Consider the following 71,397-nt stretch of genomic DNA (forward strand, 5'->3'; position numbering starts at 1 on the left):
GGGGGGTTTTGTGTGGGGGGTTGTGTGTGTGTGGGGTGTTGTGTGTGGGGGTGTTGTGTGTGGGGGGTTGTGTGTGTGGGGGGTTGTGTGTGTTGGGGGTTGTGTGTGTGTGGGGTTGTGTGTGTGGAGTGTGTGTGGTGGGTTGTGTGTGTGGGGTTGTCTGTGGGGGGTGTGGGTGGGGTTGTGTGTGGTGAGTTGTGTGTGTGTGTGTGTGTGGGGTTGTGTGTGGGGGGTTGTGTGTGGGGTTGTGTGGGTGGGTGTGTGGGGTTGTGTGGGGTTGAGTGTGTGTTTGTGTGTGGTAGGTTGTGTGTGTGGGGTTTTGTGTGGGGGGTTGTGTGTGTGTGGGGGGGGGTGTGTTGGGTTGTGTGTGTGGGGTTGCATGTGTGGGGGGGTTGTGTGTGTGGGGTTGTGTGTTGGGTTGTGTGTGTGGGGTTGCATGTGTGTGGGGTTGTGTGTGTAGGGGAGTTGTGTGTATGGGGGGTTGTCTGTGTGTGTGGGGGGGTGGGGGTTGTGTGTGGGGGGGTTGTGTGTGGTGGGGTTGTGTGTGGTGGGTGTGGAGGGGTTGTGTGTGTGTGTGTATGTATGTGGGGTGTGTGTGTGTGGGAGGTTGTGTGGTGGAGTAGTGTGTGTGGGGGGTGTGTGGGGGTCTGGTTGTGTGTGTGGGCTTGTGTGTGGGGGGGTTGTGTGTGGGGGGTTGCATGTGTGTGGTGTTGGGTGTGTGGGTGTTGTTTGTGTGTTGGGTTGTGTGTGTGGTTGTGTGTGTGGGGGTTGTGTGGTGGTGGGGTTGTCTGTGAGGGTTTGTGTGTGTGTGGGGTTGTGTGTGTGGGGGGCTGTGTGTGTGTGGGTTGTGAGTGTGGGGGTGTGGGGGGTTGTGTGTGTGGGGGTGTATGTGGGGTGTGTGTGGAGGGGGAGGGTTGTGAGTGTGGGTGGGTTGTGTGTGGGTAGGGGGGTGTGGGGGGTTGTGTGTGGGGTTGTCTGTGGGGGTGTGTGTGGGGGGTGTGGAGGGGTTGTGTGTGTGTGGTTGTGTGTGTGGTAGGTTGTGTAGGTGCGTGTGGGGTTGTGTGTGTGGGTTTGTGTGTGGGGTTGTGTGTGTGGGGGGTTGCATGTGTGTGGGGTTGCATGTGTGTGTTTGTGGGGTTGTGTTTGGGGGGTTGTGTGTGTGGTAGGTTGTGTGTGTATGGCGTTGTGTTTGTGTAGGGTTGTGTGTGGGTTTGTGTGTGTGGGGTTGTGTGTGGGGTTGTGTGTGCGTGTGGCGTTGTGTGTGGGAGGGTTGTGTGTGGGGGGTGTTGTGTGTGTGGGGTGTTGTGTGTGGGGGTGTTGTGTGTGGGTTGTGTGTGGGGGGGTTGTGTGTGGGGGGGGTTGTGTGTGTGGGGGGATTGTGTGTGTGGGTTTGTGTGTGGAGGGTTGTGTGTGGGGTTGTGTATGTGTGGGGTTGTGTGTGTGTAGGGTTGTGTGTGGGTTTGTGTGTGTGGGGTTGTGTGTGTGGGAGGGTTGTGTGTGTGGGGTTGTGTGAGGGGTTGTATGTGTGTGGGATTGTGTGGGGTTCTATGGTGGTGAGTTGTGTGTGGGGGGGTTGTGTGTGGGGGTATGTGTGTGTGGGTTGTGTGGGGGGTTGTGAGTATGGAGGGTTGTGTGTGTGGGTGTGTGTGTGGGTGAGTGTGTGGGTGAGTGTGTGGGGTTGTGTGTGTGGGTGTATGTGGGGTGTGTGGGGTTGTGTGTTTGGGGGGTTGTGTGGGGGTGTGTGGGGTTTTTTGTGTGTGTGGTAGGTTGTGTGTGTGTGGGGTTGTGTGGGTGAGTGGGGTTGTGTGTGGGGGCTTGTGTGGTGGGTGTGGGGGTTTGTGTTGGGGTTGTGTGTGTGTGGGGTTGTGTATGTGGGTGTGTGTGTGGGGTTGTATGTGGGGGTTGTGTGTGAGTGGGGGTGTATGTGGGGGGTCTGGGTGTGTGTGTGTGGGGTTGCATGTTGGGTTCTGTGTGTGGGGGGTTGTGTGTGGAGGGGTTGTGTGTGTGGGGGGGTGGCGGGTTGTGTGTGTGGGGGTTGTGTGTGGGTGTTGTGTGTGTGTGGGTATTGCGTGTGTGTGGGGTTGCATGTGTGTGGGGTTATATGTGTGTGGGGGGTTGTGGGTGTGTGTGGGGGGTTGTATGTGGGAGGGTTGCATGTGGGGGGTTGTATGTGGGTTTGTGTGTGGGTGGTTGTGTGTGTGGGGTGTGTGTGTGTGGTGTGTGTGGCGGGTTGTGTGTGTGTGTGGGGTTGTGTGTAGGGGGTTGTGTGGGGGGTATTGTGTGGGGGGGTTGTGTGTGGGGGGTTGTGTGTGGGGTTGCATGTGTGTGGGGTTGTGTGTGGGGGGTTGCTTGTGTGGGGTTGTGTGTGGGATGTAAGTGTGGGGGGTTGTGTGTATGGGGGGTCTGTGTGTGTGGGGGGGGTTGTGTGTGGGGGTTTGGTTGTGTGTGGGGTTGTTTGTGTGTTGGGTTGTGTGTGGGAGGTTGTGTGGTGGGGTAGTGTGTGTTGGGGGTGTGTGGGGGTCTGGTTGTGTGTGTGGGCTTGTGTGTGTGTGGGGGTGTGTGTGGGAGGGTTGTGTATGGGGGGTTGCATGTGTGTGGCATTGGGTGTGCGGGGGGGTTGTGTGTGTGGTTGTGTGTGTGGGGGTTGTGTGGTGGTGGGTTGTGTGTGTTTGTGGGGTTGTCTGTGGGGGTTTGTGTGTGGGGTTGTGTGTGGGGGGGCTGTGTGTGTGTGGGTTGTGAGGGTGTGGGGGGTTGTGTGTGTGGGGGTGTATGTGGGGTGTGGGTGGGTTGTGTGTGGGTAGGGGGTATGGGGGGGTTGTGTGTGGAGTTGTGTGTGTGGTGGGTTGTGTGTGGGGGTGTGTGTGGGGGGTGTGGAGGAGTTGTGTATGTGCGGTTGTGTGTGTGGTAGGTTGCGTGTGTGCATGTGGGGTTGTGTGTGTGGGTTTGTGTGTGGGGTTGCATTTGTGTGGGGTTGTGTGTGTGGAGGGGTTGTTTGTGTGGGGGAGTTGTGTGTATGGGGGTTGTCTGTGTGTGGGGGGTTGTGTGTGGTTGTGTGTGTGGTAGGTTGTGTGTGTGGGGGGTTGCATGTGTGTTTGTGGGGTTGTGTGTGGGGGGTTGTGTGTGTGGTTGTGTGTGGTAGGTTGTGTGTGGGGGGTTGTGTGTGTGTAGGGGTGTGTGTGTAGGGTTGTGTGTGGGTTTGTGTGTGTGGGGTTGTGTGTGGGAGGGTTGTGTGTGTGGGGTGTTGTGTGTGTGGGTGTGTGTGTGTGGGGTGTGTGTGTGTTTGTGTGTGTGGTAGGTTTTGTGTGTGGGGTTTTGTGTGGGGGGGTTGTGTGTGTGGGGGGTTGTGTGTTGGGTTGTGTGTGGGGTTGCATGTGTGTGGGGGGTTGTGTGTGGGGTTGTGTGTTGGGTTGTGTGTGTGGGGTTGCATGTGTGTGGGGTTGTGTGTGTGTGGGGGGTTGTCTGTGTGTGGGGGGTTGTCTGTGTGTGGGGGGGTGGGGAGTTGTGTGTGGGGGGGTTCTGTGTGGTGGGGTTGTGTGTGGGGGGTGTGGAGGGGTTGTGTGTGTGTATGTGGGGTGTGTTTGGGTGTGTGTGTGGGTGTGTGGGGGTTGTATGTGGGTTTGTGTGTGGGCGGTTGTGTGTGTGGGGTGTGTGTGTGGTGTGTGTGTGTGGCTGTGTGTGTGGGGGGTTGCATGTGTGTGGGGTTGCATGTGTGTGTTTGTGGGGTTGTGTGTAGGAGGGTTGTGTGTGTGGTTGTGTGTGGTAGGTTGTGTGTGTGGGGGGTTGTGTGTGTGTAGGGTTGTGTGTGGGTTTGTGTGTGTGAGGTTGTGTGTGGGGTTGTGTGTTTGTGTGTGGTTGTGTGTGTGGGGTGTTGTGTGTGTGGGGTGTTGTGTGTGGGGGTGTTGTGTGTGGGGGGTTTTGTGTGGGGGGTTGTGTGTGTGGGGGGGTTGTGTGTTGGGTTGTGTGTGTGGGGTTGCATGTGTGGGGGGGTTGTGTGTGTGGGGTTGTGTGTTGGGTTGTGTGTGTGGGGTTGCATGTGTGTGGGGTTGTGTGTTTGGGGGAGTTGTGTGTATGGGGGGTTGTCTGTGTGTGTGGGGGGTTGTGTGTGTGGGGGGCTGTGTGTGGGGGGGGTTGTGTGTGTGGGTTTGTGTGTGGAGGGTTGTGTGGGGGGTTGTGTGTGTGTGGGGTTGTGTGTGTGGAGTGTGTGTGGTGGGTTGTGTGTGTGGGGTTTTCTGTGGGGGGTTTGTGTGGGGTTGTGTGTGGTGGGTTGTGTGTGTGTGGGGGGGTTGTGTGTAGGGTTGTGTGGGTGGGTGTGTGGGGTTGTGTGAGGTTGAGTGTGTGTTTGTGTGTGGTAGGTTGTGTGTGTGGGGTTTTGTGTGGGGGGTTGTGTGTGGGGGGTTGTGTGTGTGGGGGGTTGTGTGTTGGGTTGTGTGTGTGGGGTTGCATGTGTGTGGGGTTGTGTGTGTGGGGGAGTTGTGTGTATGGGGGTTGTCTGTGTGTGGGGGTGTGTGTGGGGGGGTTCTGTGTGGTGGGGTTGTGTGTGGTGGGTGTGGAGGGGTTGTGTGTGTGTGTGTATGTGGGGTGTGTGGGAGGTTGTGTGGTGGGGTAGTGTGTGTGGGGGGTGTGTGGGGGTCTGGTTGTGTGTGTGGGCTTGTGTGTGTGGGGGGTTGTGTGTGGGGGGTTGCATGTGTGTGGTGTTGGGTGTGTGGGGGGTTGTTTGTGTGTTGGGTTGTGTGTGTGGATGTGTGTGTGGGGATTGTGTGGTGGTGGGTTGTGTGTTTGTGGGGTTGTCTGTGGGGGTTTGTGTGTGTGGGGCATTGTGTGTGTGGGGGGCTGTGTGTGTGTGGGTTGTGACTGTGGGGGTGTGGGGGGTTATGTGTGTGGGGGTGTATGTGGGGTGTGTGTGGAGGGGGAGGGTTGTGCGTGTGGGTGGGTTGTGTGTGGGTAGGGGGGTGTGGGGGGTTGTGTGTGGAGTTGTGTGTGTGGTGGGTTGTGTGTGGGGTTGTCTGTGGGGGTGTGTGTGGGGGGTGTGGAGGGGTTGTGTGTGGGGTTGTGTGTGTGTGGTTGTGTGTGTGCGTGTGGGGTTGTGTGTGTGGGTTTGTGTGTGGGGCTGTGTGTGTGGGGGTTGCATGTGTGTGGGGTTGCATGTGTGTGATTGTGGGGTTGTGTGTGGGGGGTTGTGTGTGTGGTTGTGTGTGGTAGGTGTTGTGTGTGTGGGGTTGTGTGTGTGTAGGGTTGTGTGTGGGTTTGTGTGTGTGGGGTTGTGTGTGGGGTTGTGTGTGCATGTGGGGTTGTGTGTGTAGGAGGGTGTGTGTGTGGGGTGTTGTGTGTGGGGGTGTTGTGTGTGTGGGGTGTTGTATGTGGGGGTGTTGTGTGTGGGTTGTGTGTGTGGGTTTGTGTGTGTGGGGTTGTGTGTGTGGGAGGGTTGTGTGTGTGGGGTGTTGTGTGTGTGGGGGTGTTGTGTGTGGGGTTGTGCGTGTGTGGGGTTGTGTATGTGGGTGGTTGTGTGTGGGGGGGTTGTGTGTGTGTGGGGGGGGGCTGTGTATGTGGGGGGTTGTGTGTGTGGGTTTGTGTGTGGACGTTGTGTATGTGTGGGGTTGTGTGTGTGGAGTGTGTTTGGTGGGTTGTGTGTGTGGGGTTGTCTGTGGGGTGTGTGGGTGGGGTTGTGTGTGTGGTGGGTTGTGTTTGGGGTTGTGTGTGTGGTGGGTTGTGTGTGTGTGGGGGGGGGGGTTTGTGTGTGGGATTGTGTGTGTGGAGTTGTGTGTGTGGGGAGTTGTGTGTGGGGTTGTGTGCGTGGGTGTGTGGGGTTGTGTGGGTGGGGTGTGTGTGGGGGGTTGTGTGTGTGGGGGGTTGTGTGTTGGGTTGTGTGTGTGGGGTTGCATGTGTGTGGGGTTGTGTGTGTGGGGGGGTTGTGTGTGGGGGAGTTGTGTGTATAGGGGGGTTGTCTGTGTGTGTGGGGGGTTGTGTGGTGGGGTTGTGTGTGGGGGGTGTGGAGGGGTGTGTGTGTGTGTGTATGTGGGGTGTGTGTGGGTGTGTGTGTGGGTGTGTGGGGGTTGTATGTGGGTTTGTGTGTGGGCGGTTGTGTGTGTGGGGTGTGTGTGGTTGTGTGTGTGTGGTTGTGTGTGTGTGTGTGGTTGTGTGTGGGGGGGGTTGTGTGTGGGGGTATTGTGTGGGGGGTTGTGTGTGTGGGGGTATATGAGTGTGGGGTTGTGTGTGTGGGGGGGTTGTGTGTGTGGGGGTTGTGTGTGTGTGGGGTTGTGTGTGTGGGGTTATCTGTGGGGGTGTGTGGGGGTGTGTGTGTGGGTGGGGGTTGTGTGTATGGGGGGTCTGTGTGTGGGGTTTTGTGTGGGGGGTTGTGTGTGTGGGGTTGCAAGTGTATGGGGTTGTGTGTGGGGGGTTGCTTGTGTGGGGTTGTGTGTGGGGTGTGTGGGTGGGGGTGGGGGTTGTGTGTATGGGGGGTCTGGGTGTTTGTGGGGGGTTGTGTGTGTGGGGGGTTGGTTGTGTGTGGGGTTGTGTGTGTGTTGGGTTGTGTGTGGCAGGTTGTGTGGTGGGGTTGTGTGTGTGGGGGTTGTGTGGGGGTCTGGTTGTGTGTGTGGGCTTGTGTGTGGGGGTGTGTGTGGGGGGGTTGTGTGTGGGGGGTTGCATGTGTGTGGGTTTGCATGTGTGTGGCATTGGTTGTGTCGGGGGTTGTGTGTGTGTTGGGTTGTGTGTGGAGTTGTGTGTGTGGGGTTGTGTGAGGGGTTGTATGTGTGTGGGATTGTGTGTGGGGGTTCTATAGTGGTGAGTTGTGTGTGGGGGGTTGTGTGTGGGGTTGTGTGTGTGGGTTGTGTGGGGGGTTGTGAGTATGGGGGGGTTGTGTGTGTGGGTGTGTGTGTGGGTGAGTGTGGGGGGTTGTGTGTGGGTGTATGTGGGGTGTGTGGGGTTGTGTGTTTGGGGGGTTGTGTGTGTGGGGGGTTGTGTGTGTGTGGTAGGTTGTGTGTGTGTGTGGGGGTGTTTGGGTGAGTGGGGTTGTGTGGGGGTGTGTGGGGTGTGTGTGTGGCGGGTGTGGGTGTTTGTGTTGGGGGATGTGTGTGTGTGGGGTTGTGTATGTGGGGGTGTGTGGGGGGTTGTGTGTGGGGGTTGTGTGTGAGTGGGGGTGTGTGTGGGAGGGTCTGGGTGTGTGGTTGCATGTGGGGTTCTGTGTGGGGGGTTGTGTGTGGGGGGTTGTGTGTGGAGGGGTTGTGTGTGCCCAGGGTTGTGTGTGTGGGGGGGTTGTGTGTGTTGTGGGGTGTGGCGGGTTGTGTGTGGGGGGTGGGGGGATGTGGGTGGGGGGGTTGTGTGGGGGGTTGTGTGTGTGGGGTTGCATGTGTGTGGGGTTGCATGTGTGTGGGGTTGCATGTGTGTGGGGTTGCATGTGTGTGGGGGGTTGTGTGTGGGTGTGTGTGGGGGGTTGTATGTGGGAGGGTTGCATGTGGGGGGTTGTATGTGGGTTTGTGTGTGGGCAGTTGTGTGTGTGGGGTGTGTGTGTGTGGTTGTGTGTGGCAGGGTGTGTGTGGGGGGGGTATTGTGTGGGGGGGTTGTGTGTGTGGGGGGTGTATGTGTGTGGGGGTGTGTGTGTGGGGGGGTTGTGTGTGGGGGGTTGTGTGTGTGGGGGGTTGTGTGTGTGGAGTTGTGTGTGTGGTGGGTTGTGTGTGGTGTTATCTGTGGGGGGGTGTGGGTGTGGGTGGGGGTTGTGTGTGTGTGTGGGGTTGTGTGTGGGGAATTGTGTGGGGGGTTGTGTGTATGGGGGGTCTGTGTGTGTGTGTGGGGTTGTGTGTGGGGGGTTGCATGTGTGTGGGGTTGCATGTGTGTGGGGTTGTGTGTGGGGGGTTGCTTGTGTGGGGTTGTGTGTGGGGTGTGTGTGTGGGTGGGGGTTGTAAGTGTGGTAGGTTGTGTGTATGGGGGGGTCTGGGTGTGTGTGTGGGGGGGGTTTGGTTGTGTGTGGGGTTGTGTGTGTGTTGGGTTCTGTGTGGGAGGTTGTGTGGTGGGGTAGTGTGTGTGGGGGGTGTGTGGGGGTGTTAGACGGGGACCCTGAGGGTCGGCCGGATACCGAGGGAGAGATCCCCGAGGGGGACCGTCTCCGGCGATCGTACAGACAAGTACCCTCCCTTCCCACAAACAGGCACCACACCAAGTCGAGTTCAAGGCTTTATATAAGGTTCTTAAGGCAAGGATATCAGCGATACAGGATAACGTGGACCCGGGGGTCCTCTCACTTCTAGTCTCTGTAGGGAAAGGGGGTAGCGGGACAGTCTTAGTACCGGATCGGTACAGGTGGTGGTAAAAGGCGAGCTCACAATCCTCGAGCTGGAGGGTCTGTGGATCGGGCCGCGGCAGCGCCAGCAGGCCAAGGTGATAGTCTCATAAAGCAGAGGGCCGCGGCAGCGCCAGCAGGCCAAGATGGTTTCACGAGGCAGAGGGCCGCGGCAGCGCCAGCAGGCCACGATGGTTTCACGAGGCAGAGGGCCGCGGCAGCGCCAGCAGGCCAAGACGATGGTTTCACGAGGCAGAGGGCCGCGGCAGCGCCAGCAGGCCAAGACGATGGTTTCACGAGGCAGAGGGCCGCGGCAGCGCCAGCAGGCCAAGACGATGGTTTCACGAGGCAGAGGGCCGCGGCAGCGCCAGCAGGCCAAGACGATGGTTTCACGAGGCAGAGGGCCGCGGCAGCGCCAGCAGGCCAAGTCACGGATGAGTTCTTCTCGGGTCTCTCGACTCCAGGATACAACTGCCTTCCTGGTCTGGTCCTGCCCCAGTTATAGGTCTGGTCCCCTTTGATGTCCGGACCCTCGCGCCTGGGGGCCGGGAGGTCCGGGATGAGGGAGTCCAGACACCCAGCAGGGGGGTGGAGCCAGCGCCCAGGCGGCCTGGGGTGATCGACACCTGGCGGAGGAGAGCCGTTGACGATTCCTTCTCCCATTGACTCGCCAAGTGGTCACTCTGCCTCCTGGGGGGAGGTTGGTGCCTCGATGTCGGGCCCGGCCGGGCCCAGGGTGAGGGTCGAGTTGAGGCCACGCGGCCTCGTGCTGCAGCGCCCCAAGATGGCGGCCGGGTCGATGTCGTGGGGTAGATGGTGACCCGGGCCAGCGGGGTCCGGAGCTGGTGTCTTGTAGTGGAGGGATTGCAGGGTACTTCGGGTGGTCGTTGGTGGACTCTGGCTGGGGATGCAGGGAGAGCCAGGGTCCTGGTCTCATTGCGGGGAGGGGGTACAGCTCGAACATGCGGCCTGTCCAACATGCGTCCCCCCCAGCTGAAGGCGGGGAGAGTCAGCCATCTTCCTGGGGACTCTCCTCGCTGAGGCGGAAAAAGCGTGACAGGCCGTCGGCGTTGGCGTGGTCCTGGCCTGGACGATGTTCCACCGTGAAGTCCATCGCCTGCAGGGAGATGGACCAGCGCAACAGCTTCGGGTTCTCCCCCCGCATTTGCATCAGCCATTGCAGGGGTCGGTGGTCTGTTTGCACCCGGAAGTGGGTGCCGAAGAGGTATGGCCGGAGCTTCTTGAGTGCCCAGACTACGGCGAAGGCCTCCCTCTCAATGGTGCTCCAGCGCTGTTCTCGGGGCAAGAGGCGTCGGCTGATGAAGACCACCGGATGGTCGACCCCTTCGGCGTTGAGTTGGGAGAGGACGGCCCCCACACCATGATCGGAGGCGTCCGTCTGCACAATGAATTCCCGGCTGTAGTCGGGAGCCTGGAGCACGGGGGCCGTGCACATGGCGGTCTTTAGCTTCTCGAAGGCTGATTGGCAGCCCGGGGTCCAGTTGACGGTTTTGGGGCTCTTTTTGGAGGTGAGCTCTGTGAGGGGCCCCACGATGCTGCCATAGTCCTTCACGAACCGCCGGTAGTATCCGGTGAGCCCCAGGAAGGCCCGGACCTCCGTTTGGCTCGTAGGGGGTTGCCAGGCCTGGATGGCAGCAATCTTGAGTTGGAGAGGGGCCACCAGCCCGCTTCCCACTTGGTGTCCCAGGTAGGTCACGGACCCTTGGCCAACTTGGCACTTGCTGGCCTTGATGGTGAGCCCGGCTTGCTGGAGGGCGAGTAGAACCTCCCGCAGGTGGCGGAGGTGGTCGGTCCACTGGTGGCTGTACACAGCAATGTCGTCCAGGTAGGCGGCGCTGAAGTCTTCCAGGCCCGCCAGTACCTGGTTTACCAGCCGTTGGAACGTTGCCGGGGCGTTTTTCATGCCGAAGGGCATGACTTTAAAGTGGTAGTGCCCGTCTGGGGTAGAGAAGGCGGATCGTTCTTGGGCCCTAGGGGTGAGGCCGATCTGCCAGTAGCCCGCTGTTAAGTCGAAGATGCTCAGGTAGCGGGCGGCCCCCATCCGGTCAATTAGCTCGTCTGCCCGGGGGATGGGATGAGCGTCGGTCCGGGTAACTGCATTCAGCCCTCGATAGTCCACGCAGAACCGGAGCTCAGGGGCAACGCCCGGGGCAGCTGCCTTGGGAACCAGGACGACTGGGCTCGCCCAGGGACTGTCTGAGGGTTCGATTACTCCTAGGGTCAGCATCTTGGACACCTCGGTCTGGATGCAGGCTCGTACCCGGTCTGGTACGCGGTATGCTCGGTGTCGAATAGGAGGGCTGTCCCCGGTGTCCACATCGTGGAGGCACCAGGGGGTGACTCCGGGGGTGAGGGAGAACAGGGAGGCGAACTGCCTCAGGAGCGTTTGGCAGTCTTGGCGTTGCTCCGGGGACAGGGCCTCGGAGAGCTGGACCCCTTCCACTGAGCCATCCTGCTCGAAGGCCCTCAGTAAGTCCGGAAGGGGTTCGGAGTCTTCTTCTGTCCCAGTATCGGTAGCCATTAGGAGGCTGAGTTCGGATCGCACAAAATGGGGTTTGAGCCTGTTGGCATGGAGGACCCGTAGGGGGTTCCGGGCAGTCTCCATGTCGATTAAATAGGTGACGGGCCCCTTGCGTTCGATTACCTTGAAGGGCCCGGACCATCTGTCTTGGAGGGCACAGGGCTCAACCGGGGACATCACCCAGACCTGTTGTCCAGGTTCGAACTCAATGGAGGACGTGTGCTGATCGTACCACCTCTTCATGTCCTCCTGACTGGCCTCGAGGTTGGCTTTGGCGGTGTCTCGGAACCGCCGGGTCTGGTTGCGGAGAGCCAGGAGATACCGGTAGATGTCCGGGGGCGTTTTCTGGGGAGGCTGTTCCCAACCTTCCTTGACTAGGCTGAGGGGGCCCCGGACGGGGTGTCCGTACAGTAGTTCAAAGGGGCTGAAGCCGAGGGACTTCTGCGGGACCTCCCGATAGGCAAACAGGAGGCATGGCAGCAGTACGTCCCACTGGCGTCGAAGGGGTTCTTCTAGACCCATAATCATCCCCTTGAGGGTGCGGTTGAATCTCTCGACCAGTCCGTTTCCTTGCGGGTGATAGGGGGTCGTGAATTTGTAGGTGACCCCGCATTGCTGCCAGAGGGACTTCATATATCTGGAGATAAAGTTCGTGCCCCTGTCACTGACGACCTCCCGGGGGAACCCCACCCGGGAGAAGATCCCCATCAGGGCCCGGCCCACCACGGGGGCCGTCACAGTCCGAAGAGGGATGGCCTCGGGATAGCGGGTGGCGTGGTCTACCAGGACCAGGATGAACCCGTGTCCTTGGGCTGTTCGAGGGTCGAGGGGCCCCACAATGTCTATTCCCACTCGTTCAAACGGGGTGGTGACGACAGGAAAGGGTTGTAATGGTGCTTTGATTTTTCGGCCACTTTTTCCGCTGGCCTGGCAGGTGGGGCAGGCCTTGCAGTGGTTGGTGACATCCTTCCGCATGTGGGGCCAGAAAAAATGGGTCACCAGGCGGTCGTAGGTTTTATCCTGCCCCAGGTGTCCGGCAAGGGGGACATCGTGGGCTAAGTTCAGGAGGAAGTCTCGGAAGCGAAGGGGCACCACCAGCACCCGACTGGCCCCTAGTTCTGCAATTTTCTGCTCGCTGTAGAGCAGGTCTTGGTCCCAGTAGATCCAGTGGGCCCCCGAGGTATCCCCGGTGCTCTGGGCCAGGGCTTGCTGCCGGAGTCCCTCGAGAGAAGGACAGGTTTGTTGCTCGGCCCGGAATTGTTCCTGCGTGGGGCCTCCCTCCTGCCGCCATTGTGCCAGGTCAGGGACGTCCCGAAGCTGGTCGGGTCCTTCTTCGGTTTGGGTCAAGGGAATGGCTTCTGGGGCGGCCTCCTCTGGGATGAGCGCGGGAGGAGGTTCTGGCCACTCGGGCTCTTCTGGGCTGGGGACCGCGCGGGCGGTCATGGACCGGGTCGTGACGCAGACCCATTCGGGGAGGCCAAGCATCCCCAGGTGCTCCCTCCGTTCGACAGCTGCCCAGGGAGAGCTTTCAAGGTCGTTTCCTAGGAGGCAGTCCACGGGGGCATCATCGCGGACAGTTACTTTTAGCATCCCTGTTACTCCTCCCCACTCGAAGGGGACGCAGGCCATGTGGCATAGGCTTTCGGAGTTGTCGGCTGATCGAACAGGGCAAAGAATGTTCGGCAAGATTTGGTCTGGAGTGACGAGGTGGCGTCGGACCGCCGTTACACTGGCCCCGGTGTCGCGGAGGGCTTCCGCCCGGCGGCCATTGATGTTGACCCATTGACCGTACTTCTGTGTGTTGGCGGGAAGGGGGGCCCGCGGAATCATGTCTCTCTCCCCTAAGCAGACCAGTGCCATGGCGGCGGGTGCCCATTCAGAGGGATCGGTCTCGTACTCCTCTTGGTCTTCCGGGATTATTTCTTCCCCTAGGGCCGCCGCTGCAACTTGGCGGGGAGTAGTGTTCGGATTCTTTGGGCAGTTGGGATCACTGGCGTAGTGGCCGGGTCGCTGACACCTGTGGCACGTAATGTTGGCCCGGAAACCGGCCCGGACGGCAGGGCTTCCCCGGCCAACCGGGGTCGAGGGGTTTCTGGGGGGTGACGAGGGGCCGGGGTCTCTCCCCCGACCCTGACTTCCTCCTCCCCCTCGGGGGCGATACGATCTGGATACTTCGCTGGGTGCGCTCCGGCCAACTCGGGTGCTTTCCCACCGGTCGGCTTCGGCGGCGAGTTGTCGAGGGTCGGTTAGCTTGCTGTCCAGGAGGTGTTGCCGGAGCTCCACGAAGCAGTTGTTCGACAGGTGTTCCCATACGATAAGGTCAAAGAGTTGGTCGTAGGTGGTTACTTTGTTGCCCTTGATCCACCCCTCGAAGGCTCGGCTAAAAAAGTTCACGTACTCCACCCAAGTAAGCATGGGCGTAAAATCCGCTCCGCTCGCGGATTTTTCGGATTTTCGGCAAATCCGCAATCCGCGAACGCTCGCGAATTTGTCGAAAATCCGTGAATCCGCTCGCGGCGGATTTTTTGCTTGGTTGCGGCGCGCGGCGTGGTGCACGGCGTTCACTTTCCGTCATTTTAGCGTTTGCCGAGTTGTTTTTCTTTGCGAGTGACGCGCCATTTTAGATCTTGCTGCGTGTTCCCGCGGGAGTTTGTCGCCCGCGAATACGTACTCGCGGCTTGCCACCTTGCACAGCACACCTCGCGAGAGTTCGCAATTGCGAACATGTAGTTGCGGCGGAAAGGAACAATCTCGCACTTGCGAAATAGAGATTTTGCAATTTCGCACAAGAAAATCACCAGCAAACAGGATAAACCTTCAGAAAATTATGATTTTTATCAGAATCACTCCTCAGGTTGACATTTGCATGGCCTTTTTTTTTGCAAGGAGTCCATTTTGGGGGGGGGGGGGAGGAAGGAAGTGCCCCACAGTCTCCAACTTCCTGTTCCTGTCCAGCAGGCTCCTCCCAGTGCTTTGTCCATCTCCTGGTCACTTTCATTTGGATCTGGAGCTGGAAGGATTACTTTTTGTGGGTGCTGCTGGATATTTGGATTTGAGGCCTTTTTGACTGTCTTTGGATCACTTTTGGATTAGAAATCAACTTTCACAAGTAAGTTTGTTTGGGGCATTACAGTTGCTGCAAGTACAATTTTGGAACTTTTTCAGAAAATTAAATAAATTATATTGTGGGTAGCCACAGTATCCAGTAGGACCAGGGTTGGTTATGGGTGCATGATACAACTGTTTTGTTGAATTTAAACACCATTGAGGCCATGGATGGGCTGGGATTGTGCAGATTTTATTGTTTTTTGTTGTTTTTTTGGGCCTGCTGGTGTGGCCCTTTGCCCAGGGGTGGTGAGTGTTGCATGGGCCTAGTCTTTCTGTGGGGTGTCTTCTTGAATTTAAACATAATTGAGGCCATGGATGGGCTGGGATTGTGCTTATTTTATTGTTTTTTGTCGTTTTTGGGGGGCTGCTGGTGTGGCCTTTTGCTTGCCCAGGGGTGGTGGTGGTGCATGGACTGAGTGTGCCTGTGGTGTTGTCTCACTCTCTTTGATGTAAACATCATGGATGGCATTGGATTGTGGTGATTTCTGGCTGTTTTTCTGTTTTTTGGGGGTGTACTGTTGATGTGGTCTGGCCATGTGGGTGGTGGTGGTGGCCATCTTGAGTGCTGGCTGGTACAGGCAACATGTGCTTGGGGTGTAAGGGGGCCATTTTGAGGAGAGGCAGTGTCTGAGGCCTGCACTTATTTTGCCTACTTTTCATCCCTTATGCCCAGGGGTAGTGAGTGTTGCATGGGCCTAGTGTTTCTGTGGGGTGTCTTCTTGAATTTAAACATAATTGAGGCCATGGATGGGCTGGGATTGTGCTTATTTTATTGTTTTTTGTCGTTTTTGGGGGGCTGCTGGTGTGGCCTTTTGCTTGCCCAGGGGTGGTGGTGGTGCATGGACTGAGTGTGCCTGTGGTGTTGTCTCACTCTCTTTGATGTAAACATCATGGATGGCATTGGATTGTGGTGATTTCTGGCTGTTTTTCTGTTTTTTGGGGGTGTACTGTTGATGTGGTCTGGCCATGTGGGTGGTGGTGGTGGCCATCTTGAGTGCTGGCTGGTACAGGCAACATGTGCTTGGGGTGTAAGGGGGCCATTTTGAGGAGAGGCAGTGTCTGAGGCCTGCACTTATTTTGCCTACTTTTCATCCCTTATGCCCAGGGGTAGTGAGTGTTGCATGGGCCTAGTGTTTCTGAGGGGTGTCTTCTTGAATTTAAACACCATTGAGGCCATGGATGGGCTGGGATTGTGCAGATTTTATTGTTTTTTGTCGTTTTTTTGGGCCTGCTGGTGTGGCCCTTTGCCCAGGGGTGGTGAGTGTTGCATGGGCCTAGTCTTTCTGTGGGGTGTCTTCTTGAATTTAAACACCATTGAGGCCATGGATGGGCTGGGATTGTGCAGATTTTATTGTTTTTTGTCGTTTTTTTGGGCCTGCTGGTGTGGCCCTTTGCCCAGGGGTGGTGAGTGTTGCATGGGCCTAGTCTTTCTGTGGGGTGTCTTCTTGAATTTAAACACCATTGAGGCCATGGATGGGCTGGGATTGTGCAGATTTTATTGTTTTTTGTCGTTTTTTTGGGCCTGCTGGTGTGGCCCTTTGCCCAGGGGTGGTGAGTGTTGCATGGACTGAGTGTGCCTGTGGTGTTGTCTCACTCTTTTTGATGTAAACATCATGGATGGCATTGGATTGTGGTGATTTCTGGCTGTTTTTCTGTTTTTTGGGGGTGTACTGTTGATGTGGACTGGCCATGTGGGTGGTGGTGGTGGCCATCTTGAGTGCTGGCTGGTACAGGCAACATGTGCTTGGGGTGTAAGGGGGCCATTTTGAGGAGAGGCAGTGTCTGAGGCCTGCACTTATTTTGCCTACTTTTCATCCCTTATGCCCAGGGGTAGTGAGTGTTGCATGGGCCTAGTGTTTCTGAGGGGTGTCTTCTTGAATTTAAACACCATTGAGGTCATGGATGGACTGGGAATGTGCAGATTTTATTGGTTTTTGTCGTTTTTTTGGGCCTGCTGGTGTGGCCCTTTGCCCAGGGGTGGTGAGTGTTGCATGGGCCTAGTCTTTCTGTGGGGTGTCTTCTTGAATTTAAACACCATTGAGGCCATGGATGGGCTGGGATTGTGCAGATTTTATTGTTTTTTGTCGTTTTTTTGGGCCTGCTGGTGTGGCCCTTTGCCCAGGGGTGGTGAGTGTTGCATGGGCCTAGTCTTTCTGTGGGGTGTCTTCTTGAATTTAAACATAATTGAGGCCATGGATGGGCTGGGATTGTGCTTATTTTATTGTTTTTTGTCGTTTTTGGGGGGCTGCTGGTGTGGCCTTTTGCTTGCCCAGGGGTGGTGGTGGTGCATGGACTGAGTGTGCCTGTGGTGTTGTCTCACTCTCTTTGATGTAAACATCATGGATGGCATTGGATTGTGGTGATTTCTGGCTGTTTTTCTGTTTTTTGGGGGTGTACTGTTGATGTGGACGGGCCATGTGGGTGGTGGTGGTGGCCATCTTGAGTGCTGGCTGGTACAGGCAGCAACATGTGCTTGGGGTGTAAGGGGGCCATTTTGAGGAGAGGCAGTGTCTGAGGCCTGCACTTATTTTGCCTACTTTTCATCCCTTATGCCCAGGGGTAGTGAGTGTTGCATGGGCCTAGTGTTTCTGAGGGGTGTCTTCTTGAATTTAAACACCATTGAGGTCATGGATGGACTGGGAATGTGCAGATTTTATTGGTTTTTGTCGTTTTTTTGGGCCTGCTGGTGTGGCCCTTTGCCCAGGGGTGGTGAGTGTTGCATGGGCCTAGTCTTTCTGTGGGGTGTCTTCTTGAATTTAAACACCATTGAGGCCATGGATGGGCTGGGATTGTGCAGATTTTATTGTTTTTTTGTCGTTTTTTTGGGCCTGCTGGTGTGGCCCTTTGCCCAGGGGTGGTGAGTGTTGCATGGGCCTAGTCTTTCTGTGGGGTGTCTTCTTGAATTTAAACATAATTGAGGCCATGGATGGGCTGGGATTGTGCTTATTTTATTTTTTTTTTGTCGTTTTTGGGGGGCTGCTGGTGTGGCCTTTTGCTTGCCCAGGGGTGGTGGTGGTGCATGGACTGAGTGTGCCTGTGGTGTTGTCTCACTCTCTTTGATGTAAACATCATGGATGGCATTGGATTGTGGTGATTTCTGGCTGTTTTTCTGTTTTTTGGGGGTGTACTGTTGATGTGGACTGGCCATGTGGGTGGTGGTGGTGGCCATCTTGAGTGCTGGCTGGTACAGGCAGCAACATGTGCTTGGGGTGTAAGGGGGCCATTTTGAGGAGAGGCAGTGTCTGAGGCCTGCACTTATTTTGCCTACTTTTCATCCCTTATGCCCAGGGGTAGTGAGTGTTGCATACTTGCATGTCCCTAGTCTTTCTGTGGGGTGTCTTCAATGTAAACATCATGGATGGCATGGGATTGTGCTCATTTTTCTGTGTTTTGTCGATTTTTTGGGGTGTATAACTGAACTGATGTTCCTCTGTCTTCCATTGCTTTTAGGTGCACAAGAAGACTCAATAGAACCACCAGTGCCAGGAAGAAGTCCTGCAGCGGTGTGTGCAGCATAACGTCACGCGACGTCACGTCTGGACACAGAACCCTCTGCAACTCGTGCAACTGCTGCCTGCTGACCTGCTCTGAAGAAGATGGCCCCAAAAAAAGTAACCCGTAGCTCCTCTAGCAAGAAAGGTGCCAGTAAGGAGCAGAAGAAGCAAGTTACCAAGGACACTGGTGTGCCGCCCGCCCCTTTTTTTGTGAGTAAAAAAAAAAGTATGCCTGCAGCAGCTGCAGCGGGATCTGCTGGGGACCAAGCTGGCAGCAGCACCCCCGCTCCATTGGGCTCAGTGCCACCACCACCACCACGCCAACTTAAGTCCAAGCCCTTGAGTGCTGCAGAGGCAGCCAGTATACTTCTTCAATCACCATCGACCAGTGATGTTGGCTCATCGCAAGAAAGCAGCAGCAATGTCCCTCAATCAACACAGGTTGTTGTAGCTCATCTGACGAGTGTTGAACAACCACAGCGGCAACAACAATCACATGTGCAAGTACAAGCCCAAGTACATGTGGAAGGAGAGGCAGCGCAAGGAGATGCGCATGCAGAGGTGCATGGAGGGTCACAACAAGTGCCCACAATAGTTGTTCCTCCCGAAGTAGGGGCACATCAGGAAATCGACAATCAAGGCGAGGTATCATTTGAGGAAGCCACTCCTCCTGATGATCCTTCATTGTCTTCCACAACCCTAGCAAGGAAGAGATCAAGGGTGGTGTCTACATCCTCTTCAAGCACACCTCCTTCTGATGATACGGATCAAACTTGGGAACCAGCACCACAGCCGTCTGAGAGTGAGGCACACCATGATCCAACAAAGGTACTTAAGCGTAAAAGGAAGCTCGTCCAAAGTCTCAGACTTATGGAGTGTGATGAGGCTCAACAAGAAGTGGCGGATACTGCTGCTGATGAAGACTCTGCCAACGACGACCCAGTCATCATAAAGGTCACTGCAGCCCCAGCGGGCATGCAGCAAACAGACATTTTGACCCTAGCCCGAAGAGCTGCTGCGCGTGATGATGATGATGATGATGTTGTCGATGAGGAGGCAGTGGAAACACCACAATCATTGGAGTTAAGTAGTACACCAACTCGTCCCGCTTCCATATTTCTTTCTGGCAAGAAGAGACCTGCGTCAACCTCGACCTTAATTAGTGGCGGTGAAAGTGGAAAACGTACAAAAGTTGGCCAATCCAGATCCTCCACTTCATCTGGCATTAGCTTCATGACCACCACCACCACCAGTATCGCCGCCTCCTCCAGGTCCCACAGACACTTCAAGTCCCCAGTTTGGGACTTCTTTACTGTTTGTCCCAAAAATCCAAGGTTTGCCATTTGTACCCTTTGTAAGCTTGCAGTTAGTCGTGGTAAGCCAGGTAGCAACTATGGTACCGGCGGCCAGAGTGGTCATCTTGACAGAAAGCACGGTGTCCTATGGTTTGCGCACCTAGCTGCGATCAAGAAAGGCCAAAATCAAGGAAACGTTGATGTTTCATCTGATGTTGACGAGCAGGAAGAAGACGTGTCAAACACTTCCCTTACACCCAGTACCCCTCTCAGCAGCACACCCAATGTGAGGCACACTAAGAGTGTTGGAGCGAGTGAGACACCAACGCACAAAAGTTCACCAGCGAGCAAAATTGGGTCAACGAAGTCATTATCAGCCCGTAAATGCTTGGTCCAGGCCAACATTAGAACAATGCTTACTTCAGACGTGCCATATGAACGCAACCACCCACTGACGCGTCTGTATAACACTAAGCTGGCTAAAATGCTAGCTGTGGACCTTCTACCTTTTTCTTTTGTAGAAGCGGTAGGTTTTCTTGAATTAGTTGCAACGCTCTGCCCTAAATGGAAGGTTCCGAGCCGGTTCTATTTTGCCAGAGTTGCGGTTCCAGCACTACATGAAGATGTGCTGCAGGCGATTGGGGCAGCTTTGCAGAAGAGTGCTGTTCACACAATACATCTGACAACAGACATGTGGACCAGTGGCCCAGGCGATGATTACATGTGCATCACTGCACACTGGGTCTCTTTTTCAGGTGTTATAGCAAAGCTAAACGCAGGTGTTGACCCGGACCAAGTTTTCAAAGCTGCTCGGAAACATGCAACACTAGCCATGTTTGCCTTGGAGAAAAGTCACACAGCAGAAAACCTTTTGGAAGAGTTTGACAAAAAGGTGTTGTCAATGCTATCCCCCCTAAAACGCAAGATTGGTTATGTTTCCACGGATAATGGCGCCAATGTAGTTAAGGCCATGTCACAGGGTCACCATGTTAGAGTGCCGTGTTTGGCGCACTGTATCAACCTGGTAGTTCAAAAATTCTTGAGTGATAAAGAGAGTCCAGCGTTCGAGGTAATGGCCACCTGCCGCAAAATGTGCAACCATTTCAGCCATTCTTTTAAGGCCCGGAAGCATCTGCGGAGACTGCTACTTCAACGTGGAATGCCAGTGAAAGCACTCATCCAGGAGGTGGCAACACGTTGGAACTCAACCTTCTACATGCTTGAGCGTCTGCATGAGCAGTATACGGTACTCGATCACTATTTCTTGACAGAGGCTACATCTCAGAAGGAGGACCTGCGGATGAGTAAGGCGCAATGGGCCATAGTTAAAAGCCTGACAGACATGCTTCGTCCTTTTGAGTTCTTCACGCGTGCAGTCAGCCAGGAGGACTGTAATTTGGGAAAAGCTATCCCATTGTTGTGCATACTGGAGCACCAACTGATGGCGGTTTCTTCTGAGTTTGAAAAAGATGAAAAAAAAAAAAACCATTTCATTTTGTCTGAGAAATTATTACATCGCCTACGTGGTGATGAACGTCTTAAAAACATCAACTCAGATCAGCATTACATTTGTGCTACTATTCTGGATCCACGCTACAAAAAGGCGCTGGCAGACAACGCATTCTTTCCTTTCGCTGATGCAGATGTTCAAAAGTACAAACATTGGTTAGCCTGGTCAGCCAAGAGGTTTGAAAAAGAACGGCATGTTATTGAAGGAGAAGCCAGTACATCAGCATCAGCATCAGCAGGCCATCCGCAGTCACAAGAATCCACTTCTGCACCTGTGGCTGGGGCACAAGTGACCTCTCAGCCGTTAAAGACACCGGCAACTGGATCATCTGCACCACACACAATGACAACACTAACAGTGGCTGGGGAGGAGGATTGGCTAAGTTTGATGGGGTATGGTTCTCTAAAAAATGTCACAGGCACAGCAAAAAGTAAGCAAAGTGGAGGAACAGTTGATGACCTTGAGTCGATGGTGCAGGACTATCTGAATGACTCAACAGTGGTCTTTCTTAATGAGGAGCCATTGCAGTATTGGCATGGCAAAAAACAATTGTGGCCACAGCTCTACAACCTGGCTATAAACTATTTGTCTTGCCCACTCGCAAGTGTGTCTTCTGAACGTGTTTTCAGTGCTGCTGGTGGCATTGTAACTGCCAAACGGAGCCGCCTATCGCCCAAAAATGTGGAGCGGCTGACAATGATCAAGATGAATCAGCACCTCATACCACCAGATTACAAAGTGCGAGAAAGCACGCCACATGAAGACGATGAGGACAGCAACGTAGATGAGGGGATTTTTTCTCTGTTCGGTGCCACTGACCTCATCCAGCCTGAATTCGCAGAGTATGATGACGAAATCTTGTTCTTATTCCCTGACACCGAGCCCTGAAAATGAGACAATCAATCAAGAACTTTCTTTTTCGTCCTTATTCACTTTTATTCCTGTGTGCTTTGTGTCTCTCTTTCTTTGTTTTGCACAGTTAATTTAATTCAAACTTTAATCACCTAATCCCAAAAAGAAGACCATCATCAGAACTGTCTTCACTTGTTTGCTTATTGATTTGAAGGTGCCGCAGTCTACATTCCTCAGGTTCACAAGTTCTGAAGAACATGCTCCTCTATCCTCCTCCTCCAGACTGCGATTTCCCTCCAAGCAGAGTGCTGGATTACGCACAATGAAGAAAGACTCAGCACTTGTGGGGGTGTTGTACTTCTTTGCGGGTGAGTTGACGGTTTTGGGCCCATTGCTGTGAAGCTCTAATAATGGACAAAAGTGTTTTGGACCAAATATGAGGTGAAAATTTCTTGCCGTTTTTGCTGACTTGCTTGCCTTTGAGGTGCTCTTTGGCGGGGTTCCGGGGGTTTGTGTGTAATTTTTGGTGTCTGTCGAAGCACTGCTGCGACAGTCTAATCTTGATTGCATTTGCTTTTCAGGAAATCCGTGGTGGAAAACAGGAGTTATGATGATTGATGATGACCTAGCTGCACAGCGCGTTACTTTGGACCGAAGGCCGAGAGATATTGTAAGTATGAGATTTAGCTTTTTCGCTGTTTGGGGGTGTTGTCGGGTGTTTTTTTGCGGGTGGGTTGGCGCCGGCGGGTCTTGCCTGGGGCATTCCTGGGAAGGTCTAATACCGGATACAAGTATTTTGGACAAAATCCATAAGGAACAGCCTTTTTTTTGCCATTTCTTCAGACATCTTGCTCAATGTAGCTTTTGGGGGGCTTCCTGCTGTTCGTGGGTGGGTTGCGGCCGGGGTCTCTGTCGAAGCACTGCTGCGACAGTCTAATCTTGATTGCATTTGCTTTTCAGGAAATCCGTGGTGGAAAACAGGAGTTATGATGATTGATGATGATGACGACCTAGCTGCACAGCGCCGCGTTTGGACCGAAGGCCGAGAGACATTGTAAGTATGAGATTTAGCTTTTTCGCTGTTTGGTGGTGTTGTGTCGCGTGTTTTTTTGCGGGTGGGTTGGCGCCGGCGGGTCTTGCCTGGGGCTTTCCTGGGAAGGTCTAATACCGGATACAAGTGTTTTGGACAAAATCCATAAGGAACAGCCTTTTTTTTGCCATTTCTTCAGACATCTTGCTCAATGTAGCGTTTTGGGGGGCTTCCTGCTGTTCGTGGGTGGGTTGCGGCCGGGGTCTCTGTCGAAGCACTGCTGCGACAGTCTAATCTTGATTGCATTTGCTTTTCAGGAAATCCGTGGTGGAAAACAGGAGTTATGATGATTGATGATGATGATGACGACCTAGCTGCACAGCGCCGCGTTTGGACCGAAGGCCGAGAGACATTGTAAGTATGAGATTTAGCTTTTTCGCTGTTTGGTGGTGTTGTGTCGGGTGTTTTTTTGCGGGTGGGTTGGCGGGTCTTGCCTGGGGCATTCCTGGGAAGGTCTAATACCGGCTAGAAGTTAGTTGGACAAAATCCATAAGGAAACACCAGTTTTGGCACTTTGTAAGTTAGGGTTCGTTAGGGTTAGCCCTAGCAGCAGGATTGCATGTGTTTAGGGGGGTTCTATTGCAACGCGGTTCTGTTGTTGTAGAGCACTGTTGGAGCGATGCTGGCTATGGATACTTTTGCTTGCAGGCAAGTGGTTTGAATACAATCCACGGTCTGTATTTGGGTCTACTGTTACTTTCAAAGTACGTTTTGTAACCATTTTTCTGCTAGGCATCATCAAAGTGTGACTTTTTGAACCACACAGCGTACATACCTTTTATTTATTTATCAGTGGTATTGTAATAGCACTTCCTGTTTTCCGTTCAATAATTACAGGCCGGGTTTCAGTCAACATCCGCCAGGCAGGCAGTGGACAGGGTGTCTCTTCTGTCAGTGGTCACCACCACATTGATGGACGAAGCGTCAGCTGGAATGGAGGAGTGCCGCCAATAAGAGGAATTGTTTGCTGCATGCAACTTACTTACCAATTTCAACAGGACAACTCCAACAACATACGCAATACAGATACAGTATCCATTGTTGTCTTTTATTCTATGAGTGTGACTGCATGTGCTTACCTTTACTTTGTAACCAAAGATTGTCTGTAAACTCTGTATCTTCAATTATTGTTTGTCCATGCTCTGCTTTTTTTTTCTTCTCTCAACAAAACCTACCCAAAAAGAAACCCCCATTCCCATCCATTTTACAAACCCTAACCCTCTTCCCCCGGGCTGTGTTGTTTTGCTTGATGTCTGACTAAAATGACATCAATAATTCCACACACTTGCTGGGGAGGATAAGGTGATAGCAGCAACAGGCTGGTGAAGGAATACGAGGATATCTTCTAGACTTACTCAGCTTCAGTACTATATCTTCTAGTAGTAGTAGCCAATGTCAAATAAATTCAACGCAAGTACTAGTTATACTTGCAATACTTTACCATTTGTTAGGCTACATTATGGCACTGTTCTAGTGTACTGTCACCTGCTATTTTCTCGATCGTACCGTAACCGTTGTAATGCTACAGTAAGGAGTACAAACAAGGTTTCGTTTTCTTTTTTTCCATAGGCATGCAACTGCCACTGTGTCACACCACTAGTAACACCGCAATGAGGAAATGTCACCCGCCCAGGAATGACAACGTTAATCCCCATTTCACCTGGAGCCAGCCCTGGGCCTAGCCCTAATTTCTAACACAAATTACAGGTAAGATAAGCGTTTGGTGGGAGGTAGTATAATGGAGTATTATTTCGGAGTAGACAAGAGTTTGACGGTTGTACTACTAAAGTCCTACGACTGTTCAGGAAAACAAAGTTACTGTTACACCCCCGCCCCCCACCCACCAGACTGAAAAGCAGTAAAAAACAGGTATGGTCAGATAAAGTAGTTGAAAAATATATTTATTTATCCCTAACAAAATAATCTCCCTCACCCACCCTAACCCCAACGATTGTCTCTGAAACGTCCCAAAACGATCCCAACTCCCAAATCCCACCCCCCAAAAGTCTATAAAAAAAGGGCAAGGGACACTCCACTACTGGAGGGTGCTGGTGCTGGTGCATGATGCGGCATGGGCATCATACTCCTTGCGGAGGGTGGCAAGCTCGGAGCGGAGGCCCTTAACCAAGGTCTTATACCTCAGGACCTCCTGCTCCAGGTTGGACATGCGGACTCGTAGGCGGTGTTGGCGTTCCTTGCAGCTCCTGTGGGGGGCAGCTGGTGTTTCCGGTGCTTGGCGGTGGCGGTCGGCTTTCTTAGCCCGGCTCGGTCCCGCTGGTTTAGTCACGGAGGAGGATGCAGTCGAAGATGTTGCCCCGCTCGACTGCGTGTCCTCCTCCTCCTCCAGGGCCACCAGCCGCCGATACTCGGCGACTGTGGCCTCCAGCCTCCGTTGCCGGGCCAATCTAGCCTGCTCCCTCCTTGTTGTTGATTTGGAAGAAGGAGCAACTATATGAAGAAAGAAAGACATAGTCTGTAACCAATGCTCCTTATTAATAACACAAAGTGATTGAGCCGAAAGTTGGGTCACAGAGTACAAGTAGCAAATTGAAAGCACAGTACATAACTATTGAGGACAGTATCTATGTAACCCTCCCACTTCTGCATCCTTGCTCTAACAGTAGTGGTAGTTTAATGAACTAATTCTACGACCACTATGGACTTCCATTACAGTCGACTATGACAGTACACCAGTCTTATTCTTCTTCTTCTCTCTTGTTTAGGGAAATGGGTACGTTATCTTATGCAAGCCGGCAGAATGACATGGACACAGCACAGTGAAGTTGCACCCGAGAAAAAAAGTTGCACACCATGATGATGGAGACAGACTTGCGTTACTGTACCGGTCCAGTACATGCAGGTGGTGAAGCTATTACTTTTCTATTACGGGTGGCACTGAGAATACTCTGTTACAAGGGCTACTGCTTAATTAATTTACCTTTCACCCTACAGTGCAAATGAGTACTAGAAAAGGAAACTGAAGAAGCTAACTAATTTGATTATCTATCACTTCACATGGGACGTATTTAATGACAGATGAGATGACTTTAGGTGCTTTGCTTAATATTGAGTGAACACAGTGATACACCCACACATGAATGACGTACTACAAGTAAACTAAAGTTATTAAGAGAGGTACGGAGTGTCCACCGTAATAACCAGATATATGCTGTGAATGCAAACGCAATACAAAGTACTGCTACTATTCATGGAAGTATTGGACACATTTACAATTTCTTTTCCTTGCCTTCCCTGCACTGGGACGGACGTGCGGGTGCGGTGGTACATGCTCTTCAAGGTAACACTTACTTCACCTGGCGACCATCTACTCTCTCTAGATACACATTTGCTATGTAAGAGTCAGAGAATACCATGCTCCAGGCATCCATTCATTCAAAGTATACGCACACATACAGTTTCTGTTTCACCCACCCAGGCTGCTGTCCTTCCACCCATCCTTGCTTCATCATTGACCCAGCCATGCACCATACCATATTCTTTCCTTCCCAGCCACCTCTGGGTCCAAGCAAACACATATCGTTCTTCTTTGCCAGCCATCATACAAGTTCGCGTCCCACTTACTTACACCCTTCTTTCGCTTTTCGTTCATCCCATCCATCACGTTCGTCTAAGAACTTATTGGGATTCTTCTCACCAAAAACTTCACAGCTAAGTCGAAGTACATTTCGAGGAGGCTACTACCTGGTTGATTTGTAATTGTAATACACCCGTGCAGAAAGCACACTATGCAGTCTTCAATCTCAATAAGTAAGGAATATATAGCTTACCTGTTTCCGCCACCACCGTTTGATCCCCCACAGGAACGGCCACCAGCTCTTCTACCGCCGCATCCTCCCCAGAGGCCTCCGAGTCCAAGTCCAACACATCAGCCACCTCCGCGCTGGCCCCGTCACCAGATGTTACACCTACAAAGTACATTTAAGAAAGTTAGAATACACCACTCACTACTATATAATATTTGGTCTAGGAGAAATGTTAAAAAAACAGAATACAATGTAATAATTTGTGACTGTCTACTCCATAGTAAAAATGTCCCATTTTCCAGGGAAGGCTGTTGTCTTGCTGCACTTTTATGCACAACTGATGAATGCTTGCTTTTGATTTTTAACACGCACCACTTTTTCTCCTAACAGACAGAAGCTTGACTCCTGAGTCCTAAGAACACGACCAGGATCAAGTTCAAAGTAGGTGAGAGTTCGGCTCGACCACAAGAAATGTGTCCAATTAATCGTCAGCACTAACCACTTTTCCGTTTACAGTTAAATAGTTTTATGACAAAGTAGATTTCAATAAATGTGTTTACTTTTAATAAAGCTTTTACACTTAAATAGACTCTGTGGTTTTTGTTCCTCTAGACTAGAGTGGATGAGCTAAAGGTTTTGGAATTTTTGCAAGCATGAGTGCCTCTGACACTTCTTGACTGTGCTGTGACTCCGTACTACTCTCTTGTCCTGCGTACGATAATCTAGAGATCATTGGGGATCTATAATCGGTGACTTCGGGAGCTGAATGACTCTGCCACACTATCTAGTCAGTAAGGAGACAGTGCATAGAGGTATTGCTGAATATAATGGGAGTCCAATGGAATTGCCAAATGTCCAATCTTAGTTAGCTACACAGACAGACTAATAAGAATAGTCTAGTAATACCACAGGGAGTCATCATATTCGAGGCAGGATAAGAATTTATATCCAGTCTACAAGAAGATCAAAGACGATTTAGAAAAAATCGAATGAGGAACGCTAGGAAAAAATAGGTACTGTTTAGTAAAATGTAAACTTACTGGGGCCAGCAAAGGAGCCCTCGCCTGCCCGATCCTGGCCTGCATCCTCAGCACCCTCCTCCTGTGTCCTCTTGCCCTTGGGGGGAGCTGATGTACAACATGAAAGAAAGAAAAACCATAAAACATGGATGAGATTTTTCAACCAAATCAAACATTTCAAAAGAACAATAACAACATATTTTGGAAAAATAGCAAATAGATAGACAACTATTCCACGGGATCTATCTCATGTGGTATACTACGTTATTCGTATTGCCTGATTTGCGGAACGTTGACTTAGAAAGTTCCTATGTAACTCAATAAACAGACTACTAAAGAGGTTTGCCTAGGCCTGGCACTGCAGGCAGTAGTGCACAACACGTGACAGACAAAGTCCATCCTGCTTGCAGATCAGTGAATACTCAAACTATCAATCCACCCGCCACCACCGCCACTATTTCTTCTGATAGCCATGTGACTGTCTAAAGGAAGGACACTGGACTTCAGTCTGTTGGGGCTGATTTATAAGTCCCTTGCGGAAGTTGCGGCTGATTTTCCTCCATTGTTGCGTGCCTTTTCTGACGCAGCGGCAGAACAAAAGACTCGCCATGGTGTTGGTGCGGCGTATATATTAAAAAAAAAAACACATATGGGCATATGGGCGATGCATCACGTTGTAAAGCCCTGCGCCATCAGGGGGCGTTCCGGCGCAAGGGAGGGCGTACCTGCGCAGGAACGAATCCTAAAAGTGGCTGAGGGAAATCTACAAGATGTCAATCAGTCATTTTTATGACAATGATGCATGACTCAAACCCTGCGCGCTTGAAGCCGACGTACGGCTTGATGCAGCATTGGGGAGATAGGGTACCCCAGAGCATTGCTGGAGCTGCGCCATCGTTGGCACGCAACTCCAGCAATGCGCTGCCTTTACGGCACAGATGCGTAAGGCTTCTGTGACGTTTTGGGCCAATGGGTGGTGGTGGCATGGCACACAATTACTGCCGCATCCCTGCTACTTTGCAGGGATGCGCCGGTAATTGAAAATATGACCCTTACTGTCTAGCATTACGCAGTTCTTTTCTTTACAGTACACTGATACATAATTTCTCAGGCCAATGAAATGCTTCTGAACACAACATACAAAACAAAGAAGCATAGTAGCAAGCAAGGCTACTGAGAAGGAGAGCAGTGCACCTGAAAATGAAATGCATAGAAGATTTTGAAATATAATTTACCTCAATGTAATCGGCAGCATTATTGCTCTTGGTAAAGAACAAAGATTTGCAAATAACAGAGCAGGATAAAACAGAGTAGTAAATGTACTACTACTACTACTCACCAAGCCCGGGGACCTCTACGCCGAGCGCGTCCAGCAAGTCCCGCTCCCGGTCCATGACATCGGTCCAGCGGTGGGTGGCCTGGTTATATGTGCGCCGGACCCCAGAGATCTTGTACATGGCCCGGCACACCTTCTCCCACCGCTGGCGGCGCTCCCGGATGCCATAGCCGGTCGCGATCTTGCCGCCTCCCAGGATCGTCTTGGGGAGGCGGCGCTGGACATGGAAGATCAGTGCCGCCACTTCCTCCGCGCTAAAGATCTCCCTCGGGACCACTTGCTCCCCCCTTAAACGCCCGCACGGGAGCCGGGCACGGGGTGCGGGACCCTTCCCCTTCTCAGGGTGCTTCCCGGCTCCCTTTACCATGGTCTGGGCAGAAATAAACTTAAATGATAAAGAAGAAATAGAATAGTGAAGAAGAAAAGAAAAGAGTTTAAAAAAGTAGTTTAAAAGTAACTAAAAGCTGCAGAAAACACAAAAATATAGAGCTAGAAAAATAGAGGGTTAGATAATAAGTAAAATTAGATCAAAAAAACTTCAAACAAGCAAAGGATGGCAGAGATTGAGAGAGGATAGAGAAAGCATGCCCAGAACCATAGCAATGAATGAGAAACAAGATGGCCGCGCCCGTTCACGACCGCGTGGGTAAGTTCGCGCGAGATTTTCCTTGCGAGTACGCGCGAACTTGTACTCGCGAGCAGCACACTTTGCGAGATTACACATAGCGGGCGGAAACGGAATTACGTCACGCCAACAAGATGGCCGCGCCCGTGTACGACCGATAGGGTAACTTGGCAAACGAATAGCTAGAAGCGCCTCGCGAACACGCGCAAGATCACGCGAACATACACGTCGCAACAAAAACAATTTTGTATTCGCACGTATTCGCGGCTTCCGAAATCGATCTCGCACGGATTCGCGCCCCAAATAACGCGCGAAATTGCAAAAAAAACGATTTTAGCTCAAATGAAAGCAATGAGCAGGTGCAAAAGTTCAAACTTAACATTAGTAACATTCAAGGTAGTGCTTCCTGATGGGCCCCTCCAGAGTTTGCAACAATTCTATGACCCTGCTATGACCCAAACAGCAGGCTCATAGAATAGCACCATAAAGGTCCTGTAAAAAAAAAAATTCACTGCAACAAAAAGCAAATTACAGATAAGGAAGGAAGCAGGTGCCAGCCAGACTGGAACTTTCAAAATTACTGACACATTAATGAAACACAAATTAATTGATGGCAGTTGAAGAAGGGCAGGTGTGCTAGCTTTTTTCAACCACCATAATCTACAGTAATAAATAAACCTAATAGGTGCCTGTGAGGATGTACTAGAGGGTGGCATGGGTGTCCCAGAGGGTGGCAGTGGTGAAACAGAGGGTGCTGTGAACCTGTGATGATAAACCAGACGTAGAAACAACATAGTCGCGGCCGTTGCAAGCCGAAAAGTAAGTTCGCAATTGCGAACTTGTCCCAAAATCGGCGCGAACACGCGCCAACACAAAAAACGGAAAAATCCGCAAGTCCGCTAGAGTTCGCGGATCTTCGCGGATTGCGAATCCGTAAATACGCAAGTTCGCGGATTGCCAATCCGCAAAATCCGCCCATGCTTACACCCAAGTTGTACCCGGAATCCGTTTGCAGTCGCGGAACCGTTGGCGGTACATCTCAGGTGTGAGCCCGTATCGAGTGAGGAGGGCGGCCTTCATGTGGTCGTAGGAGGTCATCAGCTGGTCCGGGAGTTGCAGCAGGGCGTCCCGCCCTTCGTTGACAAACCTCCCCCATAATCCGGCTCCCCAATCGCTTCGGGGAATCCGGTGGGAGGTCATTGCCACCTCATAGGCTTTAAACCACTGCTGGATATCATCGTTCTTGTGGTATTCCCGGATGACATCTTTGGGGATGTGAACCTTGGGTTCGGTCGAGGCAGACGGGGTCGGTCGTTCGGGGAGCCCGAGTTCTTTATTCTGTTTCTGAATCTCCAGTGCTTTGAGATTGCGCTCATGTTCGTATTCTAGTCTCTTTTCCTCTAGCTCCCTCTGTCTTTGCTTGTCTTCCCGCTCTTCCCTGAGTCGTAAGTGTTCCAGGGTTATTTTTTTGTTCTGCCAGCTTGAGTTCCCCATCCAAGCGAAGTCGGGCAAGTTCTAATTCGTGGAGTCTGGTTTTTTCTCTTTCTCGGATCTCTTCCAGGGAGAGATCCGTTCTTTCTTTAGTTGGTGCGGGGCTCGTTTCGGTTGTTTGTGTTCGGGGTACGGCCGTACCCGTTTCTGCCCAAGCTTCTAGGGCTCGTTTGAAGTCTTCCTTTGTGCTAAGACCTGTGGTTGGAAGTCCAAGTTCTATGCAATATTGCTTCAGTTCCCGGTGGTTGTAGTCTTCCAATTTTTCCATCTGAAATTTTTCCGTTGTTCCGCTCTCTATTGACATGGTTGTTGTGTGTGGTGGGGCGAGTGACTTTCTGTACGATTATGCGTAGGTTCGGATCCCGTCGCTGGCCACCAATGTTAGACGGGGACCCTGAGGGTCGGCCGGATACCGAGGGAGAGATCCCCGAGGGGGACCGTCTCCGGCGATCGTACAGACAAGTACCCTCCCTTCCCACAAACAGGCACCACACCAAGTCGAGTTCAAGGCTTTATATATGGTTCTTAAGGCAAGGATATCAGCGATACAGGATAACGTGGACCCGGGGGTCCTCTCACTTCTAGTCTCTGTAGGGAAAGGGGGTAGGGGGACAGTCTTAGTACCGGATCGGTACAGGTGGTGGTAAAAGGCGAGCTCACAATCCTCGAGCTGGAGGGTCTGTGGATCGGGCCGCGGCAGCGCCAGCAGGCCAAGGTGATAGTCTCATAAAGCAGAGGGCCGCGGCAGCGCCAGCAGGCCAAGATGGTTTCACGAGGCAGAGGGCCGCGGCAGCGCCAGCAGGCCACGATGGTTTCACGAGGCAGAGGGCCGCGGCAGCGCCAGCAGGCCAAGACGATGGTTTCACGAGGCAGAGGGCCGCGGCAGCGCCAGCAGGCCAAGACGATGGTTTCACGAGGCAGAGGGCCGCGGCAGCGCCAGCAGGCCAAGACGATGGTTTCACGAGGCAGAGGGCCGCGGCAGCGCCAGCAGGCCAAGACGATGGTTTCACGAGGCAGAGGGCCGCGGCAGCGCCAGCAGGCCAAGACGATGGTTTCACGAGGCAGAGGGCCGCGGCAGCGCCAGCAGGCCAAGTCACGGATGAGTTCTTCTCGGGTCTCTCGACTCCAGGATACAACTGCCTTCCTGGTCTGGTCCTGCCCCAGTTATAGGTCTGGTCCCCTTTGATGTCCGGACCCTCGCGCCTGGGGGCCGGGAGGTCCGGGATGAGGGAGTCCAGACACCCAGCAGGGGGGTGGAGCCAGCGCCCAGGCGGCCTGGGGTGATCGACACCTGGCGGAGGAGAGCCGTTGACGATTCCTTCTCCCATTGACTCGCCAAGTGGTCACTCTGCCTCCTGGGGGGAGGTTGGTGCCTCGATGTCGGGCCCGGCCGGGCCCAGGGTGAGGGTCGAGTTGAGGCCACGCGGCCTCGTGCTGCAGCGCCCCAAGATGGCGGCCGGGTCGATGTCGTGGGGTAGATGGTGACCCGGGCCAGCGGGGTCCGGAGCTGGTGTCTTGTAGTGGAGGGATTGCAGGGTACTTCGGGTGGTCGTTGGTGGACTCTGGCTGGGGATGCAGGGAGAGCCAGGGTCCTGGTCTCATTGCGGGGAGGGGGTACAGCTCGAACATGCGGCCTGTCCAACAGGGGGTCTGGTTGTGTGTGTGGGCTTGTGTGTGTGGGGGGTTGTGTGTGGGGGGGTGCATGTGTGTGGCATTGGGTGTGTGGGGGGTTGTGTGTGTGTTGGGTTGTGTGTGTGGTTGTGTGTGTGGGGGTTGTGTGGTGGTGGGTTGTGTGTGCTTGTGGGGTTGTCTGTGGGGGTTTGTGTGTGTGTGGGGTTGTGTGTGTGGGGGGGCTATGTGTGTGTGGGTTGTGAGTGTGGGGGTGTGGGGGGTTGTGGGGGTGGGGGTGTATGTGGGGTGTGTGGGTGGGTGTGTGTGGGTGGGTTGTGTGTGGGTAGGGGGGTTGTTTGTGGAGTTGTGTGTGTGTGGTGGGTTGTGTGTGAGGTTGTCTGTGGGGGCGTGTGTGGGGGGTGTGGAGGGGTTGTGTGTGTGTGGTTGTGTGTGTGGTAGGTTGTGTGTGTGCATGTGGGGTTGTGTGTTTGGGTTTGTGTGTGGGGTTGTGTGTGTGGGGGGTTGCATGTGTGTGGGGTTGTGTTTGTGGGGTTGTGTGTGGGGGTGTGTGTGTGTGGTTGTGTGTGGTAGGTTGTGTGTGTGTGGGGTTGTGTGTGTGTAGGGTTGTGTGTGGGTTTGTGTTTGGGGGTTGTGTGTGTGGGGGGCTGTGTGTGTGGGGGGGTTGTGTGTGGGTTTGTGTGTGGAGGGTTGTGTGTGGGGGTTGTGTATGTGTGGGGTTGTGTGTGTGGAGTGTGTGTGCTGGGTTGTGTGTGTGGGGTTGTCTGTGGGGTGTGTGTGTGGGGGTTGTGGAGGGGTGCATGTGGGGTGTGTGTGTGGGGGGGTTATGTGTGGGGTTGTGTGAGTGGGGGGTTGTGTGTGGGTGGTTGTGTGTGGGTGGGGTTACATGTGTGTGGGGTTGTGTGTGGGGGGGTTGTACGTGTGGGGGGTTGTGTGTGTGGGGTTGTGTGTGTGTGGTTGTGTGTGGGATTGTGTGTGTGCGCGGTTGTGTGTTTGTGGGGTTGTGTGTGGTGGGTTGTGTGTGTGTGTGGGGTTGTGTGTGTGTCTGGGGTTGTGTGTGTGGGGGTTGTGTGTGTGGGGGTTGTGTGTGTGTGTGGGGTTGCATGTGGGTGGGGTTGTGAGTGTGTGGGGTTGTGTGTGTGGGGTTTGTGTGTGTGGTTTTGTGTGTGTGGGGGTTGTGTGTGTAGGGTTGTGTGTGGGGGGGTTGTGTGTGTGTGGGGTTGCGTGTGTGTGGGGTTGTGTGTGTGGGGGGGTTGTGGGTGTGTGTGGGTTGTGTGTATGGGGTTGTGTGTGGGGTTGTGTGTGTGGTGGGTTGTGTGTGGGGGGTTGTGTGTGTGTATGGGGTTCTGTGTGTGGGGATTTGTGTGTGGGGTTGAGTTTATGGGGGGTTGTGTGTGAGGGGGTTGTGTGTGTGAGGGTGTGGGTGGGGAGGTGGTGTGTGTGGGGGGGTGTGTGTGGGGGGTTGTGTGTGGGGTTGTGTGTGGGGGGGGGGTTGTGTGTGTGTATGGGGTTCTGTGTGTGTGGGCTTGTGTGTGTGGGATTGAGTGGGGAAGTTAATGGTGAGGGAAAGGGGAGAGAAGGGAAGGGGTGGAGCGGGAAAAGGAGAGATAAGAGTACTGGGTGGGACCGGAATGGATGGAATTAGAAGGGAAGGGGGAGTGACAGAAGGGAAGAGGATTGAAGAGGTAAAGAAGAGAGAAAAATGGAAATAATGAAGAAGGGTATAGGAATTAAGGCAGAGAAGGGGAAAGGGGGAGAGAAGGAAATAGAAGGAAGAGGGGAGGGGAGGTGTAGTGGGAGGCTGATACTAAGGGGAGGGAAAGCAGAAAGGAGAGTAGAAAGAAGGGATGGAGAAGAGAATGGAAGTTGAGGGGAAGTGGAGGGAGAAGGGCAGGGGTGGAGAGGGGAGAAGGAGAGCTAAGAGAGTGCGGGTCGGGACCGGTATAGATGGAATGGGAAGGGGGGTGGCAGAAGGGGAGAGGATTGAAGAGTAATAGAAGGGAAAGGGAAAGGGAAATTAAAAGGGGGAGAAGGGGACAGGAGAGGAGAGATAGGAATGTAAGGCAGAGGAGGAAAAAAGGGAAAGGGAGAGGGAAGGGAATTGAATTTGATCAGAAGGGAAGGGAAGTTTCAAGTCAGTATCAAGCCAGTATCAAGTCAGTATCAAGTCAGTATCAAGCCAGTATCAAGTCAGTATCAAGCCAGTATCAAGTCAGTATCAAGTCAGTATCAAGTTCGTTCCAAGTTAGGTTTCGGTTTGGTATCAAGTTTGGTTTCAGTTCGGTTTCAAGTTCGGTTTTCGTTTGGTTTATATACTGACCTTGTCTCTTTTGACCCATCCCCAACCACTTCTTTTTGGAGCCTGGTAGGCCCCGGCTGCTTCGGCCTCTCTCGGGTCTCGGCTCCGTCCGCCAGCAGTGGTCCTCTCCGTCTGGTGCTCATGAGTGCAATGCTGGGGTTGCCTGGTTACCAGCTTTTTATACCACGGACACGTCACAATAGAGACTTTTCAACGTGTCATCGTCGGGCATCACTGGTTTATGGGTGATGACAGGTGTTGCAGTGTAAGGGGGGGAGCAGCCGAGACACGACTTTAATTCCATTTCATAAAAATAAAAAAATAAAACCTATTTAGTCACAGAATGATCCTGATGAACCTCAAAGACGACCCCAGCCTGCCCGATCTTCTCCCCCCTCAGGGGCCTCTCCTCGTCTCTGCTGCGGCGGAGGCCTCCCCTCTGCACTTAGACTGGTCCTCGTGACATCACAGCGGTGGGCCTGGCACGTCACAGGTGTTCCATTCACAGGATTCGGCTGCAGGTGGTAGCCTGGACCTCGTGACATCACAGTGCAGGGCCTGGCACGTCACAGGTGTTCCATTCACAGGATTCGGCTGCAGGTGATAGCCTGGACCTCGTGACATCACAGTGCAGGGCTTGGCACGTCACAGGTGTTCCATTCACAGGATTCGGCTGCAGGTGATAGCCTGGACCTCGTGACATCACAGTGCAGGGCCTGGCACGTCACAGGTGTTCCATTCACAGGATTCTGCTGGTGCTGCTGAAGGCGCGGGCCTCAGGTTGATTGACACATCTTGCTTGCGCACTCACATCCATACAAGCACGTGTATTTATTCACTTTAACACAACAGCTGAATTAGGGCCGCTCTTCACCCAGTCACATCCAGGAGCAGTTGCTGCGTCTCTGCTGATAGGTGGGTCTCTGGCCTCGGGAGGGTACCCCATTCACAGTAGGAGCTCTCATTCATCACCAGGCTCGAAACGGGCTCACTGCTGAGAGATGTAGAACAATCTTTACTGTGCGTCGCTCCGGGTGCTTCTACTTTTCCTGTGAGCCTCCATAGCTGCCAAGTTCCCGAGGTCATTGTGTGATGTGCTGCTCCAGGCCAGGTTTTTTCCTCTGAATTATGGGACATGTAGTTCTGTTATATAATGAAACAAACAAGACTACAAGTCCCAGAATTCAAGGAAAACCCGTGGACTGGAGCAGCACATCACGGATGGACCTGGAAGACTTGGCAGGGCTACGAGAAACCTGTGCTCAGGTGTGCGGGATGTACACAGCGCCCCCTGTAAATACTGCCCAGATATACCGAGGATCACAGGAGTGGCAGCAGGTGCGCGAGGCTACAGGGCTTTGGCGTCGCAGAGGTGCCCGCGAACCTGTGGCTGCTATGTATAGGAGGGGGGGCTGAGATGTCTGACCTTTGAGGCCACGGTGTCAGCGCTGGGTCTCTTCATGTCAGGCTGTAGCGGCCCCTTTGAAGGCACAGAGGGAAGTAAATGAGCCACAAACCATCGAAGCAGCACCGGGAAGAATGCACCCCCCACCCCCCACGGGACCCACGCACCTCATCTCATGACAACATTCATGTAAACAGCTTTCGGATTCATCAAGAAATATGGGCTCTGTGATTTACCAGATCTACAACTCACACGGCGCTCTACCTGCCCTCACCGCCAGAGGCGCAACTAAGCCAAATTTCGGTGAGGAGGGGGGAGGAAATAAAAAAATTCGGGGGGGGGGATTAATCCACTAATAGGCAGAGTGGAGAAGCAGGGGCTCTAAGAAGGGGTGAAAACACACAAAAGCCTCGTTAACAAGCAAATGGTCTTTTAAAGACCTGTGAAGAACTGGGGTACAGGACGCCAGACCAGCCAGCCCACAGCAGCTCAAAAACTGTCTGTGTGTGTGTCCCAGAAGCTGTCTCAGCCCAGGCTGACACACACAGGGAAGGGGGGCAGAAGCTCTATGAACCCAATGGGCGTTGCGCGCCTGGCCAGACCCCATCCTGCCTTCACGCACTGTTAGCCCTCTCCTCCAGCCTGCACCCTCACATAGGCCCTTCTCCAGCCTGCACCCCCTCACAGGCCCTCCTCCAGCCTGCACCCCCACAGCGGCCCTCCTCCAGCCTGCACCCCTCACGGGCCCTCCTCCAGCCTGCCCCCCACACAGGCCCTCCTCCAGCCCGCACCCCCTCACGGGCCCTCCTCCAGCCTGCGCCCCTTCACGGGCCCTCCTCCAGCCTGCGCCCCTTCACGGGCCCTCCTCCAGCCTGCACCCCCTCACGGGCCCTCCTCCATCCTGCACCCCCACACAGGCCCTCCTCCAGCCTGAACCGCCTCACGGGCCCTCCTCCAGCCTGCACCCCCTCACAAGGCCCTCCTCCAGCCTGCACCCCACACATGGCCTCATCAAGCCTGCACCCCCTCACAGACCCTCCTCCAGCCTGCACCCCACACAGGGCCTCCTCCAGCCTGCACCCCCTCACAGACCCTCCTCCAGCCTGCACCCCCACACAGGGCCTCCTTCAGCCTGCACCCCTCACGGGCCCTCCTCCAGCCTGCACCCCCTCACAAGGCCCTCCTCCAGCCTGCACCCCTCACAGGGCCCTCCTCCAGCCTGCCCCCCTCACAGGCCCTCCTCCAGCCTGCACCCCCTCACAAGGCCCTCCTCCAGCCTGGGCCCCCTCACGGGCCCTCCTCCAGCCCGCACCCCCTCACGGGCCCTCCTCCATCCTGCACCCCCACACAGGCCCTCCTCCAGCCTGAACCGCCTCACAAGGCCCTCCTCCAGCCTGCGCCCCCTCACGGGCCCTCCTCCAGCCTGCGCCCCTTCACGGGCCCTCCTCCAGCCTGCACCCCCTCACGGGCCCTCCTCCAGCCTGCCCCCCACACAGGCCCTCCTCCAGCCTGCGCCCCTTCACGGGCCCTCCTCCAGCCTGCACCCCCTCACGGGCCCTTCTCCAGCCTGCGCCCCTTCACGGGCCCTCCTCCAGCCTGCACCCCCTCACGGGCCCTCCTCCAGCCTGCCCCCCACACAGGCCCTCCTCCAGCCTGCACCCCTCACAGGGCCCTCCTCCAGCCTGCCCCCCTCACAGGCCCTCCTCCAGCCTGCACCCCTCACAGGGCCCTCCTCCAGCCTGCCCCCCTCACAGGCCCTCCTCCAGCCTGCACCCCCTCACAAGGCCCTCCTCCAGCCTGGGCCCCCTCACGGGCCCTCCTCCAGCCCGCACCCCCTCACGGGCCCTCCTCCATCCTGCACCCCCACACGGGCCCTCCTCCAGCCTGAACCGCCTCACAAGGCCCTCCTCCAGCCTGCGCCCCCTCACGGGCCCTCCTCCAGCCCACACCCCCTCACGGGCCCTCCTCCAGCCTGCACCTCCTCACAGGCCCTCCTCCAGCCTGCACCCCCACACAGGGCCTCCTTCAGCCTGCGCCCCCTCACTGGCCCTCCTCCAGCCCGCACCCCCTCACGGGCCCTCCTCCAGCCTGCACCCCCTCACAGACCCTCCTCCAGCCTGCACCCCCTCACAGGGCCTTCTCAATGCCTGCACCTCCTCACAGGCCCTCCTCCAGCCTGCACCCCTCACAGACCCTCCTCCAGCCTGCACCCCCACACAGGCCCTCCTCCAGCCTGCACCCCCACACAGGCCCTCCTCCAGCCTGCACCCCCTCACAAGGCCTTCTCAATGCCTGCACCTCCTCACAGGCCCTCCTCCAGCCTGCACCCCCTCACAGACCCTCCTCCAGCCTGCACCCCCACACAAGCCCTCCTCCAGCCTGCACCCCCACACAGGCCCTCCTCCAGCCCGCACCCCTCACGGGCCCTCCTCCAGCCTGCACCCCTCACAGACCCTCCTCCAGCCTGCGCCCCCACACAGGCCCTCCTCCAGCCTGCACCCCCACACAGGCCCTCCTCCAGCCCGCACCCCTCACGGGCCCTCCTCCAGCCTGCACCCCCACACAGGCCCTCCTCCAGCCCGCACCCCTCACGGGCCCTCCTCCAGCCTGCACCCCTCACAGACCCTCCTCCAGCCTGCGCCCCCACACAGGCCCTCCTCCAGCCTGCACCCCCACACAGGCCCTCCTCCAGCCTGCACCCCCTCACAGGGCCTTCTCAATGCCTGCACCCCCACACAGACCCTCCTCCAGCCTGCGCCCGAACACAGGCCCTCCTCCAGCCTGCACCCCCACACATGCCCTCCTCCAGCCTGCACCCCACACAGGGCCTCCTCCAGCCTGCACCCCCACACAGAGCCTCCTTCAGCCTGCACCCCCTCACAGACCCTCCTCCAGCCTGCACCCCCACACAGGGCCTCCTTCAGCCTGCGCCCCCTCACTGGCCCTCCTCCAGCCTGCACCCCCTCACGGGCCCTCCTCCAGCCCACACCCCCTCACGGGCCCTCCTCCAGCCTGCACCCCCTCACAGTGCTTCTCAATGCCTGCACCTCCTCACAGGCCCTCCTCCAGCCTGCACCCCCACACAGGCCCTCCTCCAGCCTGCACCCCCAGACAGGCCCTCCTCCAGCCTGCACCCCTCACGGGCCCTCCTCCAGCTTGCACCCCCTCACAGAGCCTCCTTCAGCCTGCACCCCCTCACAGACCCTCCTCCAGCCTGCACCCCCACACAGGGCCTCCTTCAGCCTGTGCCCCCTCACTGGCCCTCCTCCAGCCTGCACCCCCACACAGGCCCTCCTCCAGCCTGCACCCCCAGACAGGGCCTTCTCAATGCCTGCACCTCCTCACAGGCCCTCCTCCAGCCTGCACCCCCACACAGGCCCTCCTCCAGCCTGCACCCCCTCACAGGGCCTTCTCAATGCCTGCACCTCCTCACAGGCCCTCCTCCAGCCTGCACCCCCACACAGGGCCTCCTTCAGCCTACACCCCCTCACAGACCCTCCTCCAGCCTGCACCCCACACAGGCCCTCCTCCAGCCTGCACCCCCTCACAGGCCCTCCTCCAGCCTGCACCCCTTCACAGGCCCTCCTCCAGCCTGCACCCCCACACAGGGCCTCCTTCAGCCTGCGCCCCTCACAGACCCTCCTCCAGCCTGCACCCCACACAGGCCCTCCTCCAGCCTGCACCCCCTCACAGACCCTCCTCCAGCCTGCGCCCCTTCACGGGCCCTCCTCCAGCCTGCACCCCACACAGGCCCTCCTCCAGCCTGCACCCCCTCACAGACCCTCCTCCAGCCTGCGCCCCTTCACGGGCCCTCCTCCAGCCTGCACCCCCACACAGGCCCTCCTCCAGCCCGCACCCCTCACGGGCCCTCCTCCAGCCTGCGCCCCTCACAGACCCTCCTCCAGCCTGCACCCCACACAGGCCCTCCTCCAGCCTGCACCCCCACACAGGCCCTCCTCCAGCCTGCACCCCTCCCGGGCCCTCCTCCAGCCTGCACCCCTTCACGGGCCCTCCTCCAGCTTGCACCCCCTCACAGACCCTTCTCCAGCTTGCACCCCCTCACAGACCCTTCTCCAGCTTGCACCCCACACAGGGCCTCCTCCAGCCCGCGCCCCTCACAGGCCCTCCTCCAGCCTGCACCCCCAGACAGGGCCTCCTCCAGCCTGCACCCCCTCACAGACCCTCCTCCAGCCCGCACCCCTCACAGGCCCTCCTCCAGCCTGCACCCCCTCACAGACCCTCCTCCAGCCTGCACCCCTCACAGGCCCTCCTCCAGCCCGCACCCCTCACGGGCCCTCCTCCAGCCTGCACCCCTCACGGGCCCTCCTCCAGCCTGCACCCCCTCACAAGGACCTCCTCCAGCCTGGGCCCCCTCACGGGCCCTCCTCCAGCCCGCACCCCCTCACGGGCCCTCCTCCATCCTGCACCCCCTCACGGGCCCTCCTCCAGCCTGCACCTCCTCACAGGCCCTCCTCCAGCCCTCACCCCCTCACGGGCCCTCCTCCAGCCTGCACCTCCTCACAGGCCCTCCTCCAGCCCTCACCCCCTCACGGGCCCTCCTCCAGCCTGCACCTCCTCACAGGCCCTCCTCCAGCCCTCACCCCCTCACGGGCCCTCCTCCAGCCCGCACCCCCTCACGGGCCCTCCTCCAGCCCGCACCCCCTCACGGGCCCTCCTCCAGCCTGCACCCCTCACGGGCCCTCCTCCAGCCTGCACCACCACACAGGCCCTCCTCCAGCCCGCACCCCTCACTGGCCCTCCTCCAGCCTGCGCCCCTTCACGGGCCCTCCTCCAGCCTGCACCCCCTCACGGGCCCTCCTCCAGCCTGCGCCCCTTCACGGGCCCTCCTCCAGCCTGCACCCCCTCACAGACCCTCCTCCAGCCTGCACCCCACACAGGGCCTCCTCCAGCCTGCAGCCCCTCACAGACCCTCCTCCAGCCTGCACCCCCACACAGGGCCTCCTCGAGCCTGCACCCCCTCACTGGCCCTCCTCCAGCCTGCACCCCCTCACTGGCCCTCCTCCAGCCTGCACCCCCTCACAGACCCTCCTCCAGCCTGCACCCCACACAGGGCCTCCTCCAGCCTGCACCCCCTCACAGACCCTCCTCCAGCCTGCACCCCACACAGACCCTCCTCCAGCCTGCACCCCACACAGGGCCTCCTCCAGCCTGCACCCCCTCACAGACCCTCCTCCAGCCTGCACCCCACACATGGCCTCCTCAAGCCTGCACCCCCTCACAGACCCTCCTCCAGCCTGCACCCCACACAGGGCCTCCTCCAGCCTGCACCCCCTCACAGACCCTCCTCCAGCCTGCACCCCACACAGACCCTCCTCCAGCCTGCACCCCACACAGGGCCTCCTCCAGCCTGCACCCCCTCACAGACCCTCCTCCAGCCTGCACCCCACACATGGCCTCCTCAAGCCTGCACCCCCTCACAGACCCTCCTCCAGCCTGCACCCCACACAGGGCCTCCTCCAGCCTGCACCCCCTCACAGACCCTCCTCCAGCCTGCACCCCCTCACAGACCCTCCTCCAGCCTGCACCCCACACAGGGCCTCCTCGAGCCTGCACCCCCTCACTGGCCCTCCTCCAGCCTGCACCCCCTCACTGGCCCTCCTCCAGCCTGCACCCCCTCACTGGCCCTCCTCCAGCCTGCACCCCCTCACGGGCCCTCCTCCAGCCTGCACCTCCTCACGGGCCCTCCTCCAGCCTGCACCCCTCACAGACCATCCTCCAGCCTGCACCCCTCACAGACCATCCTCCAGCCTGCACCCCCAGACAGGCCCTCCTCCAGCCTGCACCCCCAGACAGGCCCTCCTCCAGCCCACACCCCTCACGGGCCCTCCTCCAGCCTGCGCCCCTCACAGACCCTACTCCAGCCTGCACCCCACACAGGCCCTCCTCCAGCCTGCACCCCCACACAGGCCCTCCTCCAGCCTGCACCCCTCACGGGCCCTCCTCCAGCCTGCACCCCTTCACGGGCCCTCCTCCAGCCTGCACCCCTCACAGACCCTCCTCCAGCCTGCACCCCACACATGGCCTCCTCAAGCCTGCTCCCCCACACAGGCCCTCCTCCAGCTTGCACCCCACACAGGGCCTCCTCCAGCCTGCACCCCCACACAGGCCCTCCTCCAGCCTGCACCCCCTCACAGACCCTCCTCCAGCCTGCACCCCCTCACAGACCCTCCTCCAGCCTGCACCCCCTCACAGACCCTCCTCCAGCCTGCACCCCCACACAGGGCCTCCTCCAGCCTGCACCCCCTCACAGACCCTCTTCCAGCCTGCACCCCCACACAGGGCCTCCTCTAGCCTGCACCCCTCACAGGCCCTCCTCCAGCCCGCGCCCCTCACAGGCCCTCCTCCAGCCTGCACCCCCACACAGGGCCTCCTCCAGCCTGCACCCCCTCACAGACCCTCTTCCAGCCTGCACCCCCACACAGGGCCTCCTCTAGCCTGCACCCCTCACAGGCCCTCCTCCAGCCCGCGCCCCTCACAGGCCCTCCTCCAGCCTGCACCCCCAGACAGGGCCTCCTCCAGCCTGCACCCCTCACAGGCCCTCCTCCAGCCCACACCCCTCACGGGCCCTACTCCAGCCTGCACCCCCTCATGGGCCCTACTCCAGCCTGCACCCCCTCACAGGCCCTATTCCAGCCTGCACCCCCTCACAGGCCCTATTCCAGCCTGCACCCCCTCACAGGCCCTACTCCAGCCTGCACTCCCACACAGGGCCTCCCCCAGCCTGCACTCCCTCACAGGCCCTCCTCGAGCCTGCACCCCTCACAGGCCCTCCTCGAGCCTGCACCCCTCACGGGCCCTCCTCCAGCCTGCACCCCCTCACGGGCCCTCCTCAAGCCATATCCCACACCTGGTGGGAATAGCGGCCCAAGAGACATGCGGTGTTCACCGACCTCAGCCCTAAGCTGGCCAAAGAGAACAACCGATTGCAGAACTGCTCCAGCTTCTTAGAGTCCTTATCCCGTGGAGCCGTGGAAAAGGCACTCTGGGATCTCGAAGCTTGGATGACCAGGCTCTCGGGCGTAGGATGAGTGGTCAGAAAAGCAGGGTCACGTGGCGCCAAGCGATGACGCCTGGCGACGTTCTTATCCACAGAGGCCCCTGTGGCCGGCCGTGACCAAGTGCCCAACAAGATGTCAGTGAGGGCATCATTAAATGGCAGAAGGGGCTCCAACGAAGTGAACGCCGTCTGGAGCACCTCAGTGAGGAGATTAGTTTTGAGGGCCACCGTAGGGAGATCAAGGTGGAGGACCTCAGCAGCCTGACTGAGCACCATCGTATAAGAGGCGTCCTCCTCCATGGTAGGCGGGGGAGAGGCAAACCCCGGGTCAGAAGAGACATCAAGGTTGCGGCGTCCTCTAAGTCGCCGCCCAGTCCTGCTCAGAGTCACACTGACGAGCAAGAGGGCCCTGGACCGGAAACAAGCATCCTGGGACCGGTTTCTGGCTAATCAGCCAGACTAGCTGGAATCCAGTGGCAAAGTGAGCAAGGGACCCACGTCTGGGCATGGCTTGGCAGCTCGAGCTGGACTGTTCCCATGAGGCACAGAGTCCGATTGATTTGCATATGGCCATGTCTGAACTGGGGTGGCGGAGTGAGCTAAAGAATGATGATGGATTAAACCCAGATCAGTTGACTGGGGTGAGTGTTTGCATTGCTCAAATGCTCCGTCCATCATCCACTTTGGTTTTGCTTCAAACATGAGGCTGCATGCTTTTAAACATGAGGCTGCATGCCTTCAAACATGAGGCTGCATGTCTTCAAACATGAGGCTGCATGCCTTCACACATGAGGCTGCATGCCTTCACACGAGACTGGATGCCTTCACCCGAGACTGGATGCCTTCACACATGAGGCAGCATGCCTTCACCCGAGACTGGATGCCTTCACCCGAGACTGGATGCCTTCACACATGAGACTGCATGCCTTCAAACATGAGACTGCATGCCTTCACCCGAGACTGTATGCCTTCAAACAGGAGACTGGATGCCTTCAAACATGAGGCTGTATGCCTTCACACATGAAATTGCATTCCTTCAAACATGAGACTGCATGCCTTCAAACATGAGACTGCATGCCTTCAAACATGAGACTGCATGCCTTCAAACATGAGACTGCATGCCTTCAAACATGAGGCTGCATGCCTTCACACAAGACTGGATGCCTTCACACATGAGACTGTATGCCTTCAAACATGAGACTGCATGCCTTCAAACATGAGACTGCATGCCTTCACACACGAGGCTGCATGCCTTCAAACATGAAGCTGCATAGCTTCAAACATGAGACTGCATGCCTTCACACATGAGGCTGCATGCCTTCAAACATGAAGCTGCATAGCTTCAAACATGAGACAGCATGCCTTCACAAACGAGGCTGCAGGCCTTCACACACGAGACTGCATGCCTTCAAACATGAGACTCCATGCCTTCACACACGAGGCTGCATGCCTTCAAACATGAGACTCCATGCCTTCACACATGAGGCTGTATGTCTTCACACATGAGGCTGCATGCCTTCAAACATGAGGCTGCATGCCTTCACACATGAGGCTCCATGCCTTCATACATGAGGCTGCAGGCCTTCACACATGAGACTGCATGTCTTCATACATGAGGCTGCATGCCTTCAAACATGAGGCTGCATGCCTTCAAACATGAGGCAGCATGCCTTCACACATGAGACTGCATGCCTTCACCCGAGACTGGATGCCTTCAAACATGAGGCTGGATGCTTTCACACGAGACTGGATGCCTTCAAACATGAGACTGGATGCCTTCACACACGAGGCTGCATGCCTTCACACACGAGGCTGCATGCCTTCACACATGAGGCTGCATGCCTTTAAACATGAGGCTGCATGCCTTCAAACATGAGGCAGCATGCCTTCACACATGAGACTGCATGCTTTCACACGAGACTGGATGCCTTCAAACATGAGACTGGATGCCTTCAACCATGAGACTGCATGCCTTCACACACGAGGCTGCATGCCTTCAAACATGAGGCTGCATGCCTTCACACATGAGGCTGCATGCCTTCACACACGAGGCTGCATGCCTTCAAAAATGAGACTGCATGCCTTCACACATGAGGCTGCATGCCTTTAAACATGAGGCTGCATGCCTTGAAACATGAGGCTGCATGCCTTGAAACATGAGGCTGCATGCCTTGAAACATGAGGCTGCATGCCTTCACACACGAGGCTGCATGCCTTCACACACGAGGCTGCATGCCTTCACACACGAGGCTGCATGCCTTCACACACGAGGCTGCATGTCTTCACACATGAGGCTGCATGCCTTCAAACATGAGGCTGCATGCTTTCAGGCTTTGCACTGCACACCCTCGGAAAGGAAGATTGCACCCCCCCAAGCAAGAGATAGCATCCCTCTAATAATGAGTCTGAAGCCATGTAACTGAGGGATTGCATCCCCTCCAAACAAGAGACCGCATCCCTTTAAGCTTCAGACTGCACTGAACCCATTCAAACACAAGATTGCATTATCTCAAGCCCGAGACTGCTTCCATCCACGTGTGAGACTGCTCCCATCCACGCTTGAGGCTGCACTAAAAGCACCAGTTTATCCTTCCAAGCATGAGACTGCACCCATCCAAGCATGAGACTGCACCCATCCAAGCAAGAGACTGCACCCATCCAAGCATGAGACGGCACCCATCTAAGCATGAGACTGCATCCATTCAAGCAAGAGAGTGCATCCATCCAAGCATGACACTGCATTGATCCAAGCAAGAGAGTGAATCCATCCAAGCATGAGACTGCATAAATCAAAGCATGAGACTGCATACTTCCGAGTAATAGAGTGCATCTATACGAGCAAGAGATTGCATATATCTGAGCATGAGAATGCATTCATCCGAGCATAAGATGGGGGGCGTGGCCGGCCTCGGAAGTTGGCATACGCCTAACTGTACAGTTCCCCGGCTGGGGTCAGAATAATCCCTTCCATCCCCAATTGAACACTGCACATCCGCTAGAATTCTGCCTAATACCTCAGACGCAGGCGCGGCAGCTACCGCCTGGAGTGTCCTGCAACACCTGGAAGGGCTTGTCCCCCAAGAACGGATCGGATCTGAAATCGGGCCTACGCACTTAACAAAGCCCCTAGCCCAAGCATAGGGGCAGCAACATTGCTCTACCCTAAATGAGGCGTGTGACTGCCTGAGTGCCTGACCGACTGCTCGGTGAGCCCGAGGTAGACGGTTTTGGCGGCGGAGCCCACATAAAATAAAGAGCTGTAGCGGCCACCGGCTGTGGTGGAGGACGGCCCAGAGGCAGACTAGGGAGTGGCGTACTGGGAGGCCGTCGCAGACACCCCAGTCTCACAGAGCAGCCTGAGCGAGAATTGGGAAGTGGTACGGGTGGAATGTCCTATTACTTACCGGTAATCTTCATTACTCCTGGTCCCGTTGTCCTCGTCCCCTTCATAACAATTGAGATAGTCCTATCTCCTGCACAGAAAAAACCTATCCCTCCCCCTCCCTCTGGGAGTACATAAGCGTAAAGGTCCCAACATTCCTCCTGGCAATACCAAGCCCAGATGAAGGCTGGCAAGTCAGGGAGGGAGGGAGGGAAGCCATGAAGGGGACGAGTGTGAGAAGTTGGCCTGGTATATGATGTTCACTATTCTAGTGAGCACCTTGCACCAGTCCAAACAACCCTTATGGCGATGGTTGTAAAGTCAACCTTATAGACCAGCTATCCTAGTGGTAGCATGGACAAAAGCAGTCTTAGGCTAAAACTTCAGAGAGCATGTGAAGCAAGCTGTTTTACCTTATGTAACCCCTTGAATACCAAATGAAAGGACACCACACAGGTTATATATAAAAGATATATGTATTTATTATAAACACAACCCCTCTGAACTCTTTATGAGGTCAGAGGCTAAAGCACATAACAAGTTACTCAATTATCATACAATAAGTTGCACAATATACAGTAGAGCCCTAGGGGCACGTAAAACCATATACTAAAATAGTGGTATAAGAACCACGTCACGAACACAGGATAGGCCTAGGGCCTAGGGAATCGCTGGGACTACGCTGAGCTAACAAGAGTTAGGGAGCAGGAGGCCCATGGGATGCGTGTGCAGTGTCTATTCACACACGCGAGTTACCATAGGGAAACAATGGGAAAGTAAGAGTTAGAAACTAGTTCTTTTAGGACACTTCCGGATGTACTAGGAGAAAGATACTGAAAACTAGGACACTAGGATAGTCAATACCTACAGGAGCACCAGAGTGCCTGCGTTACCTCACCCACAGGAGCCGGATGCATAGGTGTCAAGTTGTGTCGGGTTTCGTCGCTGATTCCTATGGAGACTTGTAAAAAGATGCTGCAGGTGACCAGGAGGGAAGTGTCCGGTTCGATCCAAGGGCGGATCGAGGATGAAGAGTACCTGACAGCAGAGGGGACAGAGTGTGGGTCACTAGCCAGTGACCAGGAAGGAACCAAGAAGGAACCAGGCGATGTCGCGAAGCTATCAGGTGATGTCGTGAAGCTTGACTCTGCAGCCGCGTGGACCAGGAGGCGTCGACGATGACCAGGAGCTGGATACGGACTGTCCTACGAAGGATCTCGCTGTTGGCCGTGTCGGCTTCCGGATTGGAGTCAACAGGCCTTGGCAAATGCAACCCACGCAGGAATCGAATATTCGCTTCGAGTTAGACCAGCAAGGTCTAAGGGGCTTCTTCTTTGCAGGGAAGCAGGGGACCACCTGGAGCAACCAGACAGGCAGTTCAGATTCAAAGGTTCGTCGTCACAGAAGCCACTAGCCAACGGGCAAGTAACCGGACAGACACGTCGAGCACAAAAACACCAGCAGGCCCCACGCAGCACTCGTGGAGTGTGGAGTGCTGTGCATCGGTGCAGAAGGTGCTCAGGCCTGGGGCTTTTCAATCCTCAATGCACACCTTCGAGGGTGCCTCAGAAGCTGCACAAGTAGCAAAGAGCAGGTTATTCAAGATGGCCGGTCCCACGTCTCTCGTCGCCTCCACGGGTCTCAGCTTTGCTGTGGCTGTGGATCGGGGTCAAAGAAGTCTGGAAGTCTGGCTTTCGTCGGACTCTGTGCTCGGGCTCCGGCAGGAGGGTCGACAAAGTAAACCGCAGATCGCTGGATGGTGCCTGTTTGCACAGGGTGGTCACACCTTGACCACAAGGGAGATTCTTCAGTCTTCTAGTTGCAATAGAATGTTGAAGGTCCAGAGTTTCGTTTCAAGTTTCAGTTCAGGATAAATCTAAAGTCTCTTGACTCAGCTCCTACCTATATACTAATCTGAGGGGCTGGATTTCCTGCTAGGTCCCTCCTATGGGTGAGACCAGGGAAGGGGGTGGTAACACCCCTTTCCCTTTGTCCAGGGTCGCGCCAGAGCTGGGGCTGGAGTGCCCCAGCAACCGGTTTGAACCGGGCTATGCATGGGACACTGTGTGTGCCCCAGGAAGTGTCTCATTTCATTCAGCCCTCCCTGCCCCAATACACTATGGCCTCTCTGGGGTGGTGCTAGCACCTCCCAAGACAGGAAACCTATTGTCCAAGCCTCCTTCGCTGGAAGGACTCCCAGCAGCAGGAGGTCAGACTTGTGTCTGTGGCAGCAGCATCCATTTTGTGATGCTGAGGCTCTCGTTAACTTTAACCCGGATTAACAGGAACAACAGGTCTTCTCCCTTTAGAAGGGTGGAATGCTACCCCCGTCGCCAGAACTGGCGAGGGGGTAGTATTCCAAAGTGTATGACATATTACACAACATGTTTTGATAAAACCAAACCAGAGTTAGCATTTAACCGCGATGATTATAATGCACTTAAGAGTATATGGTATGGCTATATCATAGAACAGCTATAAGGACATGGTTCCGAAAGCTGCAGACAGGCTCAGCTCATCCTAGAGCCTCATTTCACATAAAACCAAGCACTCTGCCTTCAGGATTGTTAAGGCCTGCCATAGGAGTAACTTATAGGTATATATGTGTCTATATATATAATGGTAGGTATAGGAATACTATACCTAAGCAAGGGGTGATTACAAGACCTTGCCCCAGCTGAGTGATCAGCCAGTTGTGTCAATTTGGATGGCCAGCCAGGGGTGGCATAATTCATGCTGCAGCCCCTGGTAGGCCTTGGATGCACCTATGCCCTGGGTACCTACGGTACACTATACAGGGGCTCACAAGGTGACCCAATATCCAATTGGAGATGTACCTAAATTACATGGAGTTCATTTTTACAGTAAGAGCAGATAGCCTGGGGCCCTGATTAGCAGGATCCCAGGCCAACAAAGTCGAAAACCAGCTAAACACTAGGCAAAAAGTTGGGGGTAACCACAGTCAGATATCCATCCTCCCCCCCCCCCCCCCCCACCCCAAACGAAAGGAGATAAGGCTATCCTTGGCCAGGTAAGCCTACATTACCTGAGTGGCCATATAAGGAGGTACCTGCACTGGCATGGTTATACCCTGTCTCATGGTCCACTAAGCAATCCCTCACCCTAGGGGTATCAGAGGGTCTCCACCATAGGGAATCTCTACCCGTGGTGTGTTTTGGCAAAGTAAAAGGCTGGTGCTGAGATGGAGTACTGAAGTGAGGCTCCACTAATGTAGGGCTCAGCTTCCTCCAATCCCTTTCCACCATATAGGCCTTTCTTTCCATGACTGAGTTGCACTGTGCTCTCAGGGTCAACCTCTGGCTGCCTACAGCTGGAGGCTGGGTCCCTTTTGTTGGCTTACTGGAGGGACAGGTCAGGTTTGGGGCCTTTGGGTCCCAGGTTTGGCTGTGCCCAACAGAGTTCATCTGGGGGAGGTTCCTAACTAAGAGTAAGGGAGTTCCCTCAGGAGTTTTTGGAATTTTCACCTGGCTAGGGCTGCTAGCTTCGGTGCCCCTAATGTGCTGATGGGGGGGGTTCCTGTGGGCAGGGGGCACTTTGGGGTCCACTGGCCTCCCTGACCTCTGCAGCCCGGGGCTGACTGAGGCAGGGGGGCGCACCTGAGACGACCTACTTGCCGCCACTTGCCGCCGTTGTTGCTGACCCCCTGGAGACCCTCTGGGCATTGTGGGGTGTTGCAGCCCTTTTCTTTGTTTGTCGCTGAACTGACCCTGCCTCCCGCTGCCCTGCTCCCGCTGCCACCTGGGGAGCCGGCCGCCGAGTGGAGCGCAGGAGGACTACACCTCCCAGCAGTCCACGCAACCCGTGTGGTCATTCGTCAACGCCAGGAGGCGCATAAAAACAGAGGCAGCCCTGCTGAGTGGGGGGAGCGCACCTGAGACGACCTACTTGCCGCCACTTGCCGCCGTTGTTGCTGACCCCCTGGAGACCCTCTGGGCATTGTGGGGTGTTGCAGCCCTTTTCTTTGTTTGTCGCCGAACTGACCCTGCCTCCCGCTGCCCTGCTCCCGCTGCCACCTGGGGAGCCGGCCGCCGAGTGGAGCGCAGGAGGACTACACCTCCCATCAGTCCACGCAACCCGCGTGGTCATTCGTCAGCGCCAGGAGGCGCATAAAAACAGAGGCAGCCCTGCTGAGTGGGGGGAGCGCACCTGAGGCGACCTACTTGCCGCCACTTGCCGCCGTTGTTGCTGACCCCCTGGAGACCCTCTGGGCATTGTGGGGTGTTGCAGCCCTTTTCTTTGTTTGTCGCCGAACTGACCCTGCCTCCCGCTGCCCTGCTCCCGCTGCCACCTGGGGAGCCGGCCGCCGAGTGGAGCGCAGGAGGACTACACCTCCCAGCAGTCCACGCAACCCGCGTGGTCATTCGTCAGCGCCAGGAGGCGCATAAAAACAGAGGCAGCCCTCCCGAGCGGGACGCGAGCAGGAGGCCGGGCGAAGCCCGGGCAAAGGGCGAGCCGTCTGTGGCCGTCCGGGGACGACCAGGGACGGGACGGGCCACCCCCCTTGGCACGGACACATTGTGACAGGTACTGTTTAGTGTGGTTCTGGACTGAACACCTGTATTCAAGACTATAAATGAAACTGTGATTCTAAGCAGTTGCCGTAGGAAGAGGGGGGTCAGGGGCCCAAGCCTTTTTAAGCCTCTTTAAGTCAATGTTAAGTGTTGAGTTATTGGATCACTCACTATAAGGATTTGTGGTTGTCGTTTGGGGGAGGAAAAGAGCTAGACTATAATATGTCCAACCACCCTAAAACACGCTCGGTTATGAGTAAAGCTCGCCAAACTGAAACCCCCAAACAAACGTTGGCAAAACCAAAAGACTTACCCCAAGTAAAGGGAAAAAACCCACCGCAATTGACCTGATGCTAAAGAAGGTATCCGGGGAAATAGAACGCATGGAAAGGAGCCTATCTTCCTCACCTAACCCCATTGCAGCTACGCCAACACCTTGTAGAGATCCGTCATTAGCTGATAGCCCAAATATGACGGGAAATGTAGCCTCTCCAAATAACGCAACTGAGGCAGTCCCCTGTGCTCAACTTCCACTCTCCCCGGGGATAGAAACCTCTGGCCTTAGCGAAGTGACCCCCCAAAGAAAACCAACACGTCGGGGGAGGATTAAGGGACAACAGAGACAAAATAAGCCACTCACAAGAGATGTTCGGCCCAAAACAAATAGGCAAGAGGTTATCCTGGTAGATGATAATGTGCACACAAATATAAACCCACCCGGATGGATCGAGGAAGTCCTAGGAGATCTCAAAAAACATCTAGAAACCTTTTTAATTTCTCAGTTGAAACCCATTATAAGCAAGGTGGATAAAATAGTGAATGAGCTGTCTAAACAAAGCAAGATAATAGAACTCACAACTAAGAAACCTCCCATTGGCCCCAACCAGCCAAGTAATGTGGCCACTAACGATAACACTGACAAAAACACACTGTCAAGTAACAACTGTGTTAGCCACACCCAACATACAATTGCTCAGATACATGATGCGCCGAAAGTTCACCAAGAGCAGAGAGGGGGATGCAACCACAAAATGAGCTCTAAAAACAGTGATAAAGCCCCCCTACAACCATTAATGCAATGGGGGCAGACAGACCACTACCCAAAAAATGGTCCCCATAGCTCTTCCCATATGGATTCGGACCCTTTCTTTACTAGAGATAGCTCCCCTCCACACATAAATCTTCCCCCAGATGCCAGCCCCTTTGTCATAGTATTTGCAGGGGTCCCGGAAATTAGGGCCTCAGATAAAGAATCACACTCCCAACTACATGCGAAAATCTCCAAGTGGTTGAATATACACAGACCATTAAATAATGGGGAAAGAGGAGAGATAGTCCATGTAAGAAGAGTTAATTGGCTTGGGGGTAGGAAGAAGGACATAAGAAGGGATTTCATAGTAGCACATTTTAGAGACACTAGACTTGTGGACTATATCCTGAAAAACCCCAACAGAAATCACACTAGCACAATCTGTGCGCTCCCGCTTGGGTATTTTTACCCAAGGAACAGGAGTAGTAACAACGCTGATAATGTTGGGTGGAACCACAGAATGCCACAACACACACAAAGAGCCAGACCCACAAGCTACTCTGATCAGTTTCTATCTCCACGAGATTATTCTCAGTGGAGAAACAGATTTGCCCCTTTGCAGTTGCTTGAGGAAAATGACTGACTACCTTCCATGGAAAATGAGCCTGTAATACCTTTAGCAATCGGGAAACACTTATGTTCTGCAATAGAGGTTGGTCCTGTCAGCGCTAGGAATGAGCACAAATTGAGGCTGGAAGAACCCCCTAATCAGTGGGTCGAGATTGTAAATGCCCCAGAACCCATAGAACCAGGTGACTGTAGAGCAAAGGAATCCAGTACACAGGGTAGGAAGGCGAATAGGGCAGGACTAACATTTCTGTCTTGGAATATAGCAGGCTTGGGGGCTAAACTTAAAAATAAGGAGTGGAAAGAATATATAATGGGCTTTCATATTATAGCTCTACAAGAAACATGGGCGCGAGATCCCGACTCATGTCAACTGGAGGGCTATAAATGCTTTTTTAGATCAGCTAAAGAAGTGAATTCTGTGAGAGCAAAAGGTGGTCTGGTGATATATGCAGATCTAGACCTAAAGGGCACTTGGTCACAACCGGACTGGGTGTCAGATACAATACAAGCAGTTGTACTCCAGGGGCAGGGGCAGAGACTTCTAATTTTAAACTTCTATAATTCGGGCTCAACTGATGGAAATTACCCTCGATTACTAGAGCTTGAGAGTAGGCTAAATGAGGAAACAGATCTAAGGCAGGGAGGGCTTGAACCAACTATCCTGTTGATGGGGGACTTTAATTGTCATCTGTGCCCTAAGTTACTCCCCATCTCTCCTGATTGGTCTTCCTGCCCTGTAGAAAAGGGCCCCCATTTTGTACACAATAAGGAGGGCACATTGTTGATGAAGCTTCTAGACAGCTTTGCACTTACCCACACGATGGACCTGGTTCCGTTGAAAGCAGGGGAGACTCCCATACCCACATTCAAAGTAGAGGCTGTGCGTCTATAATAGACTTCATAGTAATCTCTGCCTTTGCTAAAGATCAGATTATAAGAGTAAGAACGGAGTGGAGCCCCTTTAGCGATCACAATCCCCTCTCCCTGGAAATCAAATATAATGATCTACCAGCAAAAAACTTGGGGGGAAGTACTATAATCCAACCAACGGACCAAGGGAGGCGCCTAAAGTGGGCAATGATCAACCCGCAGGGTTTCTACACCAACTTAGTGGGTAAAGGGAAAGAGCACATAGAGACCTGTCTTGACCTTGCGATAGAGGGCAGAGGAGTGGTTCTGGCTTACGAATCTCTAACTAAATTAGTGGAAGGGCTATTAAAAACCAAGAGGCCGATCAAGGAACTATCCTCACCAAGATGGTTCGATACGAACTGCTCGAGGGCTTTAAGAGAATTAAAACAGAGTTTAAAGAAGGCCCCGAGAGACAAAAATGAAATTGCCCAATGTAGACAGAACTATAAAATGCAGGTTAAGAGAAGGAAGAGTGCTCTCCAAAAGGAAGTTTGGGCAGACCTTAGAGAAGCTGGGGAAAATAGGGACTATGCCCAATTTTGGAAAATTATAAATAGGCCCTGTCACCAAGACTCAAGCACACCAGTAATCAGTACCAATATACTACCAGACCAATGGATCAACCATTTTAAAACTCTGAACAATCAACAGGAGGTAGATATTGGGGATGGGATGTGGGAGGGACCTAGGGCAACCGAACTAGAATTCTGGAAGTTCTAAAAGCAGTGTTAGGGCTGACGCGTAATAAGGCACCAGGCCCGGACGGCACCCCCCCAGACCTATTTTTAAGTAATACTGATCTATGGGCACCGATTATGACCCGAGTACTTAATGCCGCAATTAAAACTGGTTTGCCGCGATCTTGGTCAACCGCAGTGATTGTCCCCATATACAAGAAAGGCTCCAGGGACAACCCACAGTGTTACAGACCAATCTCGCTGATTGATGTCTCGGCCAAAGTATTAGGTAGGGCAATTCTCAACTGCCTGATAGAGTGGACTGGCACTCATAATACCTTGGTGGACACCCAGTACGGCTTTCGTACAGGCAAGTCAACAAGTGACCAATGTCTCAATTTATACCTTTTAGCAGCTAAATACATCAAGTCAGAGGACGGGACCCTGTATATGGGATTCATGGACCTGGCAGCGGCATTTGACAATGTCAATAGAGCTAAACTCTGGGCAATTATGTTTAGATTGGGAATTGACCCAGACCTGATCAATATACTGAAGGAACTACACTGGAACACCACTGCCAAGGTCCGCTATAGCGCAGGGGGGTGAGCACTGATCCCTTCCCGTGCTCTGGCGGGGTGAGGCAGGGGTGTATCCTGGCTCCATTCCTATTTTCCCTTTACATAAATGACCTAGAGAGTGCCTTGCTGACACTGGGAACTGACTGCCCAAGAGTGGGATCGCGCCATATACCGGTACTGTTGTACGCAGACGACGCGGTCCTTCTCGCTCGAACAGCAGTGAGTCTCCAGCTCCTAATCACCGGCTTTGCTGAATTCATGAGGAATCTGGATCTTTCTGTTAATCTAACCAAGTCTTTCATCATGGTGGCAGGGAAAAAACCTCACAAGAGATTTGTGTTTAAAATAGGAACTCATGTTTTGGATACTGTGACCACTTTTCCATACCTGGGTCTCCTGTTTGATGAAAAGATTAAGTTTGCTCCACTGATTGAGGAAAGGTCCAGGAAACTTGTTTCAGCAAACGGGGCCATATTAAACTTCGCACAAAGGATGGGTCGTTGGTCTCCTGAGCAGGTGATGACACTGTATAGAGCCGTCAGTACCTCCAAAGCCACCTACGGGGCAGAGGTGTGGGGTTTTAGGGATGCACACCAGATACAGGTAGAGGAAGACACATTTTTAAAGAAACTTTTAAAGCTACCTCAGAGCATCCCGGCAGCAGTCACACATAAAGAGCTTGGCACCCCATATATATCTGACCTGATTAGAGTGAGACCAATTTTGACCTGGTTTAGAATTTGGCTAAATCCAAATGCTGAATTAACTAGACAGATCATTATGGATTGTCTCCGGAGAGACAGATGGTTGCAAATCCCCTGGTTAAAATACATTAAAGAAACCCTAGAGTCTATTGACCAGCAAATGTTATTTTCTGACCCTTCTAACGTGGATAGCTCTTGCAAATATCATGTCCGAAAGCAGCTATTAGAAAAATACGATCACAGGAGGAATGAACTTGACTCTAATAAATCCTCGGTAGTAGCCCACTCGCTTGTAAGCAATGAAATAGGTATGGAACCATATCTCTTTTTAATCTACAGTCACATGAGAGGTTTTTAATGACTCATTTTAGGCTCAATTTGTTACACCATATTTTAGCTTACCCGTTTGGTTTTACATTAACAATTGAGCAGAAGGGTGCCTGCGGCTGCGACAATAGGTCTCCGCAGGACACCCTTCATTTTGTATTATTTTGTTCTTTTTATAAAATGCCGCGTCGAAGATTCCTGGTGGACATTTTAAAGGAAGCAAAAATTTACCATGCCAAAACTGCTTTATTATTCTTGCAAAGAGCAACTGAGATGTGTACCTTGTGCACTGTCATGAGTTTTTTAAAAATTGTGGTCAAACTAAGAAATACAAGGGGTTGATAGAGGATGATATGAATTTACTGCTCCCTTCTTTTGGTAAAAGCTTGTAAATAATAATATTTTTAAAATCAGTTTTTAATATTGTAATGTTCAGTATGATTATATGTGGATATGTAATGTTATGTATTTTTATGATGGTTTTTAACCACCGAAATAAATAAAGAACTGAACTGAACTGACTGACTGAGGCAGGGTAGAGAGGGGCAGGTTACCTGCTCCAGAATGGGTCCCACCTTGGAAGGGTCCACTAGCACCAGGGGCTCTGTCAGGCTAGGCCTGACTACCGCTGGGGTAGTTCCTTCACAAGGGCTAGGGTCAGTTCCCTGAGGAGGCTGACTCTCACCTAGTGTCTGGTGGGAGGGAGACTTTTCTTCCTCCCCAGTACTTTCTGTCTGTGTGGAGTGATCCATAGTTTCAGGCGTCACAAAACAAACATCTGTTTGAGATTGGGCTGAGACCATCACAGCCCTACCAACCTTTTCAGGGAGGAAATCCTGAGCTGGGGCTGTGGCTATCACAGCCCCACTAACCTTTCCAGGAAGACCTACCATTTTGGAATGGGTTTCTTGTTCTACCTCAGCCCAGGCTTATATCTCTAGATCATTTCCCAGTAGACAATCTACAGGCAAGTTTGTAGACACTGCCACTCTCTTTGGGCCAGTGACACCTCCCCAGCTGAGGTTTATTACTCCCATGGGATGATCTTTCTGCACTCCATCAATATTGACCACCTGGTACGTGTGCCCAGGTAAAAGTTGTCCTGAGGGGATTAGACTCTCAGTCACCATAGTGATGCTAGCCCCTGTGTCTCTATAGGCTTCAACTTTCTGACCATTGATGAGGGGCTCCTGTCTGTACTTGCCCAAAGTGTTGGGACAAGCAGTGAAGTTGGCAAACCCCATGCCATTTTCACAGACAAGAGTAGCTGTGGTAGGGGACCTGGTTAGGCCAGAGTCCACCTGAGTTCCCCAAGTAAACCCAGCCAAATGCTTGGGGCACTCCCACCACCTGGGGGATTACTACTAGTAGTAACAGGAGGTGTTGGAGTATTACTTGGTGGAATGTTTTCCTTATTGTTGGCCTTTGGGCAACTACTGTCACTCTTTCAGTGGCCAGGCTGTATACAGACATGGCAATAAGGTTTATTTTGGTTAGAGGAAGTGTTTTGGGACCCACCCCCACCATTGGAGTTTTGGGGCCCTGTAGGGGACTTGTCCTTGGATTTATCCCCACCTTTCTCTTGAGGCTTGGTAATATCTTTCTTTTGGTCGCCACCCTGATTTTTAGGCCTAATCCTGGTTCTGACCCATTTGTCTGCCCTCTTACCCAATTCTTGTGGAGAGGTCAGATCAGAGTCCACCAGGTGCTGGTGTAGAAGCTGGTTTTGACAATTACTAAGGATCTGCTCCCTCATAATCAAATTGTACAATCCTGTATAATCCTGTACTTTGCTGCCCAATAACCAGCCATCCAGAGCCTTAGTAGCACAATCTACAAAATCAGTCCAGTCCTGAGTCTGTCTCTTCTGGGTATCCATGAACAACAACCTATATTGCTCAGTGGTTAAGCCAAACCCATCAATCAGAGCACTCTTCAGGACTGTGTAGTTGTTAGCATCCTCATCACTAACTGTGAGGAGCTTATCTCTGCCTTTTTCTGAAAAGGATAGCCATAAGATTGCTGACCACTGACTTTGGGGTACCTGCTGTACTTTGCAAGCCTTCTCCAAAGCAATAATCCACTTGTGGATGTCATCCCCAACTTTGTAGGGGGGCACAATCTTGCTTAGGTTTCTAGTATCATAGGACCAATCTTTATCTTTAGGGATATTGCTGCCACCAGTGGGTTCTAACCCACACAATTTTTGCTCTCTGGCAAGGGCAAGTGTCTCCTTGGCGAGGGCAGTTTCTTCCCTCTGTATCCTTAGATTGACTTCCTTCATTCTTGCCTGATGTTCTCTCCTCTGAGGAGAAGTCGTTCCCCTCTGAGCAGAGCCATTAGAGCCTCTAGAAGCATTAGAGTGGGGAGAGAGTCCCTGGAGTGGGACCTTCTCCTCCTATACCTCTGGTCAAATCCACTTGGAGGCCTGTATGGGGCTAGCCCATCATCAGCCCCATGTAGGCTTAGGTTAGCCTGGCTAAGTCTCCTAACTTGAACCTGGCTGCCTACCTCTTCCTCAGAATCCTCCTCCTCCACCTCTTCCTCATCATCTATGACAGTAGGGTCAGGGGCATCTTCTGTTGAGGGTAGTACCTCATCTGCATTACCTGAGGGGCCTGAACTAGAGGCTTTCTGAACATCATACTCTTCCATGAGTTCTATCAGGTGCTTGAGGGTAGGGTTGGAACCCTGTTTTAATCTTCTAGTTGTGCACAAGTGCCTCAACTCATGAAAATTAAGAGTGACATATCTGGAAGGTATCTTTAAAGGATCTACCTCCACTGGGAGAGATCCCCTTGGTTCTGCTCTCAGAGACATGATCTAGTGAGGTGTGGTGTGTGCACCTACCTACACTAAGTGTTACCTACTAAACCTCTCTAGGAGTTGTAGTCAGGGTGTGCTAAGCCCTTTACTCTACAACAACTAAGTTCAGTAGAACTTATTTATTATAAGACTTGTTATATGTACCTATAGGTACCTAATGTGATCTTTCAAATGATATCTTAAGATTACAATTGGTAAAACAACAGCAAGCTCTTATCCCAACCGCTGCACACCAATGTGAGAAGTTGGCCTGGTATATGATGTTCACTATTCTAGTGAGCACCTTGCACCAGTCCAAACAACCCTTATGGTGATGGTTGTAAAGTCAACCTTATAGACCAGCTATCCTAGTGGTAGCATGGACAAAAGCAGTCTTAGGCTAAAACTTCAGAGAGCATGTGAAGCAAGCTGTTTTACCATATGTAACCCCTTGAATACCAAATGAAAGGAAACCACACAGGTTATATATAACATATATATGTATTTATTATAAACACAACCCCTCTGAACTCTTTATGAGGTCAGAGGCTAAAGCACATAACAAGTTACTAAAATTATCATACAATAAGTTGCACAATATACAGTGGAGCCCTAGGGGCACGTAAAACCATATACTAAAATAGTGGTATAAGAACCACGTCACGAACACAGGATAGGCCTAGGGCCTAGGGAATCGCTGGGACTATGCTGAGCTAGCAAGAGTTAGGGAGCAGGAGGCCCACGGGATGCGTGTGCAGTGTCTATTCACACACGCGAGTTACCATAGTGAAACAATAAGAACGTAAGAGTTAGAAACTAGTTCTTTTAGGACACTTCCAGATGTACTAGGAGAAAGCCACTGAAAACTAGGACACTAGGATAGTCAATACCTACAGGAACACCGGAGTGCCCGCGTTACCTCACCCACAGGAGCCGGGTGCATAGGTGTCAAGTTGTGTCGGATTTCGTCGCTGATTCCTATGGAGACCTGTTAAAAGATGCTGCAGGCGACCAGGAGGGAAGTGTCCGGTTGTATCCAAGGGCGGATCGAGGATGAAGAGTACCTGACAGCAGAGGGGACAGAGTCTGGGTCACTAGCCAGTGACCAGGAAGGAACCAGGAAGGAACCAGGCGATGTCGGGAAGCAATCAGGTGATGTCATGAAGATTGACTCTGCAGCCGCGTGGACCAGGAGCCGTCGACGATAACCAGGAGCTGGATACGGACTGTCCCACAAAGGATCTCGCTGTTGGCGGCATCGGCTTCCGGATTGGAGTCAACAGGCCTTGGCAAATGCAACCCACACATGAATTGAATATTCGCTTTGAGTTAGACCAGCAAGGTCTAGGGGGCTTCTCCTTTGCAGGGAAGCAGGGGCCCACCTGGAGCAACCAGGCAGGTGGTTCAGATTCAAAGGTTCATCGTCACAGAGGCCACTAGCCAACGGGCAAGTAACCGGACAGACGCGTCGAGCACAAAAACAACAGCAGGCCCCACGCGGCACTCTTGGAGTGTGGAGGGCTGTGCGTCGGTGCAGAAGGTGCTCGGGGCTGGGGCTTCTCAATCCCCAATGCACAACTTCGAGGGTGCCTCAGAAGCTGCACAAGTAGCAAAGAGCAGGTTATTCAAGAGGGCCGGTCCCACGTCTCTCGTCGCATCCACGGGTCTCAGCTTTGCTGTGGCTGTGGATCGGGGTCAAAGAAGTCTGGAAGTCTGGCTCTCGTTGGACTCTGTGCTCGGGCTCCGGCAGGAGCGTCGACAAAGTAAACTTCAGTTCGCTGGATGGTGCCTCGTTGCACAGGGTGGTCACTCCTTGACCACAAGGGAGATTCTCCAATCTTCTAGTTGCAATAGAATGTCGAAGGTCCAGAGTTTCGTTTCAAGTTTCAGTTCAGGATAAATCTAAAGTCTCTTGACTCAGCTCCTACCTATATACTAATCTGAGGGGCTGGATTACCTGCTAGGTCCCTCCTATGGGTGGGACCAGGGAAGGGGGTGGTTACACCCCTTTCCCTTTGTCCAGTTTCGCGCCAGAGCTGGGGCTGGAGTGCCCCAGCAAGCGGTTTGAACCGGGCTATGCATGGGACACCTTGTGTGCCCCAGGCAGTGTCTCATTTCATTCAGCCCTCCCTGCCCCAATACACTATGGCCTGTCTGGGGTGGTGCAGGCACCTCCCAAGACAGGAAACCTATTGTCCAAGCCTCCCTCGCTGGAAGGACTCCCAGCAGCAGGAGGTCAGACTTGTGTCTGTGGCAGCAGCATCCATTTTGTGATGCTGAGGCTCTGGTTAACTTTAACCTGGATTAACAGGAACCACATGGATTCTCCCTCTAGAAGGATGGAATGCTACCCCCGTCGCCAGAACTGGTGAGGGGGTAGTATTCCAAAGCGTATGACACCTTACACAACATGTTTTGATAAAGCCAAACCAGAGTTAGCATTTAACCGCGAGGATTATAATGCACTTAAGAGTATATGGTATGGCTATGTCATAGAACAGCTATAAGGACATGGTTCCGAAAGCTGCAGACAGGATCAGCTCATGCTAGAGCCTCATCTCACATAAAACCAAGCACTCTGCCTTCAGGATTGTTAAGGCCTGCCATAGGAGTGACTTATAGGTATATATGTGTCTATATATAACGGTAGGTATAGGAATACTATACCTAAGCAAGGGGTGATTACATGACCTTGCCCCAGCTGAGTGATCAGCCAGTTGTGTCAATTTGGATTGCCAGCCAGGGGTGGCATAATGCATGCTGCAGCCCCTGGTAGGCCTTGGATGCACCAATGCCCCGGGTACCTATGGTACACTATACAGGGGCTCACAAGGTGACCAAATATCCAATTGGAGATGTACCTAAAGTACATGGAGTCCATTTTACAGTGAGAGCAGATAGCTTGGAGCCCTGATTAGCAGGATCCCAGGCCAACAAAGTCTAAAACCAGCTAAACACTAGGCAAAAAGTTGGGGGTAACCATAGTCGGATATCCATCCTCCTACAACGAGGACAACGGGACCAGGAGTAATGAAGATTGCCGGTAAGTGATAGGACATTAAACCCAGGTCCCTCTAGTCCTCGTCCCCTTCATAACAATTGAGAATACCCAAGCAGAAGCCGGCCATCATCAATAATAAACCACCAAAACCAACCAAAATGCAAAAAGGTCAGGGATTTATTGAACAGCAAACACAAGAAATTCAGGAGCACACAGCATTCAGTACACCCAAACCAAAATTAACATCATACCCCAACAAATTCTGAAGGCGATAATGCCGATTAAAGGTATTAGAGGACGCCCAAGTGGCCGCCCGATAAATCTCAGAAAGAGGGACACAACCAACCTAAGCCCAGGAAGCTGCCATCCCACGGGTAGACCTCCCCTGAACCCCAGAAGGAGGAGGAGACCCAGAAAGAGAGTAAGTCAAAGCAATGACCTGCTTCCGCCAGCGACCAATGGAGGCAGAAGATTTCCTCCCTCGAGAGGAAACACCTAAAGAAACAAAAAGGGACTCAGATTTTCGAAAACCTGCAGTGTGGTCCATGTAGATATGCAACGCCCTGCACACATCCAACAAAGAGCAAGGAGGATCCCCTGGTGAGTCCAGAGCAGACCCCAACGCAGGCAATACCAACTCCTGAGACCGATGAAACTGGGAGGAAACTTTCGGAACAAAAGCGGAATCCAAACGGAGAACTACCCTATCCTCAGAAAAGGACAGAAAAGGCTCCTCAAGGCCCCCAACTCCCCAGGCGACGGGCACAAGTAATATACACAAGAAAGACCACATTGAGAGTCACAAACTTAATGTCCACCTCCGACAGAGGCTCAAACGGAGGGGACACCAAAGCCCTAAGAACTAAGGGCAGATCCCACAAAGGAAAAGAAGGATGCACCACCGGACGAGACAGAGAAAAACTCTGAAGGAGATGCGAAACCAAATCCTCAACGTCAGACAAATTCCCCCAAGGGGCACAAAAAGCCCGAACAGCAGCCCACTGAGCTCTCAAAGTGGAAACTACCAAACCCTTCTCAAAACCCTCCCAAAGGAACAGCAGCACCACCTGCAAAGAGCATGCCAAAGGGAACAAATCCAGAGCCATACACCAACGATGAAAATTACCCCAATGACGGTCATATGAATTGAGTGTAGACGGGCAAAGGGAACCCTGAAGAGCCACAGGTAAATGCTCAGGGAAACCCCTCCGACGACACCCCTGCCTTTCAACTTCCACACCGACAGACACAACCTCAGAAGAGACAGCGACGGAGCAGACCGCAGGGGGGAAGGAGATAGTGGAAGAAACTAGGGACCTGCACAGCCAACAACCGTAGAGTTGGAAACCAAGACCTCCGAGGCCAAAACATAACCACAACTACCACCATCCGATCCTCCCGACACAGGAGGGCCAAAAACCGGGGAATCAGCGCCAGAGGAGGGAAGGCATAAAGAAGCCTGGACGGCCAGGGAATCCTCAGGGCATCCCCCCCTCAGAAACCCTCCTGAGGACCCCAAGAGCAGAACCGGGGCAGCTGGGCATTGAGCCGGAAAGCAAAGAGGTTGAGAAAGGGAAGATCAAACCTCCTGCACACAAGACGAAAAGCAACAGGAGTTAGAGACAACTCCGGGGAGGCGGGAAAATAACGGCTGAGGGCATCCGCCACTCCGTTGTCCACACCCGAATATGAACAGCAGACAGAGACAACAGAAGCCCCTCCGCCCAACAGAAAAGAGGAATCACCACCCCGTTCAGGGAGGATGAGCGAAACCACATTGGCGATTCAGATAAGCAACCGTGATGTCCGACCGCACCACAACATAGTGACCGAGCAACTGAACTCAAAAACCCATCACAGCCCGGAACACAGCCAACAGTTCCCTCCAATTGGATGAACGAGGACTCTCCGGAAGGGACCAACGACCCTGAAGGGACAGGGAACCCAGGGTCGCACCCCACCCGAAAGAACTGGCATCCGTGGTCAGGACGACCGGGGGAGACGGCTGCAGAGGCAGACCTTGCGACAGATGAGCCAACACCATCCTCCAAAGATGGGCAGGGAGGACCGAAGGGGACCCAGGAAGAAGACAATCCAGCTCGTGAGACACAGGTTCCCAACGAGACAGAAGGTACAACCAGAGAGCATGGAAGTGAAAATGAGCCCAAGCCACAGTAAACACTGTCGTCGCCATGAGACCCTGAAGGTCCATTTGCATCAACTTAACCTGAGGTATGCCCTGCTTTTCCCAGCCCGTCTCAAGGTCTTGCACGAACGTGCCAGCTACTTTTTTGAGGATGCAAAAGCAACCTGGTCTTGGGTCTAAAGCAATTTTCCTGACTTGGAAAAACTGGAAGAACACACACAGCCCCGGAAATTAAACCAGCGCCGGAGATGAAGCAAGCAGAGAAGCGCAAGTAGAACACGACCGGGGGAGGAGGGATTACCCACCCTGGGACAAAAAATGGCGAGCAAGAGAGTGGTGCTACAGATGGCTGCAGCAATGAGGAAGAATTGGGCCCCCAGCAGACGGGACTCATCATCCGATGGGGTAACACTCACAGACTCTGACAGTAGCCAACCATTGCCTTTTACAGCTGCGCAGCAAGTAGTGCCAGCTGCACCGTTTAGGCTTTTAACAGCTGTGCAGCAAGTAGTACCAGCTGCACCGTTAAGGCCACACTATCCGTGGGGACAGTTCTGATTGAGTTAGGAGTGAGATGCACTCCTTTGCCCCATTCCCTCACAGCTGCGCAGCACTTAATGCCAGCTACAGCGATTAGGTGTGCGCAAGTTTGCATCCTTTGACTTTCGCTGCATGGGCAGGGCCCTGACATTCTGGATACAGGGCATTTGAGTCCTCCTCTGAAATGGCCAGTTGGCCAGGAGGACAAGGAGGCTTGTCGGGCACCAGGTCCCATTAGGATAATGTGGTGCTAGGAAATGTTTTTCCTGTAGTATGATTTATGCACCCTGTTCTGAGTACCTCTAAAGGTGGTTTTAAAATGATGAGGTTGTCTTGCATATTTTGGTTATGCGAGTGAGACTTTGTTCCACCCTGTGCTTTATGCCCCTAATGTCAGTGATTCTCAGGAGGTTAGGGTCCAATATTAGTCTGTTGAGAATATGGGCGTACAATGCGGTTGGTGCTGAATGTGGTTTTTGTTACAGGCTGATGCTAAGCACAGTGATCACCAATGGTAACTGGGTGTTCGTTTATGATCTGTCTTACTTTTACTAAATTTGCTTTGTGATGGTTCTGACAGTGGTCCAGTTGGCCCTACCATATGTAAACAATTCCCCTGTAATTATTATCTAGTGCCAGGTGGCATCCTGTATACCTAGATGTAGGGCCCAACAAATACCAGCGGAATCACAGAGACTCCCAAGCCCCCCATCTTCTTCTTGTCTGAAGTAACAACCTGTTCCTAATCGCCTCACTTCCCGGACAGCACATTAGTTCAGATATCTTCACCCCTGATGTCTGGAATATGTGCCCCCTTTATGTCCTTATACTTCGCCTCACCACTGCTTTCCGAGTAACACCCTTGTCATATCCCCCCACCCTCCTCGTCATCATTTTCCCAACATGGCCACCACTCGAGGTAAGGCTGAAATTAATTGCTACAAAATCATTTATCCTCCAGGCCAGACTAAAGCTTCAGTAAAACGATTGAAGCATAACACTATTGAGTGTTTACCTAATTCCCTTTTTGTTCATCAATTTTACAATGGGCTCAAAAACGATTTCATTTTTTTCACTCACGACACCCCCTCTTGGTCCACCAGCTTATATAATTCCCTTAACGTCACCTCCTCCTCCTCTATCCCTCATGGGAAACAACTAAAAATGTCCCCCTCTGCGTATTTCAATGGCTCTCTCACTATCTCACTCTATAACAACGGTACTGTCATGATCCAAGCCAAAGACATCTGTCTCTCTCTCTTTGACCACCTCTTCCCCTCCCTACTCCCCTCCTCTGCGACCGGGTTTTCCCTTGACGCTTCATCTAGCTCCACCCATTACTCCCTTTCTCCTCCCCTGACCCCCGTACACTCCAATAGACTGCACAATCGAGAAGCACAGGTCGGCCCTCTTCCCTCCCCTGTGCCCTCCTCTCCCATTCCTCCCCCTCACAGTTTGCCCCCCTTCATCCCTTCAGCCTTAACTCTAGCTAATACGCTCCTCGTCCAATCTGCTCCGTCCCGGTACTCCAATCTCATCTGCTCCCCCCTATTCCTACCTGCACCCCCTTTTTAGTCCACCTCTCCTCCAACCCTCTCCCCTTGTTAACTTTCCTTACGCTCCCTTTATTCCTCCCTCTCCCCCTCTTCTCTACCCTCTCCTCCCCCGCTATTTACCCCGACTTCTCCACAAACCCATTACATCTCTCTCTGTCCCCTCACTACTACAGCAATGCTGTGCTACCCCTTTTCCCCCCTTGGTAACCCTTTCCATTGCCCTCCCTCCGGCCCATCAAAACCACCTCCTTTCTTCAACTTCCCTATCTCGCTTCAAAACTTTGTAGGATGTGATTGACCTACCGGGACACACTCTTTGGCCGGGCCTTTCTGCATCCCTTCCAGACCCGGGGTTGCTTGCCATCGGTCCCCCCTGCTGCCGCTGCCTTTCTCCAACCCAGTGCGCGGCAGCCGAGGGGGGGGGACTACAGCCCCCAGGTGCCCTTGCGGCCGGACACCACACACGCCGGTTTCGCACCAGGCGGCGCTGAAAAGACCACAGGAGTTGTGGCAGAGCGGGTAACGCTTCAAAACTTTGTAGGACGTGATTGACCTACCGGGAGACACTCTTTGACCGGGCATTTCTGCATCCCTTCCAGACCCGGGGTCGCTTGCCATCGGTCCCCCCCGCTGCCGCTGCCTTTCTCCAACCTAGTGCGTGGAAGCCGAGGGGGGGACTACAGCCCCCAGGTGCCCTTGCCGCCGGACACCGCACACGCCGGTTTCGCGCCAGGCGGCGCTGAAAAGACCGCGGGAGTTGTGGCAGAGCGGGTAACGCTTCAAAACGTTGTAGGATGTGATTGACCTACCAGGACACACTCTTTGGCCAGGCATTTCTGCATCCCTTCCAGACCCGGGGTCGCTTGCCATCGGTCCCCCCCGCTGCCGCTGCCTTTCTCCAACCTAGTGCCCGGCAGCCGAGGGGGGGGGGGGGGTGACTACAGCCCCCAGGTGCCCCTGCGGCCGGTCGCCGCACATGCCGGTTTCGCACCAGGCGGCGCTTAAAAGACCGCGGGAGTTCCCGCGTCACAGGCGACGCCGGGCTAAGCCCGGGCTAAGGGCGGGCCGTCTGTGACGTCCGGGGCCGGAGGAGGCTGGGCTGGGCCATCCCCCTTGGTTGGATGTGTGGACACTGACCGTTGAGATCTACCAACTAGCGGTAACTTTTATCCACTAAAATTAAGCGTGCTGCTAAAGTGACACCTTACATGGACATTGGAACTCTAGCGTCGGACACGTTTTTTGTATAGTGATTCATCAATTTTGTTATTAATTGTATATTTTAATTATTGTGGAGATTGATACATCGAGTAGCCTGTTAACTTAGATACCTACTGAACTCTGTATTGAGGAATATGGGTAAAAATATCCCTCCGCAGTCCCATCCCTTACTAGACAAAAAGTAGCTTTAACTACTCCTCTCCCGAGCTTAGCCGCTATAGATAAAATGTTGCAAAAAACTATAGGGGTAGTTGCAACAGCCATAGAAAACAAAGAGAGGCGTCTTTCATTCCCTATTGGTATGCTTCCCCCCCTTGCCATCAATTAATGCATCTTCGGCTACGGTAAACTCTTTTGATTCGATGCTAGTGACATCTTATGTTGGGCTCCCATGTGCTCAGAATCACGAGATTCCCCCTATACAGTATATTCTATCCCCTGACCCATCTCCCTTGCCCAGTAGACTTTCCCTAACACCTACAATACGGCAGTTGAATGTAAATGCTGAGTCCCCTCTCTCAATTGATGATTCTCCAGGTCAGACGGGGTTGATCTCCCTCTAACTTCTGATCCTGTATTATTGGACAGGTCAAATAATGAAAGCCCACATGTAACAACTAGAGGGCAAAAAGCTAAACGTAAACAAATTCATGCTAATAAAGAAGAATTGCCTGTAAATAAATCTAAAGGGAAGGGTAGCCTCAACCAACGCAAAGCTGTTTCAAACTCAAATGGTCAGAAAGGGAAAAAGGGTAAGGGCCAGATACAGAATGTTGCTGCCCAAACTAGTTTGGGTGATGATGAACATTTTTGGGGAAGAATGGAGACCTTGTTATCAACACTCTTAGGGCCTATTTGTTTAAAAAGTACCAACATTGAAACCAGGGTAGTTAATATAGAGAAAACGATGACTAACATCTTCCAACCCATTCAGATAGCCCACACTAAGACACTAGCGCCTTCATCTGCTCCTAATTCAGCCCACACTAAGACACTAGCGCCTTCATCTGCTCCTAATTCAGCCCACACTAAAACACTAGCGCCTTCATCTGTAGCTAATTCAAGAGGAAACCCTAAAGGACTATCTAGGGACTCAACCAATCCAGTACAACATAAAACTAGGGTGGGTAATGATAGATCAGGATCTATAAGCTCAGGGGGTAACATTGTAAACAGTGTAGTAGAACAAACAGGCCTAAACAATCGAATTAATGATAATGGCAATACCAACTTTCATACAGGAAGAGATCAGGATGGCCAAAGGGACAATATAGCTAAACCTCTACCTATTTTAAATTTGCCACCAGAAGCTATACCATATACGGTCGTGTTAGCTAATGTCCCAGTTTTACCTCCCAAAGTTTTTGAACACTGGTCGACTCTGAGGAACAAATCCCTTAATTTTTTAACCTTGAGGACTGGATTTAAAAATGTATTGTTCTCCGAATTTAAAATGGACAGAAGAGTGAGCTGGGTAGGTACCTCTACTAAATCTCTTAATGGAGATTGTGTAATCTTAACATTTAGATCTACAAACCTGGTACGAAACATCATTGAGGGGGCCTTTAATGGAGTAGTTGATACTCAGTTTATTAACATTCTACATTTGGGTTTCTTTTATCGTCCTACGTACCCTGGAAGGCTTCCAGGACCTAATTTCTTAGCAGAAAATCATCTGGGACTTAATCAAGTAAGATACTGTGTCCCGACTTCAAATCCCTTTGAGGCTTTAAGTGGTCTAGAGAGTAATGATTGACTGCATACGGAGCCAGTTATTAATCTATCTGGCGGAGCAGTCCACCGTAACTCTATACCAAACCAGGAGGACATTTTGAATGAATGGACAGAGAATGCCTGCAATACTGGGATTGAGGCTATTAATGAAGGGAAGGTGGCCTTGGAGGTTGACCCAGAGTTAGTGCACCCTAATGGGACTGGGTCCTTGCTGGAAGGTGTTAGGCCTCCATCCCCTGTTTTAACTCCTGTTGAATTTCCGACATGTGATATTATATCTTGGAACATCGCAGTAGTTAAATCAAAAATTGATAACCCACTTTGGCAGGACTTTATCCTGTACCAAGACCTGATTTTTTCTTCAGGAAACTTGGACCAAGGAAGCGGTCCACTTGAACGGGTACAAGACCTATCATACTTCGGTTGTTGAGGTCATGCACGGGAGAGCCAAGGGAGGGCTGAGTGTCTATCTTTCAAATAAGCTGAATTTAAAGGGGGTCTTAGAGCCCATTAAAGATACTTATTTTCAGTTTTTGGTACTTTTATTGGACTCTGATGCTTCGATTGCCATGGTTAATTTTTTATAATAATATTCCCCATGGTGAAGTATCAATTGTCATTAATAATTTGTCTAGAGTATTGTCCTCCCAGGTTGCAAGCAATAGGAAAGATATGATGGTCCTCTGGGTAGGAGATTTTAATTGCACTTTATGTAGGATGGTAGAAGATAATAGATGGGGTGTGGCATGGGAAGAGGGCTTGTGTCAATCCCACTTTAACCACACTCCCTTGGGTGACCAATTAAATGAACTACTGAGTAAATTCGATCTTGGATTTGCTAATGAAGTATGTGCATCGCCATTTTCCCTACCTCCAACATTTAATGGTAGGGGTTGTTGCTGTACGATTGATTATGTTCTTATAACTAACAATCATGCTCAGAGAATTAATTATTTTAAAGTCTCAGATAACGCATTAAGCGGTCACTTCCCGCTCGGTGTGGCTATTTTATTGCCCACGAAGAAGATCTCTAAGAGTAACATTGGAAAAGCTAGAGCCCTAGAAACTTTATCCATTGGTAGAACGAATGGATATTCGTTACGATGGGCCATGGCCAATCAAACAGAAATACTTAATACAGTAATTGGCTAATGTAAGACAGAGCTTGCGATATGCTTGGGCGAAGATTCCTCCCCTGGAACGCTCCTTGTATCCTTTCCAACCATCACTAACGAAATAAGGAACTCTCTTATGAGACAGCGAAAATCTAATAGAGATCAGGGAGGATGGTTCAATTCTAATTGTACTAAAGCTTATGCCCTTTTAAAGAACGAATTGCATAAAAACCCAAGATGTACCACGGAGGTGAGGAGACTTAGGAAAGAATATAAGTTAGCTGTTAAAGATAGGAAGAATGCATTAAAAGCAGAGGCATGGGAAGCCTTGCACGTGGCTTCGTTAAATAATGATAGTGCCGGCTTCTGGAAGATTATTAGAACCCCCTTTTTAGAGGATGAGACCGGTCCCAAAATAGAGATAGCAATCCCAGAGGCAGACTGGATTGGGAATTTCGCCAAGGTATACGAGGGAGAGGAAACGTCGCCTTCCGTCTGTACACCTATTTCCTACTCCAGTTCAAGGAATCTGATGTTCACTGTGGATGAGGTTGAAAAAGCTCTTCACGCCAGTCAGGGTGATAAGGCTCCTGGCCCGGACGGTGTCCCCATAGATATTTTTAAGTCTATTATACCTCTGTGGGCTCCCCTTCTGGTCCATGTGCTTAATGCAAGTTGTACCACAGGTTTCTTGTCTACCTGGGTGGAGTCTATAATTGTGCCCATTTTTAAAAAAGGGGATAGACACGACCCGGGATGTATAGACCTATCTCCCTGTTGGATTCCTTTACAAAGATAGCTGGACGGATCATTTTGGACAGTCTTCTGTACTGGGCTGCTGATAATTCTATTCTATCAGATTTGCCATACGGTTTCCGGTCCGGTCTGGGAACAGTAGAGCAGGGCCTAAACCTTCTGGTGCTGGTGGGGAAGTACACAAAGGCCAAAAAAGGGAACTTATTCCTGGCCTTTGTGGACCTCTCTGCCGCATTTGACTGTGTGATTCATTCTAAATTGTGGTTGTTACTAGGACAAATAGGTGTTGATGAAAATATTCTTTATTTTCTTAAACGTTTTTATCATGACGCATCAGCTCGCGTCCGTTACGGCCTGACGGGGGAATGCACGGCTAAAATCCCAATCAGGAGTGGAGTCAGGCAGGGCTGTGTACTGGCTCCATTCCTTTTGAACTTGTATATAAATGGTTTGGAGGGAGCCTTGTGCAGAGATAGCTTAGACTCCCCATATGTAGATGGCCGTTCAATCCCGGCCCTTTTGTACGCAGACGATGATGTGTTAATGTCTCGTACACAAGTGGGTCTTCATTGCACGTTGGATAGTTTTACCCTTTTCATGAAAGATCTGGGGTTAAGGGTTAACTCTAATAAAACATTCATCATGCGCTGTGGTAAGAACTTTAAGACCAAAAGGGCCAGGACAGAAACTTGAGGTATCCAAGCAATTCTTATATCTAGGTATTTTATTTGCTCAGAATGAGTCATGGGTGCAAGCAGTAGCGGCCAAGAAATTGACGATGGTACGTTCTGCTGCTGCCCTTAAATCTTTTGCCAAAAAGCTGGGATAAGACCTCCTGTTGAGTTAATTAAGATCTACAAAGCTAAATGTGTATCCGCTGCAATTTATGGGAGCGGGGTGTGGGGCTTTGCTGATCCGACTCCCATTCAGGTAGTTGAAAACTCTTTCCTGAAATACATACTTGCTGTACCTAATGGTACCTCAAGTTACACCTGCCATGCA

This window comes from Lissotriton helveticus, chromosome 12 (genome assembly GCF_964261635.1).
Source record: "Lissotriton helveticus chromosome 12, aLisHel1.1, whole genome shotgun sequence".
Classification (NCBI taxonomy): domain Eukaryota; kingdom Metazoa; phylum Chordata; class Amphibia; order Caudata; family Salamandridae; genus Lissotriton; species Lissotriton helveticus.